Raw genomic sequence first — 72,089 nt, 5'->3', positions numbered from 1 at the left:
ATACTTAAAATTAACTATTACATTGAATTTTTTTTTGTCAATTTGTAGAATGATTCTCAGCTTTTTAGCATAAGTTGGTCTAGATTATGTCTATGCCTCCTGGAATGTGTATTGTGTTTTAAGATATTTTGTTTATAGTAGAAGTCATCAGTTCATTTGTGACCCTTCCTATAGTTCTTTGAAATTTAAATTGCTTCCTTCTGGATGCTTGAAAAAAATCCCTTTTATATGGGAGATAGATTTGGGATCTGACATTCTAGAACTTTTCCTTTTGAGATTCCTTTCAGAAAGTGATTAGTAGATTTTAAAAACAAATTTCTTAAAATATAGTGTCTGAAAGCTATTTCTTTTTTTGTTTATCTTTTTTTTTTTTTGTGGGGTGGTTGGAGTTGGGTGACATGCCTGGGGTCATACAGTGGGTGAGTGTCTTATGTTTGAGGGTGGATTTGAGTTCAGGTCCTCCTGAGTCCAGGGTGGATGCTTTGTCCACTGTGTCATCTAGCTGCTCCATGATGACATCTTTAGGGAAAAATTGAGGGGTTAGAGGACTGCACTGGGGGAGGGGAAGAGGGGAGTTAGAATGGGGTGAAATCCCACATGAAAGAGGAAAAGACATGCAGTGGGGGGAGAGATGGGGGAAAAGCAGGGCAGTCAATGAAGTTTATACTCATCAGAATTGGCTCAAAAACCTTAATCTCATCAGAGTTGGCTCAAGGAGGGATTAACATACACACCCAATTGGGTGGAGTAATCTATTTAAGATTGGATGTAAATGAGCCTTACACCCATCAGAATTGGCTCAAAGAACTTACTCTCATCAGAGTTGGCTCAAGGAGGGAAAAACATTCACACTCACTTGGGTCTGAGTAAAATATTTAATCCTGCAGGAAAATAGAAGGGGAAGGGGATAAAGAGAGAGTGGCAAAAGAAGGAAGGGCAGATTGGGGGAGGGGGCAGTCAGAAGCAAATCCTTTTTGAGGAGGGATATGGTGAAAGAAGATAGATAATAGAGTAAATATCATGGGGAAAGGAATAGGATGGGGGAAACAGTTCACAAGTAATTGTGAAAAAGAGAAAAGGGAAAAAAAACTGTACAAAAATATTTATAGAACCTCTTTTTGGTGGGTAAGAATTAGAAATCAAAGAAATGTCCATTAATTGGGGAATGAGTGAAGAAGCTGTGTTATATGATTGTAATGGAATATTATTTTGCTATTAGAAATGACAAGCAGGATGATTTCAGAAAAAATCTGGAAAGACTCATATGTATAGTGAAGTGAGTAGAACCAGGAGGACATTGTGCACAGTGACTGCACTATTGTTTTATGAGCAACTGTGTTTGACTTAACTACTCTCAGGAATACAATGATTCAAGACAATCCCAAAGGGCTAATGATGAAGCGTACTAGCCACCTCCAGAGAAAGAACTGATATTGAACACAGACTAAAAAATCAAAAGAGTACTTGTGGATTGTACATATATAGCCTATATCAGATTGGTTGCTGTCTTGTGGAGGGGAGAGGAAAGGGAGGGAGGGAGAAAAATTTGGAACCCTAAATCTTATAAAAATGTATGTTGAAAACTATTTTTATATGTACCTGGAAAATATTTTTAAAATATAGTGTCTGAGCTTCTTTTTTAAAAAATTCTCATTTTGTGAATTCCAAAGATTCTTATGTAGCAAGTATGCTCTGGCTCTCTCCCAGAGCCAGACAGGAAACATCTTCTTCTCAGGTTTCTAGGTATTCAGAGGGACTTTGGAGTGTTTTTTCTTGACTACCATCAACTCCAACCCCCACCAAATGTATTTCTTCCATTGTTACATGCCAATGACTAGCAAGTCAGCTCTATTTGACTTCTTAGTATCAAAAGGATCTTTGCTTTGAAGATATAGAAAAACAAAGCAATACCCTTCCCTACCCCCCACAACACCTTGGGGACATACTCTTCATTCAGTTCCTACATAACATTGGTCTTACCAAGATCACATCCAGATGTCTCCTGACTACTGGGATGAGTCCTAATCTCAGTTTTTGCTGGCCTAAGTTCAACAGGTCACACTGAAAGGGCACCTCTTGCTTCTTAAGGCATCAATTCTGGGCTGAACGAAAACCTGGCCTAGAATCTGAGTAGCAAAATTCTGTGATTAGCTTTCATGACATCCAAGTCAATACTCTTCACCTAAAAGAAAAAAGAAAAAAAAATGACAAAGAGGCTGAGGGCTATGGCCCTCTAGAAAGCCATGTGGTTTCCAAGGGAAAGAAGCCCCAAGACCTCTTCCCTGATAGCATTGTCTCTCAACATATAACTGTGACCAAAGGTGTCATTGAATGAGACAAAAGATCTGGTTGAAGCCTTTCTAAAGATTCCCACAAAATTCTACCTATGCAGAAAATAAAAAGGTTTTTTCTATTTTGTTATTAGACTGGAACCAATTATAGAACATTCACACACCCTCAAGTCTTTTCAAGAAGTTTCCATTCCCACATCATTATAACTGCCCCTGAAGCAGCCTTTTTAGGCTCTCCATGTGCATAGATGCCATCCCAGGCACTCTGCTTATGCCCATTATGCTTAGATTATCTTTCCTTGACCAATATTCCAGGTCATTTGGGGAGGAAGGTATTATGTACTTTACATATTTTCTTTATTTAATCATTTGATTTTGTTCTAATGTAATGTGTGTATGTATATGTGTGTTGCATGCATATATGTATGTGTGTCTTTATATATATATACACATGTCCTAATATATGTGTATATTGTAAAAAATAATTTTTTAATTAGCTAATCTAGTCTGAAAAATTATATACCAAGACTGGCCTTTGTGATGAAATAATGGGATTTAGCAGATACTCAAAGACCCACCTGGAGATTAATCTATACTGATTGAATCAAGTGAGAGTGATTGACTGCTGATTAAGCCTACTTCAAGTTAATTGGATTGTAATCACACCTGGCTATCCCTTAAGAAGGTATTGTTCTCAGAAACTAGACTGTGAACTCAACTCCAGAACACCTTCAAAGCCAATGGATTTGGATGACGCCAACCAATCATCTTGAAGCAGTGTGTAAGGACCGCCTCTGTTCCAGATCTATAAAAAGCTTCCACAAACAGCTCCTGATTAAATCAGGCTCGTGGAGGAGGACTTCAGGAAGAACCCAACCAGGATGGAACTCTAGGCTAGACTGGAGCTGAAGCTTCTGATTTAAGGTGACCACAATTTAGATTTTAAACATCACACCTTATATGAAAAATTATAAGTTTAGAAAAATTATAATTGGGCCATAAGTCCCATCTGGGTCTCCATTCAAATGTAAAAATAGTTTAAATGACTAGGGCTAATTTGGGGGGACTAATCTGACTGGAGGACTAACCTGTGGCTTCTTGACTCACTGGCTATCTGACTGCTATTAATTTAATATGGGCCATTTAAAAATTTCTCCACACTGCTCCCAAATTGATAAGCAAAAGATTAAGAAGCCTCTTCCATTTTAACAGCAGGGGGTTTATTTATGAGATACAATTTAAAATTAAGAATACAGGGAAATAAATGTACAACCTGACTGCATTCTCACATGTCTCTTTCCACCTGCTGCGCCTGGAACCTTTTTAGCCTCCTCTTGTGTACCAAAGGACTTTCTTCTAGCATTCCCCTCATTGAAAAGCCCACCTGCTCTGTATCAGCCTCTGTTCCTTCTTGCTCTTAGCTTTTTCTCCTTCCCCCCGCCTCCTTCTCTGTTCCCTTAATCTTTGCTTTCTCCAACCTGTAACCTGTGCTGACAGCTTCTGTGCTCTCCGCTCCCTCCTAGTCCTTTGGTGTCCCCCTTTCTGTCCGTCCCTCTCCAAACTCTTAACCTTCTGGCCTCTCCCTTTCTCCTAGGGTCTCTAGTCTCTGGAGTCCTCCTTAATCTTGTCAGCCCCACTTTGCTGTCTAACTCCTCTATATCTATATCTATATCTATATCTATATCTATATCTATATCTATATCTATATCTATATCTATATCTATATCTATATCTATATCTATATCTATATCTATATCTATATCTATATCTATATCTATATCTATATCTATATCTATATCTATATCTATATCTATATCTATATCTATCTTCCTTCTAACCACTCAAATCTCGGGGCTCTCTGCGCCCCCCCCCACACCAAGCTAATCTGCCAACTGCCCTAGGGCTGCAGCTGGGGGGGGTGCACTCAAGCATCCTGTGCATACCACACCCAGGGCTCCAGGGGCCCGTGTCCCCTGCTGTGCACCCAGGGACCTCTGCATGGGCTATGCCAGAGGCCGGCCTGGATGAGCCTGGGATCTCTTGGATAGATCCACTCAGGGCGGAGGGAGCTGGGGCTTTTTCCCCCAGCTGTCTGATCTGGTGTCTTGTACAGCCCATGGGGCTTTTTGGTTCAGCTGAAGCAGAGGGGGAGGGGCACCAGCCCCTCACACAGAAAAATCCTTGAGGGCCCAAGGCTTTCTAATCTCAGCCCAAAGGTAGGGTTCCCAAATCAAAATAAATTTCTACAGTATGTGTGTATATATATATATATATATATATATATATATATATATATATATATATATATATATATATATATACACATACTGTAGAAATATATATATATGTGTGTGTGTGTGTGTGTGTGTGTGTGTTTGTGTGTACACATATGTGTATATATAGATACATAGATATATCCAAATCTTTCTGACTTGCTTTCTTCTTCAAAAACACTTCCTCATTTTCTCATAATAAGGGTCCCAGAAAAATCAATGTTGAACATCCTTGGATGACCAGAAATAAGAGGAGAATTTCTATTAAAATACTTTCTGTCAATATCAAATGGTGTTTAACAGTCTGAAGACTGTGTGACAATAAATAGGCATACTAGACCAGGACTAAGGGAACATTGGTTCTATACCTGGTTCTTAATTGTTACCTATGTAAAATTGGGATAGTCACATAATTACTATAGCCATCAATTTCATCAACTGAAATCTTGGGATTGGACTTAATGACCTGTTTGACCTGTGTTGACTCTGACATTCTGTATTCTCAGGTCTTTCCTCTAGTTCTGACATTACATGTTCTAAAGCCCACTCTATATTCTTTGATGGCTCATGATTCTTCTGGGGTCTGGACCTCCTGTTTGTTACCATGGCATTTCCATGAATGCTTATAACAAAGATAAACTTGATATATTATTTACCCTCTAACTCCTACTCACACATGCTGAGTTTTCCAACTCAGTAATGAGCCAGGAACCCAGAATGTTGGAAAACTTGCAAATTTCCAGGCATGTTATATTTTCTAGAACATCACTAGAAAGGGCCAGGAACTGAAGTTGCCTAATGTTGCAGCCAATTAGTTAGCAGGACCAGCTGCTATGGTTAAACTATTAAAAACCCCAAAGTAAGCGAAACAGAACATATGGGATAGGTTTTATTTGCAAAACCCTGCTTTGAGGATAATATTGACATAATTTGACTATAGTATTTTTCCCCTTTGAACTAATTTGCATAACATTTCCTAGAAATAGACTCCATATGTGCCTAAGCTATTACGCTGAAAAGCAGTATGGTCCAGGTTGTTGACATATAGACAGTGATGGGAGAAGGTTGAGGTCTAGGACTTGGGACTGGAGATGCCTTTCCTTAGGGCATGAAGACCCCAGAGAGAAAATACATGAAGACAAATTTTCCTGTCAGCTTTGGGAATCAAAGGAAAAAAGGATATTCTGAAATAGTGTAGTGCAAAGAGACACACATGCACACACGTACACATGCAAACATACATACATACATACATATCTCAAAGAGGATATCAGTACCCAAACATCTGGAGTAAAAGAATTTTATAATGTATGTAATGTGCTTGGAAATCATAAAGCGATATTTGACTTATTATCATCATTATCATCTCATTCTTCTCATTTTATCTGATGGAATTAATACAGAAATGACCCTGGGATAAGTCTCTATCCTGCTATTATTCTTTTATATTTAGTATTCTGTGAATTATTAGACAGGTGGATAACATAACTGATTTTTATAATTGTATAAAAGAAATAAGATGAAAGTTCTTCTTTAGAATCATCGAGAATATATTGATATTGTTATTATTTTGTTCTCATTTTTAGAAGTTAAAATAGAAATTCCCCTGGAACAAGTCTCTGTCCTGCTATATTTTTTATCTTATTTTAAGTGGTACAGTAGATAGAGTGCTTGTAGTAGAAGAATCCTCAGACACTTACTAGTAGTGTGACCATGAACAAGTAATTTAATCTCTGCCTCAGTTTCTTCAATTATGAAAGGAGGACCATAACAGCATCCACCTCTCAGAGTTGTTTTGAAGATCAAATGAGATTATAATTCTTAAGCATTTAGCACAGTTCCTGGTACTTGGAAAGTGCTATATGTTGTTCATCATTCACTTTAGTCCTCTCTGACTCTCCATGACCCTATTTTTGGATTTTCTCAGCAAAGATACTGGGATGGTTTGCCATTTCTTTATCCAGATCATTTTACAAATAAGGAACTAGGTAAAGAAAGTTAAGTAACTTACCTAGGGTCACACAGATAGTAAGTGTCATGCCATATTTGAACTCATGAAGATGAGTCTTCCTGACTCCAAACCCAGTGATGTATCCACTGCACCACCTAGCAGCCCTTGCACTACATAATTGCTGCATTATTATATCATCATCATCACCACCACCACCACCACCATCACTATCACATAGTTGGATAAAGTATTTGCTTTTGGCACCTGAATAAAGGTTTTGTGATGAAAGCTCATCCTTTGTATGTTCACTGCAATTGTCCTTGGTATAACCTCAGTAATAATAGGATGATGGAGATTCTGCTCTCACATGTTCCTGATTTTCTCTGCTAGGTCTCATTTTTTTTCATTCTATGTAGTGAAAAATTATGAAAACCTAGAAAGGAAACATCTATTAAAAACGTGATTTTTATAGTGCATAGATCAGTCTTTTATCTTAGGGTCCACCTTAGTCTGTGGTGATGCTTTGATCTGATACAGTTTATTAATTGTCCTACAGAGGATAATTTAAGGTCTATATTTGTACTGTGAGAATTTGTTTTCTATTGGTCTACAAAAGAGAGTGAGCTTCAGATGTATTGTTCTAGGTATTAAAATTAATATAATAATAACTTTTGTTATATAATAGTTATATAGTAGTTATTGTTATTATTTGGAGGCAGGAAACAAGGATTTATTAAGTACCTACTATGTGTTGGACACTCTGCTATTATTATTATTATTATTATTAAAGAACTTAGGTCTTATGCTGGGTGCTATAGGGGATTATGATGATAATAGCTAGCATTTATATAGTTCTTACTCTGTGTCAGGAACAGTGCTAAGAATTTTACAACTATTATTCTATTTTATCCTTGCAACAATGTTAATAAATAAGTGATATTATTACCTTCATTTTACAGTTGAGGAAATTGAGGCAGACAAACTTACCAGAGGTCACACAGCTAGCAATTGTCTAAGGCCAGATTTGAATTAAAATCTTCCTGACTTTCGGCCTAGTATTCTATCCACCGCACCACATACCTGCCAAGACATGGTCTCTGATGTTATGGAATTTAAAATGGAGCTAGGAAGACAAGTCACATAGGGATAAAATTAGACTACCAGTAGATATAGAATGGAATAGTTCAAAAGACATGAAATTGACTTACAGAAAACTTGAGTGTATCAAAATAAATGAATTAAATCAATCCAGCTTGTGTTTTTGGAGTTCAAATGTAGCATAAGCTCAGAGATAATAAGTTATCAAAGAATTACTAGGATGATTGATGATTGGTATGGATTCTCCCTTACCAATCAAGAATTCTAACTAGAAAGTGAACTCTCATGGTATATTTCTAAGAATTTTCTAAAGAATTCTAAGCAGTTATATATAGCTGTAAATTCCACTGTGACTCAAGAATAGAGCATTTACACCAAGGAGAAGGAAAGCAAGTCAGATACATTTGTGTTATCAAATCATGACAAATCCCCAAGGTCTCCACCAAAAGCTAAAGAAATCACAATTAATATACATCCAAAAAATGATCAAATTATCAAAAGAGGAAGCCTTTTTAATCTGTAATGATATTAGAATATGCTGGTATATTCTAGTAAATAGGAACCTAAGCATTGAACTCTGTTTTTAACACTGAGTGGCTCAAATTAACTGACGAATTATTTCTGCTATGAAATTAAAGTTTTGAAATTAATAATTATTTTAATTAAAATATTTTTTCTTATTTAATAAGGTTGAGACTTAAAGATTCTGTTTGTTCAGATCAGAATCCCAGTTTTGATATTAGCTGATTCTGTGTCCTTGGCTGAAGCATTTTACTTCTCTGAGCTTTAAATTAGAATCATAATACCACAAATCTAGAGTTAAAGGGGTCCTTAGAAGATATCTGGCCCCACCTATCACCAAGAGGTTCTCAATGATTTGTCTAGTTTCATACTGGCAGTATGGAATTACTTCCTCCAATTTGAAATACATCCTTCTTTCCCCTGCAACCACAACATATTCTTTAGAATGAGGGGATTGAATTAAATGATCTATGTGGAGTTTTTATGTTCTTTTCTTTAAAATATTATCATTTATTTATTTTAAATATTTTTATTCTAAAATTGAGCTCCAAATTCTATACCTCATACCACTCCCCTATCCACTGAGGAGGCAAATAAAATGGCATCCATTACATATTTGAAATAATGCATAATATATTTATATGTAAGCTATATTGAAAAAGAAAAGAAAATGAGAAAATTATATTTCAGTTAGCACTCATAGTTCATCAGGTTTCTCTCTGTATGAATTATGAATACTTTGGAATATCCTTTGATCATTGTATTTTTCAGAGTACCCAAGTTTTTCACAGTTGATCATAACTACAATATCGATGTTACTGTGCACAATGATCTCCCAGTTCTCACTTCATTTTGCATCAGTTTATGTAGGTCTTGACATATCTTAAATTTTAATTTTTTTCTGAAACCATCCTCCTTGCCAATTCTTATTACACAATAGTGTTCCATTAGAATCATATTCAACACTTTGTTCAGCTATTCCTCAGTTAATGAGTTTTCTCTTGATTTTCAATTCTTTGTCACCACCAAAAGAGCTATCGCATGTGTTTATGTTGTGCAAAGTAGTTGACTCCTTTTTGTTTGATCTTTTTGGTTTATAGACCTAGTAGAGGTGTTTTGGGGTCAACATTTTTAATGACAGTTTTATTACACTTTGATCATAGTTCTACATTCTTCTCCAGAATGCTTGGACCAGTTCACAACTCTTTCATCAATTTATTAGCATAACTATTTTCCCTCATTCCCTCCAATATTTGTCATTTATGATAGGTGTGAGGTGGTACCTCAGAGTTATTTTAATTTGCATTCCTCAAATCAACAGTGATTTAGAGCATTTTTCCGTATGATTGTAGAGAGCTTTGATTTCTTCTTATGAAAACTACCTGTTCATATCCTTTGGCCATTTATTAATTGAGGAATGACTAATATTCTTATAAATTTGACTCTGTTCTCTATATTTTTGAGAAATGAGGCCTTTAATGGAAAGATTTGCCCTTAAGTTTTAAAAAAATATATTATTTCATTGTTTATGGTACCATTTAGAAAAATGCAGTTTCCCTGATTATCCCTTTTAATTAGTTTTAATTTTTTTTGTTTTGTCTGAGATTATGATATACATTCCTGACTTTTCTATTTCAGTTGAAGCAAAATAGATTCTGATCCAACCCTTTATTTTAACTCTGTGTGCCTTTCTGTTTCAAGTATGTCTCTTGTAAACAACATATTGTTGGATTTTGGTTTGTAATCCATTCTGCTATCAGCTTTTGATGGGTGAGTTCATCCCAATTATTGTTATGCTTATTAATGATATATTTCCTTCCCTCCTATTTTCTTCTGTCCCTTCTCAAAAGTCTGTTTTCTTTCTGACCACTAACTCCCTTAATATGCTTTCCCTATTATCATCCTCTTCCACATGTTTTTATGCCCTTCCCCTCATCTTTCTCTATTGGGTGAGATAGATTTCTATAACCAAATGATTATATCCACATACAAATATTCATATATATATACATATATATATACATATGTGTATGTATACACACATGTATTTGTGTATAAACATACACATACATTCTTCCCCCTTTGATCCAATTCCACTGAGAATGTGGGTTAAATCTTGCCCACCCCTCCATTTTCCCCTCTACTATATAATAATACTTATACATCTATTTTATGTGAGAAAATGTTCCCCCTTCTACCTTTCCTTTGCCCCTTCTCCCAGTACATACCTCCTTCTTACCCCTTCATTTTTGTTAGATCGTCCCAACATAATCAACTCACACTCTTGCCCTCTATGTAGAGTACTTCTAATTGTTCTGGTGATGATAAAGTTCTTGGGAGTTACAAGTATCATATACCTATATAGGAGTGTAAACAGTTTAACTTTATTGATTACTCTTTCAGGTTTACCTTTTTATGTTTTTGTTTTTGAGTCTTCTCCTTGAATGTCACATTTTCTATTAAGTTCTGGTCTTTTCATGAGGAATGCTTAAAAACCCTCTATTTCATTAAATATCCATTTTTTTCCCCTGAAGGATTATATTTAGTTTTTATGTGTAGGATATTCTAGCTCCTTTGTTTTCTGGAATATAATATTCCCACCCCTCTGCCCTTTTAATGTGAAAACTGAAAAATCTTGTATGATCCTGACTATGGCTCCATGATATTTTTTTTCTGGCTCCTTGACATGGAAGCTCTGGAATTTGGGTGTGATATTCCTGGGAATTTTCATTTCGGGATCTCTTTGAAGAGGTAATTGATAGATTCTTTCAATTTCTATTTTACTCTCTAGTTCTAAGATATCAAGGCAATTTTCCTTGATAATTTCTTGAAATATGATGTTGCTCATTTTTGATATAGCTTTCAATAATTCTTAAATTATCTCTTTTGTTTCATGAGGCAATTGGGGTTAAGTGACTTGCCTAAGGTCCCACAGCTAGTAAGTGTCAAGTGTCTGAGGCTGGATTTGAACTCGGGTCCCCCTGACTCCAGGGCCGGTGCTCTATCCACTGTGCCACCTAGTTGTCCTCAAATTCTCTCTTTTTAAACTATTTTCCAAGTCAGTTATTTTCCTGATGAGACATTTCACATTTTCTTCTATTATTTTTCATTTTTTTACTTTGTTTTATGGTTTCCTAATATGTGATGGTGTCATTAGCTTCCAATTCCCCAATTCTAATTTTTAAGGAATTATTTTCTTCAGTGAGCTTTTATATTTCTCTTCCCATTTGGCCTATTCTACTTTTTAAGGTGTTGTTTTCATCAGCATCATCTCTTTTTTTTTTAGCATCATATTTGGTGCCTCTTTTACCAAGCTGCTAATTGTTCAAATTTTTCTTGCATCATTCTCATTTCTTTCCCCAATTTTTCCACTACCGCTTTTTTTTTTCTTTAACTCTTCCAGTAATTGTTGTGAGGTTTGGGTATAATTCGCATTTTTCTTTTGAAGTATTGCCTTTAGTTGTTTTCACATCGTTGTCTTCTACTTAGTTCATGTCTTGGTCTTCCCTGCCACCATACTATTTTTAAAAATTTTTATTTAGAATTTTCCCCAAGTTACATGTAAGAAAATTTAAAAAAAATTCTTTTCACACTGTATTTTTAAAAAACTTTGTGTTCTAAATTTTCTTCCTCCCTCCCTCCTCAACCCTTCCTATAAAATCAAGCAATTCAATATGTCATACATGTGCAGTTATATAAAATATCTTCACATTAGTCAGATTGTGAAAGAAAATAGACAAAATAACTTTAGAAAGAGGAGCTAACAAATAAAATTATACTTTAATCTGTATTCAGATACAAAAATGCAAAAATGTTTTGCATTTTTGATACATCCTTCTGATATCATCCTGCTCATCATTTCTTTCACAGTTACTATTGTTAACTGTATTACCCTCCATCCTATTCCATCCCCTTGATATTTAGTCTATTTTCTATCTTCCTTTACCATATCCCTCCTTGGAATTGTTTTGCTTTTTAATTCCCCCTCCCCCAATCTGCCTTTTCTTCCTTTGATTCTACCCCCTTTTTCCCTTCCCCTCCCACTTTTCCTCAGGGCAAAATATATTATTAGACCCACTTGACTGTGTACGTTATTCCCTCTTTGAGCCAATTCTGATGAGAGTAAGGTTCACTCACTTTCCTGCTCCTTCCTCATCATCCCCTGCATTCCATAAGCCTTTTCTTGTTTCTTTTATGTAAGCTACTTTTCCCCAGTCCACCTCTCCCTTTCCCTTTCTTCCAGTGCATTCCTCTTACCCTTAATTTTATTTTAAAGAAATCATCATGGGTCATCTAGGTGATACAGTGGAAAAAGCACTAGCCCTGGACTCAGGAAGCACCAAGCCCAAATCTGGCCCCAGACATAAGACATCCCACCCTGCCCACCCCACAAAAACACAAGAATAAACAAAAATAAATGCTTTACAGATATCATCCCTTCATATTCAATTCACAGCTGTCTACGTATATTCCTAAGTATATTACTCTAAGTATATTCCTTTCAACTACCCTAGTACTGAGAAAGTTCTTATGAGTTAGAAGTATTATCTTCCCATGTAGGAATATAAATGATTTAACCTTTTAATATTCCTCATGATTTATTTTTCCTATTTACTTTTTTTATGCTACTCTAGAGTCTTGCATTTGAAATCAAATTTTTTATTCAGTTAAAGTATTTTCATCACAAATACCCGAAAGTCCTCTTTTTCATTGAAGTCTCAGTTTTTCCCCTGAAAGATTATAAGCAGTTTTGCTGGGTAGATGATTTTTGTCTGTAATCCCAGTTCCTTTGCCCCCTACAATATCATATTCCATGCCCTCTGGTCCTTTACTGTAGACACTGCTAGATTGTGTGTTATCCTTACTGTAGCTCCACAGAATTTGAATTTCTTTTTTTCTAGTTGCTTGCAATATTTTTTCCTTGACCTGGGATCTCTGGAATTTGGCTATAATATTCCTGGAAGTTTTCCTTTTGGGATCTCTTTTAGAAGGTGATTGGTGGATTTTTTCAATTTCTATTTTCCTTCTGCTTCTAGAATATCAGGGCAATTTTTTGTGACAGTTTCTTGGAAGATGATCTCTAAACTTTTATTTTGATCATGGTTTTCAAGTAGTCCGATGATTTTCAAATTATCTCTCCTGGATCTCTTTTCTAGGTCAGCTATTTTTTAAAGGAGATATTTCACATTGATCTCTTTTTTTAATTCATTTGGATTTGCTTTATTGTATCTTGGTTTCTCATAAAGTCACTAGCTTCCACTTGTTCGATTCTAATTCTTAGGCAATTATTTTCTTCAGAGAGCTTTTGCATTTCCTTTTTCATTTGGCTTTTCAAGCTGTTGACTTTTTTCTCATGACTCCCCTGCATCACTCTCATTTCTCTTTCTCTTCTTTTCTCCACCTAACTAAATCTTCCTTCTCTCTCTCCTACTTTCTCTTCAAAGTCCCTTTTGAGTGTTTCCATGGCCTGAGACCACCAATTGATATTTTTCTTGGAAATTCTGGATGTTGGAGCTTTGACATTGTTATTATCTTCTGAGGGAATATTCTGGTCTACCTTACCCCCAAAGAAGCTTCCTGTGGTCTGCTTTTTCTCTACCAACTCATTTCAAACCAGGAGCAGATGTCTTATTTATATATGATTCTCTCTCTCTGGTTGGAAGCTTGGTGTGCCTGTGCCCCTCCCTCATTGGGCCACAGCCACTCAAGTCAGTCCACTGTTTTAGAACATGGGTGCTGCACCCCAACTCCAACAAAGACTGCAGCCTCTTCACCCTAGCAAACTGTCGAAACCCCTCACCAGTCTGTGAGCTGAGCTTGAGAAGAAGTTATTGGTGCCAAAGGCTCCAAGGCCCTGGAGATGTGGTCTTTTCCAGGCTGGGTCCAGACCATGCTCTGAGCTCCTCTCTCAGACCAACAGCAGGTGATCCCAGTCACCCAATTAAGCCATCTTTGGCTGGAAAATAGTCTCACTCTGTTCTTTTGTGGGTTGGGCTGCTCTGAGAGTTGTCTTACGGCATTATTTTTGGAGTTTGTGGATGGGTTTGTTTGGAGCTCTTGTGAGTCACAGCATTTCCTGTGCCATCTTGCCCCACCCCCCCACCCCCGCAGTATGTTTTATATGGTCAAGTTGTTTTTTCATTTTCCTAGCTTATATTGACTTTGATCTTTATGTTAAAGTTGGGCTCTGCTCACTTGCATATTGGGAGGCACTATTCCAAGCTTTACAATTTTCTGTGCAGCTGTTTTCAGAGGCAATTTGTGCAGGGAGTTCTGCAATTTTTTGGTGCTTTGAAGGTGACATGATGCTGGGAGACATGTAGTTACTGTTCTCTTGGTCTGTGCTCTGGTCTTTACCAAGGAAGGGCCCCTGTTCCCCCGCAGTTGCAAGTACTGGTACTCTTCTATGCCTTGGCACTGTGACCAGAGACCCTTCTCCCTTATAACTAATGAGAAGTAATCCACACTACCCTGGAACCAAGAACAAGAACTTCATATGGGTAATCAATTTGCAAATCAGTTCCAGTGGCACCAAATGCCAGCAAAATATCCTCTTAAAATCTCTTTCTGACCAGTTGTTAACCCCCTTTACTACCTCTGGTTTGAGAGCTCCCAAAACTGCTACTGCTGCTACCCCTGCCACAACAGTAGCTTCTATAGCTTGCTTCTTTTGTTATTGCCTAGTAGGCTCTAAGCTGGTGCCCACCCTGGTGTGATAGATATCTCTTGCTAAACTTTTAAGCATTTTTAGGCTAAAATAAGATCTCACTCTGACTTTTTATTGACTCTTCCACTCCAAAATTTGATTCAAATAATTATTTTAAAGTATTTTGAGGGGAATGTTGGGAGAGTTCAGATAGCTTACTATGTATTCTAAGCCATCTTTACTGGGCATCTCAGCATTTCCCTATTCTAACATTTTATATTTTAGATCCTAATATTTCTTATTCTATGGCCCATTCCAAATATAATAGTATTTCACACACAGGAATCTATAACTACTTTATTCATAAATTCAATGCATATAATTTGGTAAAATATTTATTGCTATTCAGATATTATAGTACAGCAGTAGTAGCTGCAGCAGCAGTGGTAACAGAAAAAGAAGTAGTAGTAGTAGTAATAGTAGTAGTAATGGTGATGGTGGTACCAAAGAAATATAAAGGAAGAAGATATTATTGTGGGACAGAGAAGTTACAATGAAGGAGATATATTTTGATCTGAGCAGCATAAGAGAGCATTTGCAAGAAAAAATCAAGCTCAGATTCTGGAGATTTTCTTGACCTAATCATAGTTTTGCCTAAAAATTCCACCCCCATTCCCATGTTCCTCTGGGCCCTAGTCATGACTCTCCTGTTGCCCCTGACATTAAAATGGGTTCCATGTTCACTGTTACTCTTCCTTTTAGTCTCATCACTCAGAGGAAATGAAATTGACCCATAAAGGTAGCTTTGGAATCCATTTTTAAATGCTGCTTCTGATTCAGAAAACACACACACACACAGAGGCAGAATCCAAATGTGAGTAGAGAACATTTTGTTCTTTTACTTTGTAGGTCACCTTTTAAACAAGCCAAGGTTCATTTTGCTGGACTTCTGGCTCTGGGCAGTCAACATCAGTTAAGGACCATCACACATAAATGATCCAGTGAGGTGATGTCATTGCGGCTTTCTAAGAATGCTATTTATTTTTCTTCCCTCTACTACAGTGTCTATAATTTGAAGACCAATGTCTAAGGCATCTGGACAATTCTAAAATCAATCTACTTCCCAAAGTAAAGATGGATGCTATTCAGAGGAAGAGTCTGTCTCCAAAAGCAACAACAAAAATAATCATAATACTTAAAAGAAAAGTTTCTCAAAGCTTCCACATATGAAAATTGACTTGACCTATACAACCTTTTGAATAGGTATTATTATTCTCATTTTACATATGAAGTAACAGATCCACACAAGTTTAAACTGACTTTTCACTTTCATTAAAGCTTACCTATTCAATGAATAAATTTCCATACCTTTCAAGGCAGTGTACTATAACAGACTATTAAATTGAGAGTCAAAAGAATTAAAGTACCCCACAAACTTATTAGCTGGATTACTGTGGCCCAGTTACTTAACTTCTTTACCCTTTTAATAAGGTTTTGGGGTTTTTTTTGTTTGTTTGTGTGTTTTGTTTTTTTTTTTAGTGAGGCAATTGGGGTTAAGTGACTTGCCCAGGGTCACAAAGCTAGTAAGTGTTAAGTGTCTGAGGCCGGATTTGAACTCAGGTACTCCTGACACCAGGGCCAGTGCTCTATCCACTGCACCACCTAGCCACCCCTCTTTTAATAATGGTTAATGATTAGGGTCATTAATATGAACATTTATTAGTGTAATAAAAATTTAGAATTTATACATCACTTTTAGATTTTCAAAATACATTTTTTTTTCCATAACAATTTTGGGAGTTTCCTGGAAACACTATAGGATTTTTGAGATATATAAGACTGATATAAGACATGGAACCAGATAGCTTTTTTCAAGTTCTTACATCTATTTTTTATAGTTATTTTTTTCTTCTTCACACTTTCTGTCAGGGTGTTATCTGTCACTTCTCATTACTGTTAATGTGCCTGCCTCCAGAATATTGTCTGCTTCTTACCAAGGTGCCATTTCTAGTCTTCTGTTGTTTTGGCACCTAGATAGTTCAAACTGTTAGTATGATGAATACATCATTTCAGAGGGATGACATTAGATCTCCAGGAAATACACACCATGAGCTGTAGGGCATAGATTTCTAAACTGATTCCTCACATATCCTGTAAGAGCTCTTTTTTAGAATAAACTTCACATGTGAAGAATCAAGACCAACAATAACAATAATTTGATTTAGCATCTATTGAATATGTAGGGAGACACAGCCTGGGGATACAATGTGCAATGGAGCCCTGTCATCTCCCATGGACTGAAAGAGAGCAAATCCACATAACTATAAATTCAGACCTAAAAATATCCAGAACCAGAAAATTATCACAGACCAACTTTTTGTTTATAACCATGCAGACATAATATTGACCCACAAAATGTAAGAGTAACATTTTGTTAGTAGTACCACTATATGATATTTAAAAATTTTGAGGGAAACACAGCTATAATTGATACGTTAGATAATGAGCATATCACTCATTCAAGAGAGTTCACATATTCACAGTTCCAACACTAGATTGAGCTATGTCCCTTCTAGAAATTTTCTTGATTGTTTAAGAGATATTTTTGTTTACTTGTATTTTCAGCTACACTTTTAATTATTTGCAGTGTCATAACTTTTTGTAGCTGGGTTTCTAGAGATTGCTGGAATAAAAGCAAGTACTACACAAAAATCAATGTGGCATGGGAAATTAAGGTGGCAATGTGTAATTTGATTCCAAGGTTTGAGAGGTTGTTCAGTGACCAACAGGTGCTCCTATCCCTATTGTAATCATTTAAGAATGAAATTAAATATTAATTTCTTTCCATTTTAATGCATTTTAAATAGCTATTTGTTAGGACATAAAGACTTATTAAGTTGTTTGGCTCTAACTGCTTAATGCACGAAACTGTTAGGTATTTCTTTGGGTCCTAGGGATGCAATGAAAATATTACTGAGACACTAATCAAGAACATTTGGAAACCTCTAAGATAATATAATACCATATAGTGATAATCTCTAAATGTATGGAAAAAAATTTGAAATGCAGAGACCTAGAAGAACACATGAAAAATCCTGTAGGACTAGAATGAAGTATATATTATTCTAATCGTCCCATCTGCTACTCAACTTACATTAAGGATACTTTCAATGAGCCAACAGAAAAGGGCCTAATTAACATGTTTATCAAACTACAAAAGACAGTCATTTTATCTCCCTATATAACAATCTTCAGGACATTACATATTAAAGAATAACTTTAAAGGAGCAACTTGTACCAGGACTGTTTCTGGTTGAACTTCATTGAACTACTTGAGAATGATAATCAAAACCAAAACTTCCTCGAAGTCCAACTTAACTTCCATGCTGAGATAGGGGTGAGCATTAGCAAATTAGGGGAATGCCAGCATACAACTAGTATTTCACATGCATTGGAACTATGAAGTCCTCGTAGGAAGTTTTAGCAAACTGAGTTTTGTTGATATTACTGAATGGATTGGCATGCTTTGTGTGATGCAATTGCTTCCAAAAGGCAAAGTAATAGTAGTGGTGGCATAGGATTACAGAAGTTATACACTGAATAGTCTTGACGATTGGCTTGACAAGTGGCATAGCAAAACAAATGGGTCTCAGGTTTGGGTAGTACGAGAAGGAAAGATGGAATCGAATAGATCAGAAGTAACAAAACGTCACCTCCTGAAAATGCTTTGGTGTAAATGGCACTTACCACTAAAATGGGGAAACCATGAGCCTGTAGAAGATTGAAGACATGAATGCTTTCATTTTATTTTATTTCTTTACTCTCTTTTAACAAAATTAGAAACAGATCTTACCAGGTATAGACAATTACTATTACTTTGCCTTTTGGAAGCAATTGTCAGTCTGACAGTAAATTGTCATGTATCAATTACTTTTTGTCTTCCATGCACAGATTTTCATGATACAAAGAAAGGCAAAAACATGGTCCCTACCTTCAAGGAATTCATATTCTCATGAGAGAAACAGCACAGAAATAATTATTTATATATAAGATAAATGTTATGTAAAACATACATCTCAGAAGGAAGAAACTAATGGGGAAAAAGGAAGGATAGGGAAAGGCCACCTGAGGAAGGTGGGGTTGGAGCTGAATCTTGATGGAAGATAGGAAGAGGTGAGGAGTTCCAAGTATAGTGGTCAGTTAGTGATAAAGCAGTCAGTTATTAGCATGTCATGTATTGGGACCAGGAAGTAGTAGACCAGTGTAGTTGGATACCATAACGCATAGTATGGAGTCAACTATAAGACTGAAAAGGTAAGAAGGGATTAGTATATGGATTAGGAAGGGATTATTAAATGTCTACCAGAGCATTTTATATTTGATTCTGGGGGTAATAGGGAGTCATTAAAGGCATTAGTCAAAAGAACAAAAGCAAAAGCCAAAGAGACTCTTAAAGAAGGCTGGGGTGGGGGGGTGGGGGAAGGAGAAAATGCAGGTGTTATAGAGTGGAAAAAATGCCAAAGTAACAGCCTGGAAAAAAGAAAATAAAGATATCAGAATGGATTAGAAAGTAGAGTACAACACTATTTATAAAAACACACTTGAAACAGTTAAAATAAGGGGCTGGAATAAAATCTAGTATGCTTTAGCTCACAGAGAAGGCAGGAGCAACATTCTTGATCTCAAACAAAGTAACAGCAAAAGTAAATCAAATCAAAAGATATAAACAGGAAAAGTACATTTTGCTGAATAGAATCATGGACAGTGAATTAATATCAATACTAATTATATATGTACCAAATGATATGACATCTCCATTCTTAAAGGATAATTTAAATTGCTTATGAAGAAAAATATTGAGTAAAACCATAATAGTGAGGGATATCAATATAGTCCTTTCAGAGAGAAAAGAAATAAATTAAAAGAAATGTAGGCACTTGTGTAGATGACTATATAAAGAGGTTTAGCTGAGGAGGAGAACTATAGAAAAGTTGCTAAAGAATATGGTAGGATAAGGTGAGTGTTTTCTAAAGTGGTAGAGAAATCAGTATATTTGCTTGTAATAGGCAAGAAACCTGTAGGAAGGCAGAGATTAAAGATTAGAGAATGAGAATAATAGAGGACAATCTGCTGGAGAAGATGGGAAAAATTATAATTAAATGTGTATGTAGGGGCAGCTAGGTGGCGCAGTGGATAGAGCACCGGCCCTGGAGTCAGTAGTACCTGGGTTCAAATCCCGCCTCAGACACTTAATACTTACTAGCTGTGTGACCCTGGGCAAGTCGCTTAACCCCAATTGCCTCACTAAAAAAAAAAAAAAGTGTATGTAGAGGAGTTTGCCTTGGCAAGAAGAAATGATTCCTCTTTGGGTGAGGAGTGAAAGAGGAGATAATGAATGAGAAAATACATCTGAGTGATGTGTGATGAGTAGAGAATACAGCTCTTATTGAGTACCCTCACTTTTTTTGATTAATTATGAAGTGTTGTTCTCAGCTTAGATTACAGGGGTAGAGAAAGGGGAGGTATATAGGCTTAAATTCATAATCATTCCTCTTGAATTGAACTACAATATGTATGGCTTCTAAATTAAAGAGGAAGCCATAACAAAACTTTTTTTTTAAATCAATGATGCACCTGTATAAAATCAAGTTTTATATCTCTACCAAAAATCACATCAAATAACTCCTTTATCTCATGAAATATTTCTCTGGTTATATAGTATTAAAAGTCATAGTTATATAAAAATCAATATGACATTTTTTAGCATACACTAAGGAAAAAAGACTGATACTTTCATCATGAATCAGAGTTTAAGTTGAACCAGTGGACAGAAGCAATACTTATACATACTTTGGTCTCTCCTAGCTAGTACACAACAAATATAAAAGAAAGCTGTTGCTAAATATGTTAAGAGACTGACTAGTGTCTTAAAATCAAAGCTCAGTGAAAGGAAGATATAAATAAATTAACAGTCACAAAATACTAGCCTTAATATGAACTCTTAAAACTTTAAAATGAACTACAGCAGATTTAGAATATATCCTAAGAAAAACCCTTACAATATTGATGAAACTCAGGAACCTGAATCACTCTAAGGTAATTATCGAAAGATAAACATTTCCTCTCCAAAGAGGAGATGATAATTGATAAACACTCTCAGAACAACATATGATAAACAGATTTAAATCTCACAGAAATACTTTCATAGCAAGCATATATTACTCCATTGAGCAATAGGAAAGGCTGATGACAGATGCATACCATTGGATTTGCTCAGCATAACGAAAACATTTTGCTTCCAGAAAGAACTTATGAAATGCCTTAGATCTGAGGAAATCAAAAAGTTCTCCCTGGATGACAGCTATAAGAACTCAGTCAATGTTATGTTGAGAACAAAAGCACAGAACAAATTACTGAGTCAAGTTCAGCCTTAAGATCAATCTAATTTATTCAAGAAAATGGTGAAAATGGTGCAACATCACTGCAGGCTGAAAATGTTTAGCATCTATGAAACAACTTGTAAGACATGATCTGGTGACTGGAATTAAACATTGATATATTTTTATGAAATGATGGATAACATCCCTATAACTAGAAATTTAGACCCCAAAATACCCTTGAAATTCCATATGTACTCAAATTGGAACATGAATCAAAAATAAAATTGTAGTCCATAAGAATATAAAATTGATCCAGAAAGCCTAAGAATAATATTTTAAATGTGTTATCAAACTGCTCAGAATATTAAAGTTGCATGTAATAAAAAGTTTCAAAATATAGGAATGACATAAATAAAATAATGTATGAATTTTTTTAAAAAAAGATTAAATAAAAATTTATTGAGAATTGTATAAGGAATATTTCATTCATGTTGTCCTATGTGTGACCAGAGTTACAGCAAAGATGATTTCAATTCATCTACAGGGCATGAACTTATAGACTGATACTCTAATTCAATTACCAAATGCAGTAATTTTATTCAACTAGGCAACAGTTGACAGAACATTGAATATATAAAAATAGTGGTAAGCTATTCACTTTTCTCAGCTTGATTTCTATCAAATTTCATTGAACAAGATAAGAAGAATGAAGACATCAACATCCTTGTCAAATTTGAATAAAGAAATTCATTCATAAATTCATCTTATCCTCATAATAATGAAACATTGTTATCCCCATTAAATGTATAAAAAGAAATAGGCAAAGAGATGTAAAGTGACCCATAGTAATAAGTTGCAGATCTATAAAGTTATATTATTGTAAGAGATTTTTAACATTTAGACTTTTAGAACATAGAATGTTGATATGGAAGAGACTTCAAAACATCCTGTTAAACAGAAAAGTCACTTAGAGACCATCTCATTTACATGCTTTCATTTTACAGATATGAAACTGAGGCTTAAAGGGGCAAAGTGATTGCCTCAAAGTCATATAAGAAGTTAGTGACAGAGGTGAAATTAGAATACAGGTGTTCCAATTCCTAGCTAAATAAATGCTAACTAAACACTCCACCACATTGCCATTGATACATTTTGCACCTCTTCTCTCCATAAAAGTCAGACTCATTTTTTGATTCTTTGATAAAACCATAAACATGTTTTTATTTCTCCCTCATTACAACTGAATATGCAACGTGCTTTCCTGCTGGTGTCTGTCTGCTTTTTATTTTACATCTTTAACACACACAAATATTCATAGAGGAAGAATGAGTAACATTATAGAGACAGCAAGATTTTCCTCGGTTTGATCATCTCTTCCAATCATTTCTCATTTTATAAATGGATACTGAGACTCCAAGAGGGGGTACAACATGCCTCAAATCCAATCAAGATCTATGACCAGAACCAAGGCCCCTTGATTTCCAGTCCAGTCTTCTTTCTATTGAAGTACCTTGTCTAAGAACCATATTTCAAGCCATAATTAGGTAGACACAATGGGGTGAATTCTCAGCATGTTCAAAGGGAAAATTAGATATCTACTCTACCCATTAGTGCTAATAGGAGTTGGAAAACTAATGTTCTACTCATGTGGGGATAACATTTACTCTAGAATATATAGTGGAGCTGTGACTTCATTAAAACAAAAACACTACTGCCACTGAAAAACCCTCAAAGCAGAGGTCATCAGGATTAACAAACCAAGGCCCTGGTCCCTAGGCAGACATTGTCTTATAAAGGCCTCATTTAGGAAACATTGATGGATTGATCCCTGTTTGTTTTATTTCTCATTTTTTTTGCTTTTGACATTCTTGATGACTATTGTTATGTAATTCAGGGCAGAAGAATGTAGGAGGAGGGATGTTATAATAGTCACTCAGAATATGCCTGATACAGCCACTAAAAACTGGGACACAGCCCTGTATTCAGGAGAAAGGAGATTGCCATTGATGAGGGTTGGGGGGAGCAGGCAGTAAGGTGTTGCTGTTTGTACTTATGAGTAGAAATTCACAACAATGTAGATAACTGTGTCTTTCCTCTTTTATACAGTAGGACAAGTTTTGCTTCTATCTTGACTAGAAATAGAAGCAAGAACTAACCCTTTACATTTGTACACCACTTGGAATCACAGAAACAAAGGACCTTAGAACGTAAAAGGCTAGAGCAGCAATGGACTCATAAATAGAGAGTGTGAGAACTGGAACTTTTAAATATGGAAGGTCAGAGCTATGAAGGGACTTTGAAACCACCCAATCCATCCTTTTCATTTGACTTTTCAGATGGGTCTCATGTGAGTAGTGTGCGATCAATACAATATCTTACTGAAGGTAGATGTTGAAGAAAAAGGAATGTAGATGTTATTATCTCTATTTTATTATTATCCTGCCATAGGGAAACTGAGACTGAGAGGGAATGAAGGAAACTTAGAGGTCATCTAAACCAAACCTCTTATTTTATGAACAAGAAACTGGGACTCAGAACCAAGATTCCAATCCAAATCCTGTGATTCTTGATACAATGTCTTTTCTATTACAACTCTCTCCCAGATCTGAAAGTCAATAGAAGACTAAATCACAACATTTCCAATCCCAGAGTAATAGGAGCAGTGGTTTTAGCTCTCTGTCCATGGTCTCAACCTTCAATGGAGTTTCCTGTGCTCCAGTAAATTAGTCCATTGTCTGATGGGCTGTTTTCTGTGGTTCTATTAACTCTAGCAGGTAGAACAGCTTTAACCTTGATCTAACAGGAGTTAATTGATATAGGAGGACTCTCACCTGTGATTCCAAGAAGCTGTGGTATGTAAAGAAACCACAGCCCACTAAAACCATACTGACAGATAGGTTAAACCAGGTGAGTGTAACCAAGAGGCTTCAAATATATCAGTGAGTTAGGGGAACATATATTTCAAACACGGAATGTGTATATGAGAACAATTTGTTTCAAAGGCCATAAAGGTGTCTGAAGCATGTCCTATGGAGCATCTGTGGTCAGACATTAAAAATGCCAGGGTCAGACTTCTGGTGGTGTAGGAAAGACATTAAAAGCACAGAGCTCCTGACACAATTACTTTCAAAACAGCCATAAAACAACCCCTAGAGGAGCAAAATCCACAAAAATATGGGCTGAGATTATTTTCCAGCCAAAAACAGCTTAAGGGGAACATGCTGGGCTGTAAGAAGAGTCCAACCCCACAATTGCACAGGAGACTAAACTCCTGTGATTCAGTAGACACTTGTCTCCACCTCTACCTTATGCTATTTTGTGACTTTCGTGCAAATCATTATCCCCATTCTGAGCTTCAGTTTCTTCTTTTTTATAATTAAGGGATTGGGGGCACTTAGGTGGCACAGTGGACAAAGCACTGGCCCTGGATTCAGGAGGACTTGAGTTCAAATCCAGCATCAGACACTTGATAATTGCTAGCTGAGTGACCCTGGGCAAGTCACTTAACCCTCATTGTTCCACAAAAAAATAAAAAAATTAAAAAATAGAATTAAGGATTGAATTAGGTCATCCCTATGGTATCTTTTTGAGCTAATAGTCTATGTTCTAAGGTCCCTTCCAATTCTAACATTCTAGATTGTAACATCTCTTCCTCCTTTATATACCAGGATTCTTGTGTGTAAATTAATGAACCTCTTCTATATACCTATCATTATACTAGTTGAAGTTGCTGGTGGAGGGTTGATGAGGAACATAAAAGCAGACAGAAACACTCTCAGGTTCCTTAAGTTGCATACATTCTAGTACTAAGAATTTGAGACATTCCTTTAGTCTCTTCTTTCCTTCCTTAACACAGCTCATTGTTCTTCAGCCTCTAATTTAGTATATTTTTTAGCTTATAATCAGAATTTTAAGGCATCCGAATCTGGGATACACTTGATTTGAATCAACCATGGCATGGCCAAGCCATCCACTAAGTGTGAAGTGTCAAAAAAAAAAATAACCAAGTTCAGGCACACAGGCATTTTAGTGCATTAAACCTCAAATCAGCTGTGTTTCCAGCAGAAAATGTATACCAGAAGACCTGGGTTAGAATTTGTGCTCTAATACTTTTTCTCTGTGACTGTGAACAAGTCACTTCATGTTAGTTTTCCTTTGGGCCTCTGTTTTCCTCTCTATGAAATGAAATATTTTTAAACTGGAGGACTTCTAAGGCTCATCCAGCTATAACATGCTATGGCTCTTTGATGTGTGGTCAACCTAGAACCCTGACTTGTCCCCACCTTAGATTATAGATGGAGATGTTTGGTATGGGCTCCCACAGCTTTGTTTCAGCACTGCCATCCTTTACAGCTATTTATTGTTCTTTCAATTGTAATGTTAGCACTGGGGGATTGGGGTGGAGGAGAAATACAGTGTTTCAGCATTCTTAAGGATTATTTGTATTGTTTGGTGGATTGTCAAGGATTGTGCTTGTTTTTCTATGGCTAAAGACTGTGCCAGGATAGCACACAGCTCTCACACTTAGCCCTCGGCCACATTGGTTTTTTTTGTTTGTTTTTTTTGTTTTTTTTTTTTTTTGGTGAGGCAATTGGGGTTAAGTGACTTGCCCAGGGTCACACACCTAGTATGTGTCAAGTGTCTGAGGCTAAATTTGAACTCAGGTCCTCCTGAATCCAGGGCCAGTGCTCTATCCACTGCACCACCTAGCTGCCCTGGTCATGTTGTTAATATGGAAAACAACAGGAGTAGATAAACCATGTTGAGAGAGTTGTGATACGGAACTGGCAATCCAGTTGGACTCCCAAACATAACCCAAATCCCTATCTGGCACTACTGATACTTCTCAGAGCTCTGGTGGTATCATTGGATTAAGAAATGGAAGGAACCTCAGAGCACAATTAATATAATTCATTCATTTTACAAAGGAGAAAACTGATGTCCAGAGGTGCAAATTGACACAGCATCATGGTTTGGGGTTGTGAGAGCCTTAAGAAGTCATATCATTCATTCTTCATTTTAGAACAGAGAAAAATGGGGCCTAGAATGGGCCCTGACCTCTAAATGAGACCTTTTCCAGGGCATGCAGTCAATAAGAGCCAGAGCCAGAGCCAGGACCCCTTTCCAATGCTCCAGCTTTTCTATTTTTCTACAAACTTTTCTGAACAGCACTTTTAGTCTGCTCTTCCATAAGATCCTGCATGTTAGTCATCTATTTTGCTGCCTGTTTCTTCCTGTAAAACCACGGGTTCTTGCTGTACTTTTTAGTAATTTTAGTATATCTTTACAAACAATCTGGGTATTAGTTTTATGACCTGAATTATGATTTTCCATAGAAAATTCATTCTGTTCCTACTACAATGATATTTTTTGCACATTTAAATTGTGTTTTATATACAATGGCTCTAACACATCCCTATGTCAGGAGAGAAACTTGTGTTTCGGTGAAGTTACATAGCTAGTCTTGGGACCATAGATTTAGAATGTAGAAGGGACTTTAGAGGCTGAATCTAACTCACTCATTTTGCAGATGAGGAAACTGAGTCTAAGGAGGGGTTAAATGACTTATCCAGAGTCACACAACTAAGTATTTGAAGCAAGAATTTTCAACTTAGAGCTTCCTAAATCTTAAAACCAGCATTCTTCCCACTGAACCACTTAGTTTTTAGGCATATAGTATCTGAACAAGTCAGTCAACAAGTATTTATCTTTTTCTTTTTCTTTTCTTTTTTTTTTTTTTTTTGGTGAGGCAATTGGGGTTAAATGATTTGTTCAGGGTCACACAGCTACACAGCTAGGAAGTGTTAAATGTCTGAGGCTGAATTTGAACTCAGGTCCTCCTGAATCTAAGGCCGGTGCCCTATCCACTGCGCCACCTAGCTGCACCCAACAAGTTTTTATTAAACACATACTGTGTCAGGAACTATGTAAGCACCGGGAATAAAAGAAGGTGGGAAAAGTTCCTCGCTTCAAGGAACTCACACGTTAATGAGAAACAAAATGTAAACAACTATGTACACATAAGATCTGTGTAGAATAAATTGCAGATATTCAAAGAGAGAAGGCACCTATTAAGAACCAGAACTAAAGAACTCAATGAGGCAGTTGGTGAGTTAATGAAATTTTATTAAAGTCTTCCTATGTGCCAGGCAGCGTGTTAAGTGCTAGGGATACAAAAAGGGTAAAAGAGAGTCTCTCCCCTTCAAGGAGTTCTCAATCTAGTGTGGGAGACAACAACGAAACAGATGTGTACAAACAACTATATAGAGAATAAATAGGAAAAAATAACAAAGATAAGGCACTAGAATTAAGAGGAGTTGAGGAAGGTATTCTCTACAGGATGAGATTTTAGTTGGGGCTTAAAGGAAGGCAGTGAAGTTAGTAGGTGAAGATAGGGAGGGAGAACGTTCCAAAAATGGGAGCCAACAAGAGAAAATGCCTGGAGTTGAGACATGGAGTGTTTTATTTGTGGAACAACAAGGAGGTCATGGCAGAGAGTAAGGTGTAATAAGATAAGAACTGTAGAAGAGGTTAGGTTATGAAGGGCTTTTAATGCTAAAGAAAGCATTTTTTATTTCTTCCTGGAGACAGTAAGGAACCACTGGACTTTGTTTGTTGAGTAGGAAGGTGGCGTGGTAGAACCTACACTTTAGGAAAATAACTTTGGGGGGCAGCTAGGTGGCAGAGTGAATAAAGCACTGGCCCTGGATTCAGGAGCACCTGAGTTCAAATCCAGCCTCAGACACTTGACACTAGCTGTGTGACCCTGGGCAAGTCACTTAACCCCCATTGCCCTGAAAACAAAACAAAACAGAACAACAACAACAACAAAATATCAATCAAACAAACAAAAAGAAAAAAAGAAATAACTTTGTCATCTGAATGGAAGACAGATTAGAGAAGAGAAAGACTTGAGGGAGGCAGACCCAAAAGCAGGATAGTGCAATAGACTAGGCATGTGATAATGAAAGCCCAAATCAGGGAGGTGACAGTGTTAAGAAGAGAAGGATGAAAATTTGAAGATTTTGCAAAGGTGAAATCAACCAACCTTGGCAACAAATTGCATATGGGAGGAGTGAGATAATGAGGAATCAGTATGAAACCTGGGTTGTGAGCCTGAGGAAATGAGAGGATGTAATAGGGGAGGGGAGGTAGGAAGGTTTGGGTGAAACTAATGAGTTTGATTTTGGACATATAGACTTTAATATGTTTACTACATATCCAGTTCTGTTTGAATTACAGTTGGAGATGTGAGATTGAGGGTGAGTAGAGAGGTTAGGACAGGATAGGTCAATTTGAGAATTGTTAGCACAGAGTGGAAATTAAATTCATGGAGCTGATGAGATCAACAAGTGAAATAGTCTAGAGGGAGAATAGAAGAAAATCCGGGATAGAATCTTGTGGGACATGGCAGTAGAGACTATTGTATAGGTGAATATCCCAGAGAGGAAAGCAAGAAGGATCAGTTAAATAAATTAGGAGGAGAAGAAGGAAAAAGAGGTATTCCAAAAACCTAGAGAGAATGATCAATGATGGCAAAGGCTTAAGAGAGGTTGAGGAAAGTGAGGGTTGAGAATAGGTCTTTGAATCTGGTAATTAAAAATCATTGGTAGCTTTTGGTTAGACATTTTGTTGGAATGATGAGGCTGGATGCCAGAATGTAAGAAGTTTAGAAGACAGTGAAAGGAAATAAAGTGGAGGCTCCTATTGTAAACCATTTCTTCAAGAAATTTAGTCACAAAGGGCATAAGATAGATAGATAGATAGATAGATAGATAGATAGATAGATAGATAGATAGATAGATAGATAGATGATAGATAGATACACACATACATGTATACATGCATAATATTATATACCATGATATATAATATTATGTATATATATATTATAGCTAGTAAGGATGGAAGATTCATGTAAGGGTTTTTTTGTGTTTTGGGGGGGGAAGGATGGAGGAGGTAAGGGTGTGTTTATAGGTTTAAGGAAGGAACTGGTAGATAAGGAAAGATCAGTAAATGGTAGCATGGGAATACAGAGGGGTAATCTGTTGGCCAAGATGGGAATGGAATGAGATCATTTGGGCAGGAAGAGGAATTAACCTGGGTAAGAAGTAAAATTACTGTATCATGTGAGATAGTAGTGAAGGAGAAAACAATGGCATAAGACATTTGAATGATGTGAGATGAGGAAGAAGGAAGAAGAAGGAACTCATAGTATTATAGAAAGAACTTTGACTTATAATCAGAAGACAAGGTCTGGTACTTGTTACCTGTATTAATTTGGGTAAGTCATTTCACTTCTGTCAACCTCATGAATAAAACTAAGTATTTCGACTATTATAAATAAATGAATTAAAAACAAAGGACATATGAAGAAAGATGTTATCTGCATTCAGAGAAAGAACTGGTAAACAGAGGTTATTTATAGAATGAATTCACACATATATACACCTATTTGTGTCTAATTGTAGCCATCTCTAGGGTGGGTAGGGAAAAAGGAAAATAGAAGAAATTTACACAAAGAGTTGATTATATATTTAAAGGGAGTAACATGATATACATAATATATTGTAGTTTCATGTGCAATCAACTTTTTATTAGACTGTTATGGAAATGCTTGGTTTATTCCATAAATTAAAATTTTTAAATGAAATACATTTTAAGAAAAGATCCCTAATATCCTTCCAGTTCCAAATTCAATTACTGTAAGCCCAGGGATTTTTCATTGGCATTTGCGGAGTGCTTAAAACTTTTCAAGATACACATATTTAGACCTTCACATTCCTCTGAATATAATTTGAGTAGATCTTTTCCTTTCTTTGAACTCATTAGAGGCCAAATTATCACACCAAGCATAGCCACTTTAAAGGCAAAGTTATCCTTTCTGTTCATGCTAGTGCCTTCCCTCTGACAATTATATCTCATTCATCCCAAATATAGCTTTTTATATATTGTTTGCATCTTGTCTCCCCCATTAGCCTATGAACTTCTTATGATCTACTCTTGGGTAATATTTGCTAATATTTCCATGTGTGCACATATACACATACTTATAGAACATATGTAGGTATATGTGGGTGATAATTGCAAGGGGAGGATAAAAAGGAAGACTGAGAGAAAGAGAAAGGAAGGAAGGAAGAAAGAACTAGAAAAAACAAAGAAAGAAGAAAGAAAGAAAAAACAGAGAGAAGAGAGAGAGAGAGGAGAGAGAGAGATGAGAGAGAGAGAGAGAGAGAGAGAACCATAGTTAGACCTGCCATTGAAGGCTACCCATGAGCTAAGTCCTGACAGACTCTAAGAGGAAAAGGCGAAGAGGGAGTACCTTTCAAGCATAGGCAATAAATCATACAGAACAGAGGCACATAGGAGAGGGATGGAATGCCCAGTTCAGGGAAGAGCAAGTAGACCAGTGAATTTAGCTTTCAATATATGGTTTGGGGTATATTTTCTAATTGTTTGCCATGTAGAGGACATACATTCCCCTCCTCCTTCCTCAAATGAATGAATTTTATCAGATGACCTATGAAGTTGTATTTTTCCCCTGTTTTTGAAGTTCTAATCCTCTATGTTTCTGTAACATTGTATCTAGTTCAGTTTGCCCTTCTGCCCCTAATGTGCTGAGTGCCTTTGAACAAATCACTTGACCCCTCTGCTCCTGCTCCCTCAAGAGACACAATCATGAACTCTGCTAGAATTCTGTCATTTCTTCTTCCTCCCTTTCTGTCTTCAGAAGACCTACTGCAAACAAAGCGTTCAGGAAGAGAAACCCAACATGGCTAATTCACATGTGTCTGTGACCAATTTTATTTCCTTGATGGTGTCTCCTGAAATTGCCCATGAGCCCTTGTTCCAAATTAACTGAAAGACAATTCCAGTCAGGAGGAGTACCCTATGGAAAAATCCTGACACTGTATGTTCTCTTAATTTTTGGAACACTGTAAATATTTGAGTCAGGAGATCTTAATCCATAAACACAGCTGGACTTAAAAAATACACTGCTGGGGAGTTATTATAATTAAACAATTGGGTAACAAAACAAATCAATGTTAATCACTTAGTTTTCTAAAGACAATGGGCCTGGCCTTCTCATAAAACTGCCATGATGAGCCTCAGATTGCAGCCACAAATAAACTTACAAATGGGAAGATAACTATTCTCAGCTTTTTAAGAACATCAGAAAAGGAAAAGGAGGAAACAAGAACGTTTGGGGGAAAAGACAACATCTCACTCCTACAATGGGAAGTTTGAAGGGCAAGGGCAATTCATGATAAACATTTAATTGTAGGACTTACCTCTCAGTTCTCTATCAACTTCTGCAATCAGCTCATCAATATTTGGTCTCAAGAAGCTTATATTCTATGGGGAAAAGAATACGTGCATACAGATGCAGACAGAATGAATGGAAGACATCCTTAGAATAAGGGTTCTAAAGTTTTTTTTTATATCATGGACTCCTCTGGCAGTAACCTTCTCAGAATAATGTCTTTGAGTGCATAAAATAAAATACAATTACCAAAGGAAACCACTTTTATTTAAATGGTTGTCAAAAAAATTAAAGGGATCTTAGAGAAGTAGGTACCAAGGAAATGACTATAATTAGAGTCCTAAGGGAGCCAATGAAAAGGGTAACCACCACCCTTTCATCCCTTCATCCTAGCCCTGTCTCCTCCCTCCCAGAGAGCCATTTCATGAGCTGCTTACAAGTCCCTCAAGACACCACGGGCATCAAACTCTGACAAATTATTACAGCTAGAGCAGAGTGAAAACAGGTCTCATTCTGCAAAAACCAAACTCAAATCTTCAGCAGCTAAGGGAACTAACTCAGAGTCCTTAGATTACAATTCTCCCATTTTCCATATGGAGAAACTGAGGTTTAGAAAAGTAAAGTGGGGCACCTAGGTGGCACAGTGGATAAAAGCACCGGCCCTGGATTCAAGAGGACTTGAGTTCAAATCCTACCTCAGACACTTGATACTTAACTAGCTGTGTGACCCTGGGCAAGTCACTTAACCACAATTGCCTCACCCAAACCCCCCCCCCAAAAAAAAGAAAAGTAAAGTCAATTCAACTATTCTGGAGAGTAATTTGGAACTATACCCAAAGGGTTATCAAACTGTTCGTACTCTTTGATCAAGATATCCAAAAAAAGGGAAAACCTATTTGCACAAAATATTTATAGCAGGTCTTTTTCTAAGGCTGCCTTCCATTCGTCCTCCAGTGTCCCTCGACCGTCCATCTCTCTTGTTTCATGACCAGTCCACTTCAATTCTAATCAAACAAGCATTTTCCAAGAGACTATTATGTTCCAGACACAAAGCTAAGTAAATACTGGGGATATGAAAAAAGTCAAAAACAGCCCCTAGCCCCAAAGAGTGGTACTCTAATAGAGGATACATGTAAATAACCAGAGGCCTTAGGTCCTACAATTGTAATCAATCAATTCACTGCCAATTATGTACTGAGTAGCTACTATGTACAAAGCTCTGTGTTGAATGTTCTGAAAGACACGGAGAAGCCCTTAAGGAAAGAAAGTCTAGTTGGGGAGACTAGATATATATGATAAATGATTGAAGTCCAGAGATTATGGTATGGATCCAACTACTGAAGGATTTCTATAAATCAGCAGTGGTGGTTTTTCATAGGAGGCTTATAGAGAGAGTGCAGGACTTGACGTCTTGGAAGTCGATTCACATCTCACTTTTGACCCTTACTAGATTTGTGACCTTAGGCAGGTCACTTACCCTCTATACTATTGGTCAATTCCTTGAGACTTAAGTACTGAAACAAATGGGTTCTGATTTATGTATATGGAGGGAAATTCCTACCTTGGCGATTCCTATTCTTTGTATATTTGTGTATCATTGTTGTTGTTATTCAGTATTCCTCTTGGCATTAAGTAACTACCAATTTATGTGATTCAAGGAGTAACAGGTATATCCATAACCTAAAAAAATTAGCAAATAACTTATGAACTTAACATTTTACCATAGAAGTTATTCTTTGGATTGTGAATAGAGCCATCAAGGGGTTATAGAAAGAATGCTGGACCTGCAATCAGAGGACCTGAATGTGAGCCTCAACTTTTCGACTTAATCACTTTGATATCCTTCAGAAAGTCCCTTCTATAGGGACTTCTGTAGGTCTCAGTTTCCTCATTTGTAAATGAGGAGATTGGATGAGAGAATTATGAAGTCCTTCCCTACAATAAATCAATGATCCATTTCCCCTATATGTCCAATGGAAATGCTTCTATGAGGGTAAAAATTATTATACAAGACTTCAGCCAGCATTTGGGAGGCTCCAAATTAAAGTGTGAGAGAAAATAGGTATTATGCTGCATACTAAACTGAAGATCTACAGAGCCTTTTGCCGACCTGTATACCTGTGAAACCCAGACAGTCTACTATCTCCATGCCAGTATATTGAATCGTTTCCATTTGAAATGTCTTAGGAAGATCTGAAGATTACCTGGCAAAAAAGGGTATCAAACACTGAGGTCTTTTCTTGAGTTAAATTGTCAAGCATTTAAACAAGGGTTAACTGTGAAGAGCGGGGAAAAGAAAGAAAATGTGCTATAGTGGAAAGAACAATAATAATAACTCTATCACTTACCAGTTTGGTAACCTCATGTAAGTCAATAATGACTCTGATTCTCTAGTTTTCCTTAACTGTAAAATGTAGGAAATAATTGCCATTCTGCATACTTCAAAGGTTGTTGTGAAGGTTAATTAAAATAATGCAAATTGACAGTTCAGAACTGCAGATCACAATTTCTTCATGCTTTCTCGTCATGTGCAATGCCTTTCATTGTCTCTCTGTCCTTCTTACACAGAGATCTATTTAATGCCTTTGCTGGCTTAACCTCTGGTCCTTTCTTATAATATTATGGATACCAGTTAAATTCTCCAGTGTCCCTCTACCATCCATCTCTGTTATTTCATAACCAGTCCAATTAAAATAAAATAATTAGAATAATTAAATATTTAAAACAAGAAGGTTAATATGATATTATAAACTGCTACATAAATGGAAGATATTGTTATTATTTAAAATAGTATTATGGGAAGTATTTTTGAAATTGTTGTGTGTGTGCGTGTGTGTGTGCGTGCATGCGTGTGTGTGTGTGTGTGTGTGTGTGTGTGTGTGTGTGTGTGTGTGACTGAGAGAGAGGCACATAGAGACAGAGACCGGGACAGAAAAAGAGGGAAACAGAGAGGAGAAATAAGAGAGAGACAGAGACACAGAGACACAGAGAGAAACAGAGACAAAAGACAGAGAGAGAATCTGTCCCCCAAAGGTTCTAGAATTCTACTGGGACTTGGGTAGTAGTGGTGGGGACTATAAACAGATAAATATGAGGGGCAAAGGGAAGATGTCCTGGTGAAATTTGGGTAGGGGAAGCATTTACAAATAGGATGGTCATACTAGATTTCATGGAGGAGATCTCTCTCTCTCTCTCTCTCTCTCTCTCTCTCTCTATCTATCTATCTATTTATCTATATTTGAGCTGCATTTGGAAGAAGATGAGGATTTTGAAGAAGAATACTTCCAGCATGAAGATCAGATATGCAAGTTCCTAAATTCAAGAATCAATGTGTGGAATTCAGAGAACAGTTAGTAGTTCAATTAGACTGGGATGAAAAATACTCATAGTGGAAGAAATGAAAGATTGTAAAGAGTTAGGGTGGAGTCAGACTGTGGAGGAATTTAAATTAGTCAGACTGAGGAATTTGGATTTTTATCCCAGGAGTTAATAGGGGGCTACTGAAATCTTTTAAGCAGGTAAGTGATATGATGAAATCTGTGCCTTGGGAAGGTTTTGTTGGTAGCTTTATGAATGGTGAAGAGAGTAGATAAAACTCATCATCTGTGTCATTCAGGTAATCCTCCATGGAAGTTATACTCGATCTGGAAGATGTCAGCCCTTTAGCCACAAAAATAATAATTATTATAAGCTTTTTTTTTAGTACTAAACAATATAAGCACATTTGAGTCATTTTTTTATAATGCTTGGAGAGTGTCAAGATTAGCTATAGTATCTCCATTTCTGTTCCATTCGATAATTCCTGCTCCAACTAGAATAATGTTGGGTGTTGAACTCTAAATAGCTTGTTGCAAAAGAGTGACTTGTAAAGGGGAGTGCTGTGTTTGAGCATTCACACGAGTAGGCCTGAGTCATGAAGGAGTACAAAGTGTCAGTCTGGAAAGGAAGGAAGGGGACTAGGATGTGAAGGGTTTTAAAATCCTCCAAGGACCAAGACAGGAGATTCATGTGGTCCTGGCTAATGTTACATCATCATATTCAAAGTAGGAAGGGAACAAGTTTTCATTAAATGCTTACTATGTGCCAGGCACTGTGTTTAGCACTGGACATACAAATAAATACAAATAAAAAGAAAGATGGTCCTTGCTCTCAGTATGCTTACATTCAAATGACAGAAGTTTAGATGGGGATGGAGGATGAAGGTTATTTAGTGGGGAGGCATCATGAAAGCCAAAGAAAGCCAGGCACATGGCCAGCAGGAGAGCAAAGGCTAGCCAGCATCAGTGCTTCCACAGACACATCAATTCCTCCAGAGGAAGTCATCAATGAGAAAAGCAGGCAGGAATAACAGAATGATATTTTATGCTCATTGGACTTCCCAAGTTGTATGCTGTCCCAGGGCAGGGAGGCCCCAGGTACTGAGAGAAGTTCTGGGATGAGCCAGCAGTAGAAGGGGCATGTTTTTTTAAGTCCAGAGGAAATCAGGAAAAACACTAGGAGAACTAGCATCATGTTTAAATTCAGTAGCCTCAGCCAATATTTTGCCTCTTTTTCTTTGCAGCCTTAACTTCCCCTTTTCCCATGATGCTAAAAGCTATATTCATCAAAACCTAGAGTAAAGAATCCCTCTCTATGTGAGCCATCAAGCATTATGGCATGGAATTGTTGTTCACTCATATCCAGTTGTATCAAACTCTTCATGACCCCCATTTGGGGTGTTCTTGGCAAAGATACTGGAGTGCATTGTTATTATTTCCTTCTTCAGCTCATTTACAGATGAGGAAACTGAGGCAAATAGGGTTAGGTTGACTTGCCCAGGATCAAAGCTAGTAAGTATCTGAGGCAAGATTTTAATTTAAAAATGAGTCTCCTGATTCTAGACCTAGTGCTCTATCCACTGTGCCACCCAGCTGCTCAAGGCATGGTAAAGTAGAAAATAGACTTGATTTGAAATCAGTAGACTTGGGTTCTGTGAGACTATTACTCTCCAGGGCCCCCCTGCCGAGAAAGCATCCAACAATGGCAACCCGGAAGTTGCCTCACAATTCATGGACCCACCTTTAAGTCATATCAATCAGTGACTTGAATGTGTAATGATTGGAATGATGCCACCTGCTGGAGAGCTACTGTAGGAAAGCTCTGCCATGAGGAGAAGGTGTCTGAGGGCAAGCCATGTGGTCAGTTCCTTGGCATCAGGAAGTGACATTTGCTTGTGGGTACTGTCTATCAAAGCTAAACAGCCAATCAACTTGAGGGAGCCTCCCATTTCTGGGAGGAGGACATGAATTAAGAAGTGGACGCTGGTGGAGGGTTCTTGCTCTTTTTTGTTCCTGACCTCACCATGGTGGGTCGATGATGGAGCCTCTTAGAAATAAGTAGATTTTTGCCTTTCTCTCTTACCCTAATGCTCTTTAATAAATACTAAAACACTTAAAATACTCTTGCTAAAGCTTATAATTTATTGGCGACCACGCATTAGATATTTTAGACAGACTAGCTAGAAATTTAGCCCTTTAAAAATGCTACCAGCCAATTAGTTTGGAGATGTGTGTGGGGACCACCCCTCTTCTGGTCCACAGGGAGCTTCTGGTCAAACTGAGTCAGGCTTTTTCTCTTTGGAAGAGTGATCTGGTAGGTGAAGGCAGCTTTTTTTTTTTTCCTCTCCTTCAAAGCATAGATCTGAGTTGTTTATCCATTCTTTTTTTTTTTCTTTTTTGGGCAGGGCAATGAGGGTTATGTGACTTGCCCAGGGTCACACAGCTAGTAAGTGTCAAGTGTCTGAGGCTGGATTTAAACTCATGTCCTCCTGAATCCAAGGCCAGTGCTTTATCCAGTGCGTCACCTAGCTGCCCCAGGTTTTTCCATTCTTTCAGAGACATGTGCTCTCTCTTTACTAACTTTTAATATACTTTAATAAATGCTTAATGCCTAAATTGTTGCTGAAGCTTCGAATTATAAGTAAATCCTAGCTAGTTTTCCCCCACACTTGGGGGTCAGGTAAGGTGATTTAGTTTTACTCTCCATAGTTTAAATCTTGGTAGTGCTGTTTATTACGTGAATAATCCTGGGAAAATCCACTTTAGCCTGCCTAGGTTTCAGTATCTTTATATATTAATGAAGGGTTTGGCCTAGATGATGGGCACCTTCCAGTTCTAAATCTGATAACCTAGTGGGGTTAAGACTTCCAAACCAAAAGCCTCCATGGACACAAGATGATTCATTGCTTTTCTGTGGAGAAGTTATAATTTGCCTGTATGTCCTTGTCAACCTTCTTCTCATGCTGTGGGCCAGATGGCTGTCCTTTGTCCCCTGTTCAGAGGTCAAAAATTCAAGTTGTCAGGGCCCCAGACCTGCTGACTCTCCAGCTACCATGACTTTTCATGATGATACAACTTAAACAATAGGGACGGGATGGCTGAGATGCTACCATCAAGTACAGGGTCACAACTATCGTGGACCTCATAATAGAATCCTCACTGTTTCAACTTTTGGTATATTCTGTACTTGAGGTTTCAATCATCTTGATACCACAGGGGAGGCATGAGCCTCCCCTCAGAAACACACAAAACCAGGGTGCACAAACATGGATACAGAAATCCAGCTAGATAACCAGGCTCCCCAAAACCTGCACTACTTCATCACAGTAAGGTTTCCTTGGGTTTTTCTTGCTTTATTTTCTTTCAATACAACAAGTTTTGCAAAATAGTCTAAGTGCCAATTGTTAGGTTATCAGCCCAGAGACTGATGCTTTTCCCATTTTATATACATACATACTAATATACATGTATATATCCATACACACATATGTATGTGTATACATATAAACACACATATATACACATACACACACGTGCTACCTAAAGGAAGTATTAGAGTGAGAAACAAGCTGATGATCTTAGTTGGGCTTTTGACAACAATTGTTGCCTTCCTGCTCTTATAACTCAGCTGCCCTGCCAACCACATTGTCATAAAGCAAGGAGTCCAGTTTCCCCAGATGAAAAAGAATGGCATTAGTTTGAGTCTGTCTGAAGCAGTAATAGATCATATCTACTTCTAATGAGACCAAATCAATAGAACATTCTGCTTCTCTGCCTTGGATATACAGCAGCAATAGCAAGGACAAAGAGATCAGCTTGTAGGAGTCAAATAAAATGTTCTGTTCTAGAAGCTGAATGCTTTATGAGAGAGTGAGAGAGACAGAGACAGAAAGATACAAAGAGAGACAGAGAGAAAGAGAGAAAGGAAAGAAGGAAGGAAGGGAGAGAGAGAGAAAGAAAAAACACATAGTGCCTTGCACATAGCAAAGACATAATAACTATGTTGATGGATTGATTGATTGATTAATAGGCAAGGAGTCAGTTACTAAAGAAGGAGTAAATGAGTAATGTGGTCCAGGTTGGAAAAAAAGAATCAATTATCCAGGTGATTATCAAAGGCAAGGTGATGAAGTAAGTTACTGTGGCTTCACAGAACTTGAGAGAAGTGTGTAGGAAATCAGCAAACACAACTGATACCTTGTAAGTGCAAATAACTCTGGGCCTACATTTGGTTGTGGTCAGAAAGAAGCCAAAAGGCTGCTTCTGGATAAGAGAGTTACCCAAAGCAAAACAAAACCAGTGGTCTTACTTCATGCTACTAAAGGTCAGGAAATATGCCTTCTATTTCTCTTCCATCCCTTCTTAATTGTTAGTAAGTTATCCCCACCCATCACCCCCAGTCATACTTGTTAGAAACTTCTTGACATTCTAAAGGTCTTATGTAACAAACAATGACAGTGATGGCATCCCAAGATCAATTTTTCTCCTCCCCACTATAGATAATGAGTTGAGCATTCCCTGAAGGGGTTTCAGGATGGATTATGCCCATTATAAACAGAAATCATTATATTTTGATGTCAAAAAGAATTGGCTCATTGAAATGGTAAAGAAACAGGACCATCCATGTCACAGACTTGTTGAGGTCATAAAGCACAAGGAGAACGAGTACTGTTGGACTCCATTAATCTCCAAGATGGATTTCTGGAACTCAATTCCAGCCCCCACCTGACTCCCCTCGGGCACTGCATGTGTGTTTCAATTTGGGGGCAGTCATGGGTTTTACTCCTACAGAACTGCCTCTGTCTCACTGTCAAGGAAATCATATACAAACTGAAAATCATTTCATTCCTCAAATATGTAATTAATCCATCTCATTCAGACACAAATATTTCGCCATGAATGTGATAAGGAAATCTCCTAGAGTCAATTCCTGCCATGTGGAATAGCCTCCCTGTATCTCTTGGCTTTTGTTGATTCTCCATCTTTGCACCATCTCATCTAAAAACATATCTTTTCTCCTAGTCACTGACTCTGAATTCCTCCATCTCCAAGGCTGGGCATAAGGCTCGTTAATTCTACATCTCATATCTGTTTACATTCTGTACAGCTTTAGAAGTGAGTTAGAAGTGAGATTTTCACTAAATGCACTATTACTCACTCACTGCACTGGCTGAGTTGAATGCAATTGACTGATAAGAAAGACAATTTCATTTAGCAGCAAATTAGGCTTGGGTTAAGTAATGGGGTCTTGGAGATGAAAATGGTATCAGTCTTTGTCAAGACATTCTCTGCACTTCTCTGTTGTGGAGGAATTGGAGGAAGATAATCAGGTTCATAAACCCAGTTTATGATGGATTGTTGGAAATGGCAGTGATCAGGAGACTGGTCTCTAAGTAGAGTTATGCCATTAATTAACAGTGTAGTAGTCTTGAGCAATTATGGCACTTCACAAAAGTCATCACCTGGAAAATCAGGACAATACCACATTACTTTCTATAGGCATGGGGCAGAATATTTGATGGAAATACATTTCAACTCTATGACTTAACCTCCAGACTCCAGGCTGGAAGATAATGGATGATAAAATGTAAAATCACTTTATACTCTTCCTAATCTTGATCCTATAGTGAACCAGTCCAGCATTACATTGCCCTCTTTTGTTGAATCCATTGACTCATTATTTTATCACCACTCATCCCTCAAAACCCAACCCTGAATTTCTCCCCACCATCTCCCTTACACTACTACTCACAGAAGGAACTATTCTGACCAACCAACTGTAATGACTAGGTCCATTACAAAATTGTGTTTTCCAATTTCTATCAAGCCTTCATGACATCAAGGCACTGATGCATTTTACCCCTCCCTACCTGATTCTCTATCACTTTTTTTCCATTCAACTCTTCCAAATCTTCTCTCCTTAAGCCTCCTATTCTACTCCTCCAACTCTCTCTGCAGAGGAGTGCTCAATGTAAGATCTCAACAGGGGACTGTTTGAGAAAACGGAGTTCTCTCTTCTTCCTCTCTTTATATTTCAAAATCATTTGATATCATCATCCCATTTGTTCCTTCTTCAACTTAATATCTATTGAATATGGCCACTCTTTTCATCAGACAAGTATCTCCACTTCTATTGTTGATCCCACCCACTTCTATATTCTCCAGCACATTGTCACCCATAGTTATCACCCTCTATTTTTTATTCTCCCCCTGTCTCCTAGATCTTTTCCTCATACCCTATGCCCAGGTCTAGCCCATCCTCTGAATTCTTCAACTAGCCATACCATCCTCTTAAACTATTATTATATCTCTTTCTACCCTTTCACACCTAAGTACCTGAAAAAATCTTTCTATAATCATTGCTTCCTCCTGCTTTTCTGTCATATATGTATCACTTCCTCATAGTTTATCTTCTGGTCTTTCAGTTTACAGAAATTGTTCCTCATCAAAATCACCAATTTCCTCTTTATCAAATCCAGTATCCCTTTTCCCCAATCCTCAACCTTCTTTACTTTTCTGTAGCATCTTACATTTTGCCCATCTACTCTTCCCTGAATATTTTCTCCAATATGATATTTTATGGCATTATTCTTTTCTTGATTCTCCCTTATCTGTCTAACTTCATATTTCAGTCACCATAGGAAGATAATTATATGAAAAACAATGCAAAAGAAGGTGGCCTAGGACATACAAGATCTAAAGTTATATTGTAAAATGGCAATAATCAAAACTATTTGGCACTGGCTAAGATAGAATGGTAGATCAGTGGAATTGATTAGGTACATCACGATAATTTAGTAAATGACTATAGTAATCCTACTGTTTGATAACCCTAAGACTATAATTTCTGAGATAAAAAATTCATTGTTTGACAAAACTGCCAGGAAAATGGAAAGTAGTATGGCAAAAACTAGGTATAGACCAACATCTCACACTGTATAACAAAATGTCAAAATGGGTACATTATTTAGAAATAAGGGGTAATACCATAGGCAATTAGGAGAGGAAAGATGTTTTCTTCTCAGATCTATGGAGAGGGGAAGAAGTTATGACCAAACAAGAGATAGAAAACATAATGAAATGCAAAATGAATACTTTTAATTATATTAAATTAAATTTTTTGTACAAACAAAACCAATTAAATAAAGAAGAGAAGGAAAACAGAAAACTGAGAAACAATTTTATAGCCAGTGTTTCTGATAAAGTCCTCATTTTTAAATATATGTAGACCTGAATCAAATTGATAAGAATACAATACATTCCCCAATGGAGAAATAGTCAAAGAATACGAATAGGCATTTTTCAGATGAAGAAATTAAAACAATCTATAGTCAGATAAAAATGTTCTCAATTGCTACTGATAAGAAAAATACAAATTAAAACTACTCTGAACTTCCACCTTGCCTGTCAGATTGACTAATATGACAAAAAAGGAAAATGATAATTGTTGAAGAAGATGTGGGGAAATTGGAATACTAATGCATTGTTGGTAGAGTTATGAACTGATTCAACTACTCTGGAGAACAATTTGGAACTATGCCCAAAGGGCTATAAGCCTGTGCATAACTTTTTTTGTGGGGCAATGAGGGTTAAGTAACTTGCCCAGGGTCACACAGCTAGTAAGTGTCAAGTGTCTGAGGTTGGATTTAAACTCAGGTCCTCTTGACTCCAGGGCCAGTACTTTATCCACTGTGCCACCTAGCTGCCCCCCTTGTGCATAACTTTTGACCCAGAAATACCAATAGTAGTACTATATCCTAAAGATATCATATAAAAGGGAAAATGAATAGTAGCTCTTTTTTGTGGAAGCAAAGAATTGGAAATTGAAGGGATGCCCATCAATTATGGAATGGCCTGAACAAGTTGTGGCATATGAATGTAATGGAATGGTATTGTGTTTTAAGAAATAATGATCTCAACATCATGTGTTGATCAATTGTGATAGACTTGATTCTTCTCAGCAATACAATGGTCCAAGATAGTTCCAAAGGACTCATGATGGAAAATGCTCTCCAAATGCAAAAAAAAAAAAAAAAGAACTCTGGAATCTAGTTGCAGATTGAACCATACTATTTCTATTGTTTTTGGTGTTGTTTTTCTTTTTTGAGGTTTTTCCAGCATGACTAATGCAGAAATATGTTTAATGTGATTGTACATACATAACCTATTTCAGATTGTTTGCTGTCTTTTGAAGGGGGCAGTAGGGGAGGGACCTAGAAAAATTTGAAACTAGAAATCTTATAAAACAAATGTTGAAAACTATCTCTACATGTAACTGGAAAATAATAAAATACTTTCATTAAAAAGAAAAGAAATAATGTGCAGTCAGATTTCAGAAAAACCTGGAAAGTCTTACATGAACTGATACTAAGTGAAGGAAACAGAACCAGGGCTACATTACAAAGAGTAATAGCATCATTGTATGATGATCAACTTAACTCTTCTCACCAACACTATTCAAAGGACTCATGATGGAAATGCTATCCACATAGAAAGAACTTATCCACATAGAAAGAAAGTCTTAGTGGAAGACTGAGGCATAGTATTTTTGCTTTAAAAAAATTGCTTTCTTGAGGGTTTTCTTTTTGGTTCTGATTTTTCTTTTATAACATGACTAATATGGAAATATCTTTAATATAATTGTACTGCATAACATTTCAGATTGCTTACTGTCTAGGGAAGGGGGAGGGAAGGGAACAGGGAGAAAAAATTTAGAACTCAAAATCTTACAAAAATGAACATTGAATAGTATCTTTATATGTATTTGGGGGAAAACACTATTAAATGAAAATTAAAGAAAGATATTTATCCATCTCCTGTTTCTGACTACATATCCCCCAAGGCTTTGTGTTATTCCTTTTCACTTCCTTTTCTACATTCTTTCTTGGTGAATTCATAAGCTTCCATAGGTTCAAGCAACAAGAGTATGGAGATTACACCCAAGTTAATATACCCATCTTTAGTTTCTCTCCTTAGCACTAGGACTATATCACCATTTGCCTTTTTGTCATTTTGAAACTCAACATATCCTGAAAAGAACCAAATATCTTTTTTCCCCATGTAGAAACCTACAACTCCTCCAAATTTCCTCATTTCTGGTTATGATATCACCATCTTTCCAATCACTCAGGTCTATGATAAAAATCATAATTGACTCATTTTTTTTGCCAAATATTACCAAATTTATCTTACATTCATTAGCTTGTCTCTTCTTAAATGACCACTATTCTAATTAAGGTGTTCATTCCCTAGAAACATTTCTAGTAGTCTCCTAATTACTCTCCTTGTCTCAAGTCTCTCCTCCTCCAAATTATTTTCTACATAACAGCCAAAGTGATAACACTAAATCATAGGTTTGACCATGTAATTCCCTTGATTGATAGCACAAAGAATCAGGAGCTTGGAAAAGGAAGCACAAAGATTGACTGAAGAAAACAATTCCTTAAAAAATTCATTTGGCCAAATGGAAAAAAGGGGGCATAATCTCATTGAAGAAAACAATGCCTTAAAAACTAAACTTGGACAGTTGAAAGATAAGGAATCCATGAAACACCAGGAATCAGTCAAGCAGAATCAAAAGAATGAAAAAATAGAAGAAAATGTGAAATACCTCATTGGAAAGACAACTGATCTGGAAAACAGATGCAGGAGAGACAATTTGAGAATCATTGAACTACCTGAAAGTCATAATCAAGAAAAAAGTCTAGACACCATATTCCAGGAAATTATCAAGGAGAACTGCCCTGATATTATAGAATCACAGGATAAAATCATCATTGACAGAATCCACCAATCACTTCCTGAAAGAGACCCCTAAAGGAAAACTCCAAGGAATACTGTAGCCAAATTCCAGAATTATTAGGTGAAGGAGAAAATACCCCAAGCAGCCAGAAAGAAGCAATTTAAATATCATGGAGCCACAATCAGGATTGCTCAGGACCTGTCAGCTTCAACATTAAAGGATCACAAGGCTTGGACTATGATATTCCAAAAGACAAAGGAGCTTGTATTGCAGCCAAGGATCTATCACCCAGCAAAACTAATCATTCTCTTTCAGGGGAAAAGATGGACATTCAATGACATTGGGGACTTTCAAGGTTTCCTGATGAAAAGACCAGAACTGAATAGAAAATTTGATCTTAACATACAAGATTGAAGAGAAGTTTAAAAAGGTAAACAGAGGGGGGGGAAGTTAATTAATAAGGTTAAACTGTTTAGATTCCTACGTGGGAAAATAATACTTATAACTCTTGAGAACCATATTATATATATATATATATATATATATATATATATATTATATATATATATATATATATATATATATATATATATATATATGTGTGTGTGTGTGTGTGTGTGTGTGTGTGTGTGTGTGTGTATGTGTATATATATATAGGCAGACAGAAGGATTATACATAGAGGGTATAAATATAAATTGTCTTTGATGTGACGATACAAAGAAAATTAAGGAGTTAAAAGTAGTTTATGGGGAAAAGAGGAAATGGGAGGTGGAATGGGGTGAATTACATCATATGGAGAGGTGCAAAAAACCTATTCCAATAGAGAGAAAAAAGGGAGGGGTGAACATTGTTTCAACATTTCTCTCACTATATTTCATTCAAAGAGGTAATAACATATATGTTTATTTGGATAAAAAAATCTTAGCATATTCTTTAGGGAAGTAAAAGGGAAAGGGGAAAAGGGGAGGGACTGATAGAAGGGAGGGCAGAAGCAGGATAGAAAAGGGTAAAGAAAAGAGGGGGCTGATAAAAGGGAGGGCACATTGGGGAGGCAGGGGTAAGAAGCAAAAGGTTGGTGAGGAGGAATAAGGTGTAAGAAGGGGGAAAAGTACAAAGGGGGTAAATATAATGGAGGGAAATAGACAGCTAGTATTAATAACTGTGAATGTGAATGGGATGAACTCTTCATAAAGTAGAGCTGAATAGCAGAGTGGATTAAAAACCAGAATCCTACAATATGCTGTTTACAAGAAACACATCTGAAGCAGAGAGATACACACAGAGTAAAGGTAAAAGGCTGTAGCAGAATATATTATGCTTCAGCTTGTGTAATTTAAAATTCTAAGTGTGGGTTCTAATTTGTCCCTCCAGTTTGGGGAGGAAACTGACTAAAATCTCTGATAAAGAGGTTTAGGTCTTTTAAGGGTTTATTGAAAGATAGTAAAAGAAAGAGAAAGATTGAGAACAAATTTCTTATAGCTTGGAAATCCTCACCTTCCTAAACTTCCCACTTCTGAAGCCCTCTGACATGAATCAGATGTCTCATACCAAAAGAGGAAGAGTCCTCTCACCAGTGTCCGCTTCCTCCTTCATGTTCCCCTCCCAGAAATAGGAGGTTCTTCAAGCTGATTGACTAGCATCATTCAAATTCATTGGTTCACTGGACCTGAAGGTGGTCTCAATGTAAAGTTCAAAGTTTTTAGCTTCTGAGAACAATACCTTCTTAAGTACCCTCTTAAGTACCAGCCAGATGTGCTTACAATTTAGTTAACTGGAAGTAAGCCAGTCAGCAGTCAGTCGCTCTGACCCAATTCAATCAGTTTTGATCAATCTCCAGGTGAGCCCCCTGAGTATCTGCTAAATCTCCTCTTCTACCACATTCTATTATCTTGACATAAGCTTAAGTCAATTTAATATTGTACTAGAAATGTTAGCTTTTGCAATAAGAGGAGAAAAGGAATTAAAGGAATTAGAATAGGCAAGGAGGAAATAAAACTCTCATTCTTTGCAGATGATATGATGGTATATTTAGAGAATCCTAGAGAATCAACTAAAAAATTACTTGAAATAAATAACAACTTTAGCAAAGTAGCAAGATATAAGATAAATCCACATAAATCATCAGCATTTCTATACATGACCAACAAAGTCCAGCAGCAAGAGATAGAAAGAGAAATTCCATTTAAAGTGATGGTTGACAATATAAAATATTTGGCAGTCTACTTGCCAAGACTAATCCAGGAATCCTATGAACACAATTACAAAACACTTTTCACACAAATCAAATCAGATCTAAATAATTGGAAAAAATATCAATTTCTCATGGATAGGCTGAGCTAATATAATAAAAATGACAACCATAACTCTACCTAAGTTAATTTACTTATTCAGTACCATACCAATCAGACTACCTCAAAATTATTTTTTAGAGCTAGAATAAATAATAACAAAATTCATCTGAAAATTTACCCAAATGGTATAAAAGAGACCAGAATTAGTGACTTAGCCAGTAAGGGAGCCACTCCAGAGACCCACCCAGCAAAGCTAATAAGTATCGCCACTGGAATTTACAGGAATATATGGGAAACATGCTAAGATGGGGACAAGGAGGTTGAGTCAAAATGGTGGTGGATTTGAAAAGGTGTCCAGGTGGGGGTGGCAGCAAAAATCTTTCCTTTTGTTGTGAAGTGGGAAGAGAGGGAGAGACAGGTTTCCCACTTGGGGGTGCTAACTGTGAAGACCGATCTGAGTGGTAAAGGGGGGCTGGCCCCCAGGCAGAGGGCTCATAGTAAGGCATCACACCATTCTCCAAGGCATCTCAAGCAATCCCAAGACTGGTGGCATTAGCCCCACAGGTGTCTTTGAACCACTTCCAGAAGAGGTCTTTTTTCAGCACGAAGAACTGGCCCAGAAATACATAGGCCTTGTTGAAGCTCTTGTCCTAGAGTTTCTTGCCCAGCACTTCTCTGATGCCTGCCAGACTGCCCACAGATTTCTCCCCCATGGGCTCAGCCACAAAGTTGTGGCACTTCCGCGAGGTCATCATGTCTCCCATAATGGTCATACTCCCCGCCAACCGGCTTCTCCCTCTACTACCTCAATCCTGCATGGGTATGCCAGCTTCCGCTTCCTCCAGAATCTTTCTTACCTAAACTTTTCTCTGTAGGACAAATAACTGCATTATTTATTTAGTTATAAAAACAAAATTTGAATTCCAAGGGTGTCAACATTTTGTTCATTTCTTTTTCACCATATTAACAACTCACTGCTTAAGGTTAGAGGTCAGGTCCAAGTGCACCTGCCAGACTTCAACCACCAAGCCTTTTTATCCATGGGGATTCTCCATGATTTAGTGATGCCACCTAACTTCTATGACAAGAGTCATTCCCTACTCTAGTACATTCTTCACATACTCTCAGAGTGGTTTTCATAATACCAGCTCAGAACATATTGATCTGCTCAAAAAAAAAAAATCAGTGATTGTCTGTTATCTATATGATTAAATACAAAAAGCTATTGTCTTGCTATGAAGGCTCCCATGGGTCTTGCTCCAACATACCTTTCCAGGCTTATTTTATACCAATATCCTTCATGCACTCTATATGCCAGTCAAACAATCTTTTTTTTTTTTTTTTTTGGTGAGGTAATTAAGGTTGTGACTTGCCCAGGGTCACACAACTAGCAAGTGTCAAGTGTCTGAGGCCAGATTTGAACTCATTTACTCCTGACTCCAGGGCTGGTGCTCTATCTAATGCAAGACCTAGCTGCCACCCAGCCAAACAATCTTACTACCTTTCCCATCTCTGTATTTGTGCAGCCCTTTTCCAAGAACCTAGAATACACTCACTATTTTTTGTGTATGATTCCAAATGGTATTCAACATTGCTTATACTCATCCATAGGTATATCAACATCACATAAATATGTCTATTTTTTCCATAGCCCTTCAACTTTTGTCACTTTTCTTGTCATATTTACCAAATTGATCGCTGTGAGGCAGAATCTCAGAAGTGTTTTTAATTTATATTTTTCTAACTATTAGTGATTTGAGTATTTATTTCCCCTACATGTAAAAGAATTGTTATAGAAGCTGTTTTTATAAAGGCAAAAATGAAACCAAACGGATACCAATCAACTGAGGAATAACTGAATAAATTATGTCATATGAATTGATGGAATAGCATCATGCTATTAGAAATGAGGAAGATACAAATGAGTGAGTGTTAAGAGTAGGAAAAGACAGCATAGAAATATAGAAAATATCTTCATTCAGTTGTATCTGACTTTCTTTGACCCATTTTGGTGTTTTCTTGGCAAAGTACTGGGGTGGTTTACCATTTTCTTCTCCCGCCTCATTTTACAGATGAGAAAACTGAGGCAAAAAGGTTAAGTGACTTCCCCAGAGTCCCAGAGCTAGTAAGTGTCTGAGGCTGGATTTGAACTTGATGAAAATGAGTATTTCTGTTTCTAAGCCCAATGCTCTATCCACTAGGTCATTTAGCTGCCCCAAAAAGAAAGTGGAGAAAAATAGAAAAGTAAGAACTAAAGGAACTAACATTCCAATGGGAAAGACAATACACACTCAAGGTTTCTGGTCATGTTAGATGGAAAGAGCTCATGGTCCTTAAGGTGGAGTGGCAAAGTATATAGCTAATGCCTTTTCTTTAATTCATTTCCACCTATATGATTTTATCAGTTTTGATGTTCATTTGAGAGTATCAAAGACTTTGGTGACAAGATCAGTAATTGTGACTATAGTACCTGCAGGAGCAGTTGCCAGGCTATATCTCCACAAAGGTTCCTTCCCAGAGTGATGACTGAAACTGGACTGGAACACAGGCATTCTCTTGTGTTCAGGTCCTGCTATCTCCTTCAGGGTCTATGGGGAGATGTTGAACAAAGTCATTGCTTGACATGAACTGGCACATTCGTCTCCTGACTCTCACTAGAGAGCCTTGCTCCTTTAGTTGGGCTGGTTTGTCTGCTCTGGTGAGTGTTAGTATGTTGTTTTGCATTTCGTAAGGATGTCTGGCCCCTTTTCCATAGGAGCTGCTTCCCCAGATAATGTCTGTGAGGGACCTAGAAACCGAACCTATGGTGTAGGGATTGGAGTGAGGGTATTGGGTGTGTGCTTATCTTCCTGTTGGTGACAACTGGTGAGCAGTTGTTGCTGGTAGTAGAGAGGTAAACCCTTTTTCTACAATAATTTTTACTGTCAGTGATGACTATAGGTCCTAGAATTGGTGTTTGGGGACAGGGTAAATTGTTATTCCCAGGTCCTTACATCTCAGGTCTGATTTTGAAGAAGCATTGAACAGACCTATCAAACAGCCATCGAGCCAATGTCATAAGATCAAAGAGTCTGTTATGGGGAAGTTTGGTGTTAGAAGACTGGAAAGCTATCTGGCATTAAGAATCCTTGCTGACATCCATTGCATCTCATATAGCCCTTCTAATGGCTAAATGAATGAGTCGGCAGAGCCAAGATGGTGGAGGAAGACAGTGAAATCTGAACTCATGACATGATCTCTCAAAAAACCTCCAATAGCACCATAGGAAAATGCCTGGAACAGCAAAACTCACAGAAGAATGTGCTGAAATCATCTTCTAACCAAGAATGGTTTGGAAGGTCAGAAGAAGGGAACTGCTGTGCTGATACAGGAGTCAAGTCCAACCCCATAGTCACCCTGACACGATCCACTACCAGGAAGGCCTCACCAGAGAAGGAGGACCCCCTAGAGGCTCTGAATCAGCTGAAGCACAGGTCATCTGGAACTAAACTCACAGTCTGATGAGAGGGCTGAGCCTCTGGGCAGGGGCTCAGGGGTCTCTGCTGGTGCGAGCCAGAATTTGGGTTTTTCACCCTGCTGGGAACCAGGAGGCGGACTTGAGTAGTGGTAGCCCAGGTGGGAGAGGGACACAGGTCCTCGGAGCTAACAACCACAACACACAATCTGGTTGATTAGCAAGTTGGTCTGGGTCATCTACAGACCAGGGAACAGGCCAGGCCAGTGAAGAACCTGATCCTCCTTAAATTATACCACCTGGGACTTCTTACGCTTGGGATAATGCAGCCTGGAAACAGTGTCCCACTTTAAGGAGCTAAAAGTCAAGTAAAAAAAGGCAAGATGACCAGACAGGAAAGGTGAGGACCATAGAAAGTTTCTTCAGTAACAAAGAAGACCGAGGGGCACCCTCAAAGGAAGATGTCAACATCAGGGCCCCTATATCTAAAGCTTCCAAGAAAATATGAATTGGTCTCAGGCCATAGAGGTGCTCAAAAAGGACTTTGAAGATAAAGTTTAGAGAGGTAGAGGAAAAATGGAAAGAGAAATGAGGGGATGCAGGAAAGACATGAGAAAAAAGTCAACAGCTTGAAAGTCAAATTGGCCAAATGGAATAGGAGGTACAAAAGCTCTTCGATGAAAATAATTGCCTAAGAATGAGGATTGAACAAATGGAAGCCAATGACTTTATGAGAAACCAAGACACAATAAAGCAAATGCAAATGAATAAAAAAATAGAGGGAAATGTGAAATATCTTCTGGGAAAAACTGCTGACCTGGAAAATAGGTCCAGGAAAGATAATTTGAAAATTATTGGTCGACCTGAAAACCATGATCAAGGAAAGAGCTTTCATCTTCCAAGATATTCTCAGGGAAATTGCCCTGAAATTCTAGAAGAAGCTAAAATAGAATTGAAAGAATCCACCAATCACCTCCAGAAAGACATCCCAAAAGGAAAACTCCTAGGAATATTATAGCAAATTCCAGAGCTCTCAGGTCAAGGAGAAAATATTGCAAGCTGCCAAAAAGAAAGAATTCAAGTACTGTGGAGCCCCAGTCATGGATAGGCAACAAGATCTAGTACCTTCTACATTAAAGGACCAGAGGGCATGGAATATGATAATCCAGAGGCAAAGGAAATGGGGTTACAACCAAGAATCACCTATCCAGCAAAACTCAGCACAATCTTTTTCAGCGGAAAAAATGGGACTTTAATGAAAAAGAAGACTTTCAGATATTTGTGATGAAAAGACCTCAACTGAATTGGCAAAATTTGACTTTCAAATACGAGACTCTAGAGAACCATAAAAAATTGAGCTGGGGGACATACCTGGGGTCGTACGATGGCAACTGTCTTGTGTCTGAGGCTGGGTTTTGGCTGGGATCCCCTGGGTCCAGAGGTGACGCTTTGTCCACCTAGCTAGGTGATGACTCTTTAGGGTTAATTGAGGGGTGAAGGAAGCACTGAAGGTGGGAGAAGGGCAGAGGTGAAATCCTACATGAAGAAACAAGAAAGTAAACAGGAGTAATCTATTTAATCGGGGCAGTAAATGAGCCTAACACTCATCAGAATTGGTTCAAAGACCTCAATCTCATTAGAATTGGCTCAAGAGGGAATAATGTACATGCTCAATTGGGTAGAGTTATCTCTCTAACCCTGCAGGAAAATAGGAGGGGAAGGGGATAAAGAGAGATGGGCAAAAGGAAGGGACAGACAGAAGCAAATGCCTTTTGAAGAGTGATAGGATGAAATAAGGATAATAGAATAAATATCATGGGGAAGGGAATAGGATGGAACAGAAACAGTTAACAATAATAATCATGAAGAAGAGAAAAGGGTGAAAATTGTACAAAAATATTTATAGCAACTCTTGGTGGAGGCTAAGAATTGAGAATCAAGGAACTGTCAATCAATTGAGGAATGATGGAAAAAGCTGTGCTATATGATTGTAGTGGAATGGTCTTGTGCTGCAGTAAATGACAAACAGGATGATCCCCAAAAAACCTGGAAAGACTGCATATTGACAGCAGTATTGTTCAATGAGCATTTGTGAATGACTTAACTACTCTCAGCAATGCAATGATCCAAGACAATCCCAAGGAAACTAATGAGGAAGCTTACTATGCACCCCTATAGAAAGAACTGATAAAAAGAACACTTGTGGATTGTACATATATAAACCTGGTTGCGATTTTGTGGAGGGGAAAGAAAGGGAGGGAGGGAGGGAGAAAAAGTTTGTACTCTAAATCTTATGAAAATGAAATGTTGAAACTATGTTTAAATGTAACTGTAAACAATAAAAGTTTGTTGTAAATCAAAAAGAAAGGGGCAGCTAGGTGGTGCAGTGGATAAGCATCAGCTCGGAATTCAGAGTACCTGAGTCAAATCCGGCCTCAGGACACTTGAACTTACTAGCTGTGTGGCCCTGGGCAAGTCACTTAACCCTCATTGCCCAGAAAGAAAAAAAAAAAAGAAAATCAAAAGAAAAAAAGAAGCATGGAAAGACCTGTATCAAATTGTATCAGAGGGAAGTGAACAGAACAGACAATTTATACTATAAACTCCAATATTATATAAATGAACAATTTTAAAACTTTAAAATGTATGAATGAAATTAGCATAAACAAGAGAAAAATATATTGTATAATAACAAACCTTGTTAAGATAACATTCTTTTGAGAAACTATGATTCAATGAAATGACCAACATGATTCTAAAAGCGCCAAGAATAAAACTATACTATCCACCTCTTGACAGAGTTGATGGATGTTATTAGGTGAACACTTTTTTTTTAATTATAGTTCCATGAAGAAATTTGTTTTGCCACAGCACTATGTATACTTTTTCACAAAGAATCCCCCCTCACCCCTGCAATGGAGGGGTGAAGTGGGAGGACGAGATCATAAATTCCTATTAATTAAAAAATTTTAAAATCGAGAATTTGCGTTAGGCCTACAGATGTAGACTGTTGCCTGCACTTTCAGATGAAGTCACAGTATTGTTAGTTTTGATGAATTGCTTTTGCTATGATTATAATAGTGTGCTCATATGGCAGGGATAATGTAAAATAAAGCATCGTCAAGACAAAAATAAAAGAAAAAAATAGAATGGATTCCCTCATCTTACCACATGTTGAAAGTTATCCTTTCTCTAAGTCACAGCAAGGAGATCATTCATGCTTGATCTGTCCAGTAAATATAAGTTCAGTGAGGACAACTTATTCTTGTTATATTTGTATTCTCAATGCCACTGAAAATAGTAGCATAATTAATAAGTCATAAATGTTTGTTATTTTGAATGGAACAGCCATGGTTTTAGACTTCATCATTCAATTGAAACTGCTCTCACCAAAATTAGCAGTCATTTATCTCTCAACTGGAAAATCTTAAATACCTTTTCTCAGTCTCTGACTTTCCAGACTTCTCAGCAGCATTTAATATTTTGTTGACTACCTTCTTCTCCTGGGTACTTTTTCTTCTCTGGTTTTTGAAGACGTTGCACTCTCATGCCTTTCATTCCACATGTCTGGTTCTCAGTGCCATTGCTGGATCTTCATCCTGGTACACCCCACTAACTGTGGGTGTCCTCAAGGCTCTGTCTCAGGACTCCTCTTTCAGTTGTGGCTCATAAAATCAAGGACTTCAATTGTCATTATTATGCAGATGACTCACAAAGGCATATATCTGGCCCTACACTATCCTTTGAGAGTCTGGAAAGATGTTCAACCTTTTTGGCTATCTTGAACCAGATGACCTGTCGGTATCTCAAAGTAATAGATTCAAAATGCAATAATTTTCTTTCCTCTTCTGAATTTTCCTATTACTATCAAGGGGGCAGCTAGGTGGCACAGTGGATAGAGCACTGGCCCTGAACTTGGGAGAACCTGAGTTCAAATCTCAGCTCAGAAACTTATCGTTTTTGTGACTGGGCAAATCACTTAACCCCAATTGCCTTAAAATATCCAGGTTAATCTCCTATCATCCTGATCTATGTCTTGTAACTAGACCCAGATGGCTCTGGAGGAACCTTCCTTTAAAAATCCAATTCATTGTAAGTCATGGCATTACTTCAATGTCATGGTCCTTTTTCAAGAATGAAGGACAAAAAAAATTTTAAAAATTAAATAAAGAATGAAGGACAAATAACAGTAATAACTATGAATGGCAATACCATCTTCCCAGGTTTGTAGCCTCATTATATTTTTCATATCACTTTTTTTTCATATGCAATCCCATATATGTAATCCAAGAAAAAATGAGTAATTTCTACACCCACAGCATCTCTCCTATATATCCCCTCTTTCCATTCATACACCTACCACCTTAGCTCAGGCCTTCCATCATTTCTTTCCTAGACTACAATAGCTTGCTTTTTTTGTGGGCACAGAGGGTTAAATGACTTGCTCAGGGTCACACAGCTAGTAAGTGTCAAGTGCCTGAGGCCGGATTTGAACTCAGGTCCTCCTGAATCCAGTGCTGGCACCCTATATACTGTACCACCTAGCTGCCCCTACAATAGCCTCTTCTCTTCTTTTTTTTTTTTTGGGTTTTTTGTGGGGTTTTCTGGTACGGCAATGTGGTTAACTGACTTGCCCAGGGTCACACAGCTAGTAAGTGTCAAGTGTCTGAGGCTGGATTTGAACTCAGGTTCTCCTGAATTCAAGGCCAGTGCTTTATTCCACTGAGCCACCTAGACTGCCCTACAATAGCCTTCTAATGGTCTCCCTGCCTTAAGTCTTTCTCCACTCCACTACATTTTCCATTCAGCTGCAAAGTGATTTTTTTAAAGTGCAGGTTTGACTATGTCACCTCTGACTCAATAACCTCCAGTGGCTCTTTAATACCTTCAAGCTCAATATAAAATCACTTCTTTGGGATTTGAGGCTCTTCACAACCTGACCCCTTCTTACCTTTCCAGTCTTTTTATGCTTTGTTCCTCTGCATGCCCTTTGCAATCCAATTGAATGGATTTACCTGCTATTCCTCCACATAAATACACACAACTACCATTTCTCTGCATGTGGTCATTCCCTATACCTCAAACACTCTTCCTATCTCTATACCTTAGTTTCTTTGGCTCTCTTCAAGATTCGATTCAAACTGACCTATAGAGGAATCTTTCCCCAGTCCTTCCAGCTACCAGGGCCTTCTCTACTGAAACTGCCTTCCATCTACTACATATGTAGTACATCTCTAGTTATTTACCTGTTGTCTCTCCCATTAGAATGTAAGCTGATTAGACACAGGGAATTAATTTTCCATTTCTTTGTTTCCTAAGTGTGAGGAACACAGTAAGTGCTTAACAAATGCTGATAACTAAATTGAATTGATAATGGAGATTATTTCCCTTTTCAAATCTCTCTGTTGGGACCAAGGTGGACACATGAAAAGAGTAACTGGCTTTGGAGGTAGAGGACTTAGATACAAATCCCAGTTCTGATGCTTTTCACCTGTGTGACCTTGGTCAAATCACTTAACTTGGACCTAAGGGCTTGGTTTCCTCATGTATAATAGAGGTACTGAATCCTATGACCTCTACGGTGTCTTTCCACTTTGATTTATGATCTTATGTTGATCCATTTCTTTTTTTTTTTACTTCTACATCAATTCTTCCTTTATCCATGCTATTTTTTTTTAACATATAAGGTATTTTTTTTTTCGTTACATGTAAAGATAGTTCTCAACTTTTGTTTATACAAGCTTTACAATTTCAGATTTTTCTCCCTCCCTCTCCCCTAGACAGCAGGTTAATCTGATATAGGTTATATCTATATATACATATACATATATATATCTATACACACACATATATATCCATAATAACATTAATCCTATTCTGCATAATCCTGTTATAAGAGAAAAAATCAGGGCAGTAATGCAAAACCTCCAAATAGGAAAAAAAAAAAACAAACAACAGCACCCAAAACAAAGAAATAGTATGGTTCAATCAGCGTCTATACTCCACAGTTCTTTTTTTTTTTTTCCCTTGGATTTGGAGATCCTCTTCTATTATGAGTTCCCTGGAACTCTTCTGTACCATTGCACTGGTGAGAAGACTATAGTCCATCACAATAGGTCAACACTCAATGTGATGATACTGTGTACAATGTTCTTCTGGTTCTGCCTCATCTCACTTCATCTGTTGATCATTTCTAATACACTTATGGTCTAAAATGGAACTCTGGTCCTTGTGTATGTGTTTAGGCACTCTCCTAAACTATGAAAGACTTGGAAAGAGGAAATATGTCTGGTTTTTCATAAATTTCCAGCAAATCACTCAATGTATCTCAAATGTGATGAATCTTGAGGGTAAGGGGCTGTCTTTTGCCTTTTGGGGGCATCTCTAGTGCTTACATAGTACCTGGCATATAGTTGGGCATTTAACAAATGTTTATTAATTTTTGATGCTTGTTGTGCTGAATTGAATTCATGGGGATTGTACATTCTGTACGGCACATCTCAATTCATCTCTTTAATCTCTAATTTGAATAATGGTGATAGATGATTTCTTGAGTAAATGCATAACACTGGTGGGTTCCTAGGATTTGGATCTGAAACAAAGCCTTATATATCTTTTATTATGATCCCATCCCCTTACAAATGAGAACATTAAGGACCAGAGGGAAAAAGGGAATCACTTGCTCAAGTTGAAGGGAACTTGCCCTCCTCTATAAGCAATCCCCAAGTAAATTAAGCTGAGAAAATACTGACCCTAAACTGGAAACCTAGAAACAGCTCAGACACTATGGAATATCTATCATTTCCAATTCTCTCTAAATTGGTGACTACTTCACATTACAGCCTGAGCTTCCCTCTGCAAGTTATGCTAAGGAAGACAAAGTGTATAAACTTATCAGAAGCAGTGTTTATTCTGAGAGGTGCTTGCTGCAAGACATGCCACTCTTCATTTAGAGAGTAATGAGGTGAAGGGACAATTAACAGCAAGACTTTTAGTTCCTTTTCTGTAATATGGAGGTAGGCAGGGTTGAATGAGATGGTCCTTGGGGTCCCTTTGAGTCTGATGCCATAAGGAGGAGCCAAGGTTTACTTTGAGGTAGAACTCTCAAGAGCTCATTTTGACTTTAAGGAAAAATTGTCAAAAGCTCATTGTTTCCAGGCCAGGGGCAGATGATTATTAGAGTCAGAAGAGAACTTAGAGTTCATTGACCTAGAGGTTTATGGGGACAAAGAGGTAGAGTTAAATGGGAAATCAGAAGTCTACTGGTCCATTTTATAGATGAGAAACCAAGGCCTAGGTCATTTCTGTTATTCCTTTTTGCTCTGGGACAGTCAGCTCCATCTGCAGCCTCCTTTTGTGGAGTTTGATCTACCTGCCTGCTACATTCTCTCCTTCTTCCCTTCTTATAAAAAGACATGACCTTACATACACAATTTTTTGTGTTACAATCATTGATGGACTCTACTTTTTAAAGTGACTTACCCAAGTTCCCACATTTGGTAAGGCTTAGAGTTGGGATTTGAACTCTAGAGCCACTGTTCTTTTCCATTTGTATTCATGTACACTGTTCCATCATTGGGTTTAAAAACAGAAAGTACATTAGAGAGCATGTAGCCCAACATACTCATTTTCCAGAAGAGAAAACAGACCCAGAGCAAAAGCCTGATAGTTACTTAGTAAGAGAGTTAGAATTTAAACTGAGGTCCTTCAATGTCAGATGCACTGTTCCCTCTACTCTACTGTACTATCCTCTCCTTGTCCAGTCTGCTGTCCCAGTCAGCTTTATTTTTTTAATTAATAAAGTATTTTTTGTTTTCCATTACATGTAAAGATAGTCTCAACCTTTGTTTATACAAGCTTTACAATTTCAGATTTTCTCCCTCCCTCCCCTCCCTCCCCGCCCTCCCCTAGACAGCACACAATCTGATATAGGTTATATATATATACACACATAATAGCATAATCCTATTTCTGCATTAGTCATGTTATAAGAGAAAAAAATCAGAGCAATGATGGAAAACCTCAAAACAGAAAAAAAAAAACAACAGCATCAAAAACAAAAGAAATAGTATGGTTCATTTAGCATCTATACTCCGCAGTCCTTTTTTTTTCCCCCCCCTGGATTTGGAGATCCTCTTCCATCACGAGTTCCTGGAACTCTCTGTGCCATTGCATTGGTGAGAAGAATATAGTCCATCACAGTAGATCAACACTCAATGTTGATCTACTGTGTACAATGTTCTTCTAGTTCTGCTCATCTCACTCATCATCAGCCCACGCAAGACCCTCCAGGTTTCTCTGAACTCCTCCTGCTCATCATTCTTATAGAACAATAGTATTCCATTGTATTCATATACACAAACTTGTCCAGCCATTCCCCAATTGATGGGCATCCCCTCAACTTCCAATTCTTTGCCACCACGTAAAGAGCAGCTATAAATATTTTTGTACATGTGGGTCCCTTTCCCCCTTCCATGACCTCTTTGGGAAAAGACCCAAAAGTGGTATTGCTGGGTCAAAGGGATGCACAGCTTTATCGCCTTTGGGCATAATTCCAAATGGCTCTCCAGAATGGTTGGATCAGTTCACAGCTCCACCAAAATGCATTAGTGTTCCAATTTTCCCACAGCTTCTCCAACATTTATTATTTTCCTTTTTTGTCATTTTAGCCAATATGATAGGTGTCAGGTGGTACCTCAGAGTTGTTTTAATTTGCATCTCTCTAATCATTAGAGATTTAGAGCATTTTTTCACATGGGAATAGATAGCTTTGGTTTCTTCATCAGAAAACTGCCCTGTACATATCCTTTGACCATTCTCAATTGAGGAATGATTTGGATCTTATAAATTTGACTTAGTTCCCTATATATTTTAGAGATGAGGGCCTATATCAGAAGTACTGGCCTCAAAAATTGTTCACAGCTTTTCTGCCTCCCGTCTAATTTTGGATGCATTGCTTCTGTTTGCACAAAAATTTTTTAATTTAATGTAATCAAAATCATCCACTTTGCATTTCATAATATACTCTATCTCTTGTTTGGTCAAAAACTGTTTTCCTTTCCAAAGATCTGATAGGTAGACTAATTCCTTTCTCTCCTAATTTACCTATGGTATCACCTCTTATGTCTAAATCATGTATCCATTTTGACCTTATTTTAGTATAAGGTGTAAGATGTTGGTCTATGCCTAATTTCTGCCATACTATCTTCCAGTTTTCCCAGCAGTTTTTGTCAATACTGAGTTCCTATCCCAGAAGCTGGAGTCTTTGGGTTATCAAATACTACATTACTAGTGTCATTTACTACTGCATTTCCTGAGCCTAGCCTATTCCATTGATCTACCACTCTATTTTTAGCCAGTACCAGATGGTTTTGATGAATGCTGCTTTATAGTAGAGCTCCAGGTTTGGTACCGCTAACCCCCTTCCTGTGAATTTTTTTTCATTATTTCCCTGGATATTCTTGATTTTTTGTTTTTCCAGATTAATTTTGTTATTATTTTTTCTAGCTCTATAAAATAATTTTAGGTAGTCTGATTGGTTTGGCACTGAATAAGTAAATTACTTTAGGCAGTATCGTCATTTTTACTATATTAGCTCTGCCTATCCACGAGTAATTGATATCTTTCCAATTATTTAGATCTGATTTGATTTGTGTGAAGATTGTTTGGTAGTTGTGTTCATAGAGTTCCTGGTTTGTCTTGGCAAGTAGACTCCCAAGTATTTTATATTATCTACTGTTACTTCAAATGGGAATTTCTCTTTCTATCTCTTGCTGCTGGACTTTGTGGTCATGTATAGAAATGCTGATGATTTATGTGGATTTATTTTATATCCTGCTACTTTGCTAAAGTGGTTAATTGTTTCAAGTAATTTTTGAGTTGATTCTCAAGGATTCCTTAAGTATACCATCATATCATCTGCAAAGAGTGATAATTTTGTTTCCTCCTTGCCTATTCTAATTCCTTTAATTCCTTTCTCTTCTCTGATTGCTAAAGCTAACATTTCTAAGACAATATTAAAAATAGGGGTGATAATGGACATCCCTGTTTCACCCCTGATCTTATTGGGAAGGCCTCTAATTTATCTCCATTGCATATAATACTTACTGATGGCTTTAGGTAGATACTGTTTATTATTTTAAGGAAAGCTCCCCCTATTCCTAAACTCTCCAGTGTTTTTATTAGGAATGGGTGTTGTATTTTGTCAAAAGCTTTCTCTGCATCTATTGAGATAATCACATGATTTAGGTTGGTTTTCTTATTGATGTGGTTGATTATGTTAATAGTTTTCCTAAGTTGAACCAGCCCTGCATTCCTGGTATAAACACCACCTGGTCATAGTGTATTTCCTGGTGATCACTTGCTGTAATCTCCTTGCTATATCTTATTTAAGATTTTAGCATCAATATTCATTAGGGAAATTGTCTATAATTTTCTTTCTCTGTTTTTGCTTTGCCTGGTTTTGGTATCACCACCATATTTGTGTCATAAAATGAATTTGGTAGAATTCCTTCTTCACCTATTTTTCCAAATAATTTGTACAATATTGGAATTAATTGTTCTTTAAATGTTTGGTAAAATTCACCCGTAAACCCCATCTGGCCCTGGGGGATGTTTTCTTAGGGGAGTTCATTAATGGCTAGTTCAATTTCTTTTCTATATGGGTTTATTTAAGGATTTTATTTCTTCTTCAGTTAACTGGGCAGTTTGTATTTTTTGTAAATATTCATCCATTTCATTTAGATTGTCAAATTTATTGGCATACAGTTGGGCAAAATAATTCCTAATTATGATTTAATTTCCACTTCATTGGTGGTAACATCCCCTTTTTCATTTTTGATACTGGTAATGTGGTTTTCTTCTTTCTTTTTTTTAATCAAATTAACCAATATTTTATCTATTTTATTGTTTTTTTTCATAAAACCAGCTCTTAGTTTTATTGATTATTCTATAGTTTTTTTGCTTTCAATCTTATAAATTTTCTCCTTTGATTTTCAGGATCTCTAGTTTAGTATCTAATTGGGATTTCTAATTTGTTCTTTTTCTGGCTTTTTAAGTTGCATGCCCAATTCATTGATCTCCTCTTTTCTCTTTTTTTTCATGTAAGCAGTTAGAGGTATAAATTTTCCCCTAAGCACTGCTTTGGCTGCATCCCATAGATTTTGGTATGTTGTCTCATTATTGTACATTTTCTTGGATATAGTTATTGATTGTTTCTATGATTTCTTGTTTGGCCCATTCATTCTTTAGAATGAAATTATTTAGTTTCCAATTGATTTTCATTCTACTTTTTCCTGGCTCTTTCTTACATGTAATTTTTATTGCATCATGATCTGAAAGGATGCATTTTACTATTTCTGCCTTTCTACATTAACTATGATGTTTTTGTGCCCTAATACATGGTCAATTTTTGAAAATGTGCCATGTACTGCTGAGAAAAAGGTATATTCCTTTATATCCCCATTCAATTTTCCTCCAGACATCTATCATGTCTAACTTTTCTAGTAATCTATTTCACCTCTTTCACTTCTTTCTTTATTTTTGGCTATATTTATCTAATTCTGAGAGGGGGAGATTCAGATCCCCCACTAGTATAGCATACTGTCTATTTCCTCTTGTAACTCATTAACTTCTCCTTTAAGAACTTGATGCTATACCACTTGGGTGCATACATATTCAATATTGATATTACTTCATTATCTATAGTACCTTTAAGCAAGATGTAATTCCTTCCTTATCTCCTTTTAATGAGATCTATTTTTGCCTGCACTTTGTCTGAGATAAATATTGCTACCCGTGCTTTTTTTTACTTTAGCTGAGAGTATAATATATTCTACTCCAGCCTTTTACCTTTACTCTGTGTGTATCTCTCTGCTTCAAATGTGTTTCTTATAAACAGCATATAGTAGGATTCTGGTTTTTAATCCACTCTGCAATTCGCTTCTGTTTTATAGCAGAGTTCTTCCCATTCACATTCACAGTTATTATTACTGACTGTCTATTCCCCTCCATTCTATTTAGCCCCTTTCCCCCCCTTCTTTCACCCTATTCCTCCTCACCGACGTTTTATTTCTACCCCTGCCTCCCCCCCAATCTACCCTCCCTTTTTATTACCCCCCCTCTCTTTTCTTTACCCTTTCTATCCTGCTTCTGCCCTCCCTTCTATCAGTCCCCCCCTTTCCCTTCCCCTTTTGCTTCCCTAAAGAATGAGTTGTTTCTTTATCCCAATGAACGTATATATTATTCCCTCTTTGAATCAAATATAATGAGAATAGGGTTGAAGCAATGTTCACCCCCTCCTTTCTTTCCCTCTATTATAATAAGGGTTTTTTTTTCACCTCTTCATATGATATAATTCATCCCTTCCACCTCCCCTTTCCTCTCCTCCCCAGAAACTCCCTTTTTAACCCCTTAAAATTTTTTTTATATCATCACATCAAAGACAATTTATATTTATACCCTCTGTGTAAAGTCCTTCTCTCTGCCCAAATGCATTTACAATTCTTAAAGTTATGAGTATTATCTTTCCCATGTAGGGATATAAACAGTTTAACCTAATAGGGTAACCTTTTTTTTTTCTCCCCCTCTGTTTACCTTTTTAAACTTCTCTTGAGTCTTGTATGTTGAGATCAAATTTTCTATTCAGTTCTGGTCTTTTCACCAGGAAAGATTGAAAGTCCCCAATGTCATTAAATGTCCATCTTTTCCCCTGAAAGAAAATGCACATTTTTGCTGGGTAATAGATTCTTGGCTGCAATCCAAGCTCCTTTGCCTTCTGGAATATCATATTCCAAGCCTTGCGATCCTTTAATGTTGAAGCTGCCAGGTCCTGAGCAATCCTGAGTGTGGCTCCATGATATTTAAATTGCTTCTTTCTGGCTGCTTGGAGTATTTTCTCCTTCACCTGATAATTCTGGAATTTGGCTACAATATTCCTTGGGGTTTTCCTTTTGGGGTCTCTTTCAGGAGGTGATCGGTGAATTCTTTCAATGATGATTTTATCCTCTGATTCTATGATATCAGGGCAGTTCTCCTTAATAATTTCCTGGAATATGGTGTCTAGACTCTTTTTCTGATCATGGCTTTCAGGCAGTCCAATGATTCTCAAATTGTCTCTCCTGGACCTGTTTTCCAGATCAGTTGTCTTTCCAATGAGGTATTTCACATTTTCTTCTATTTTTTCATTCTTTTGATTCTGCTTGATTGAGTCCTGGTGTCTCATGGATTCCTTATCTTCCAACTGTCCCATTTTAATTTTTAAAGCATTGTTTTCTTCAGTGAGATTATGCACCTTTTTTTCCATTTGGCCAGATGAATTTTTTAAGGCATTGTTTTCTTCAATGAGATTATCCACCTTTTTTTCCATTTGGCCAACTGAATTTTTTAAGGCATCGTTTTCTTCAGTGAAATTATGCACTTTTTTTTCCATTTGGCCAGTCAGTCTTTGTGCTTCCTTTTCCAAGCTGCTGATTCTTTTTTCATAGTTTTCTTGTTTTGCTTTCATTTCTCTCCCCATTTTTTCTTCTACCTCTCTCAGTTGATTTTTAAAATCCTTTTTGAGCTCTTCCAGGAAGGCTTTTTGTTCCTGAGACCAATTCACCTTTCCTCATGAGGCTTCACATGTAGGCAATTTGAGGGTATTGTCCTCATCTGAGTTTGCGTTGGCTTCTTCCCTATTGATACAGAAGCTCTCAATGGAGAGGGCTCTTTTTTGCTTCTTACTCATTATTGCAGCTTATTTATTTATTTTTTAAGTTGAGGTCTGCTCTCAGGGCACCAGGGTCCCTGTTTTGGGCTTCTTGTGCAGGGGTATAGGTGCTGTGTGACTGGCTTTTTACTCTGAGGCCTTTATGGTGTGTGGAGATCCCCCACCCTGTACTTCCTGTCTGGGTGCGCTCAGCCAGCCAGGCGCCGTTCCCGCCTGACCCGTTCGTCGCCCTCCAGGCCGGTGCAGGTAGGTTTTTCCATTGTCCTTCTTGGCCACCAGATTTTTGAACCAGGTTCCAGGGGCCTCAGTTGTTTGGCTGTGGCCCACAGCTCCTGCTGACTTGCCCTGAGCCCCTCGGCGCTGGGTTGCTGCCCTGCCCTGGGTCTCCCTTTTGTCTGAGTCAGACCGACCTTTTCCTGAAGTCTTCTAAATTATCTCTGGTTGGAGGACTGTGTCTCTCTGTCACTTTGCAGGTTCTGTAGTTTCAGAATCCGTCCAGAGGCTTGATTTAATGTTCTTTTTGAGGGAACAGAAGGAGAGCTCAGGCAGCTTGCTGCTTCTTCTCCACCATCTTGGCTCCGCCCCCCCAGTCAGCTTTATGCCAAAAGAAACTGAAGTCCAGAGAGGAGAAGGGATAGCTCACACACTGCATTAATGGTATAAAACTACAACCAGAACCCAAGTCTCTAGCCTCCCGGTTCAGTGTTCTTTGAATTACATACTAAATTGCCTCCACCATACTTATTAAGATGAGCATCCTTGACAAAGAACCCCAGGATTCCAATGGCTGCATTCTCAAAATCAGAATGTAAAACTTAAAAGTTTTAAGGAGAAAAAGGGGAAAGAGATAGATAACCAGAGCAGCGGGGAGCTGACGTGGATATATCCCATCTGTGTAAAATCTGCATTTATTCATAGTAAAAGCTGGAAATAGAATCCTTTGTCACATAACCAACTCAGCCCGCTCAAATACTCCTATTGTTAATTCAGTAAGTTCTTACAAATGCTTTGTCTTGTTAGTTTCACAGGCCAATGAAGAGCACATTCGCATAAGATTTTGTGTGTCCTTTGAATGTATTTTTCACAAAATGATGCAGGGGCAGGACTCTATTGTTATGTGTGTGTATTTTCCCTCAAAGGGGATGAAAGTTTATTTCTCTCATTCTCCTTTTGGTGCATTTCCTTAATAGACAGGGAAAAGCCCAGCCAATGCCAGACAGTTTGTAAACCCAACTGGAATCAAAGTGTTTCCTCCTAAAGAGCCCAACTGTGCCAGTGTTTTGTATCTAGGGCCACATGGGCATGCTCAAATGGGTTGGGGGTGGTGAGGGAAGGAATAAGCCATGTGTAGTTCCATGAAAATGCCATTCTCCATTTTGTCTCCTAATATAGATATTCTTTTCCCCAAATCTATTTCTAGAGGGCTGGAATGGAAGTCAAGAGATCTGGGTTTGCATCTTAAATGAATATATGACTTGATCAAAGACATGTTGTATTTTATTTCTCTGAATATCAGTTTTCTTACCTGTAAAGTAGCAATAGTAACACTTGCATTGCCTAGCTCACAGCATTGTTCCAAGGATAGCACTTTGCCAACTATAAAGTGATAAACAAATGAGAGCTACTAATAATAGAATGCTAAAGCTATAGTTAACCTAGGAGGCAAGGGAAAGAGCACTGGCTCAGTATTAACAGGCCTGGATTCTCATTTCACCTCTATTCCTTGTTCTTGGTGTACTGGTCAAGTCACTTAATCTTTTGGCTGTTTCCTCATCTGTGTAATGGGCATCATGATTAATTTCTTTCAAACTCCTTATTGTAAGAGCCAAAATGAGACCCAAAAAGCAAACATCCTTGGAATTTTATTCAATGTACAAATGATTTAGTACTTTCATGGATCTACTATCTTGGTGTGGTGAAGAGAATATTAGATTTGGGGGCAGAAAAATGTGGGTTTGAATCCCAGGTGTCCTACTGTATGATCTTGGACTAGTCACTTAACCTTATCGGATCTTGGTTTTCTCATTTGTAAAATGAGGTGGTTGGACTAGCAGTCCTCTAAGGTCTCTTCCAGATATAAATCAATGAATGATCCTATTATCCTTTGCCCATGTAAGTTATGACCCATCCATCCATCCATCCATCCATCCTTACATACACCCATCCATCCATCCATCCATTCATCCATCCATCTATTCCTGTCCAGTTTGCTTTTCTCTCATTGAGAAATCCATAAATCTTCCTTAGTTGGTCCACCTAATGCTCTGGTGGGCTCCCTCTAAATCAAGGGTTCTCAACCTTCGTTTTTTCTCTTGTGCCTTCCATTGGCAACGTGGTCAGTCTAATGAAGCCAGGGACACCCTTCTCAGAATAATGTATTAAAAATACACAATACATATATATATATATACATATATATATATATACATACATACATACATATATATGAAGGAAATACTACATTTCAGCTAGATATTAATGAAAATAGAGATTTTACTTTTCCCCATTCAAGTTTATGAACCCCCAGAAATCTTTGTATGGATTCCTTTGGCACATCTATGGACCCCAAGTTAAGAAGCCCTGCTGAAATCCTCTTAATATTTCATGTAATAGAAATGCAATACTCATGCCAGTCATCCTGTATTTCTCATTCTTATTATATGCCCAGTCCACTCCTTTTTATCAGTTATATCCTCAATTTTTAATAACATTTTCCTGTCAAAAGTTATTGGTTTAATGCCACAGCCTATGTCTTACCTTGTGTCTTTGCATGGCCCTTTGGTTCACCTGAAATTTTTATTCTGCAACATTGCATAGCGGATAAGCCACTTCATTTGGAGACAAGAAGATCTAAGTTCAAATTCTACCTTAGATACTTGTCTGAGTCTGAGCAAGTTATTTAACTTCTCTGTGCCTCAATTTTCTCACCTGTAATATGAGGTAGTTGGACTCAATGATCTGCAAGGTCCTATATAGCTCCAAATCTATGATTCTATGTTCTTACAATTTTATAGCATTCCACAATTCTCAGTCATATCCCTAGAAGACTATTGGTGTTAGATACATAAGCAAAGGATTGAATAACCATTAATAATAATAATGCTTGATTAATATGTGTAGGAAAGGTACAGAAGGTTTTGTGTGCTGTGGTCATTAATGCCATAGGAAAGAATGCCTAAATGTTCTCCTGTTGAACTACAGATATAGGAAAGTTTGCTAGTGACTTATTCCTTTAACTATTTAACTTCTCTTGCTAACACAAAGTTACCACTCAAGGAAGTACTTAAAATGACAACTTGTTAAGAGGGATATGGAAGTCCAGCCACTGAATAGCATAAGGAACCACCAGGGAGACTTATAATAAGTCCTTAATTCATGATAAATGCCAGCCATGAAAATCAGGACTTGATTTTGCTGTACTGGAGTCAATCAATAACAACTTTTCATAAAAAATGGGTTGATTTCAGGTAATTTAAGTGTTTGAACTTTACCTCCCTGGAAGATGAGACAATGCTTGAGCCACACAGCAAATGCCCTAGCTTAGAAACCACCTAGAATAGAGAGAAGAGTGAATTATGTTTAGAATAGGGAACATCCAGATTGTGTGCTCCAGGTTTTCTATTCTTACATCACCTGTAGTCTTGTATGACATGGTAGGTATGTAGGACTCAAGAAAGAATCTGGTGAGCACTATGGGTATCTTGAATTACTGTAAAATAAACTAAATAAAAGCAATTTATGAAAATATGGGCACTATATTTTCTTTGAAACCCATAACCACATTTTGGACACAACAGGCTTGATTCAAATAAATTCAGATCAACAAATATATATGAAATGCTTACAATGTGCATAGCATGAGGGCCAGAATGGCTTAGTGAATAAAGAATTAGGGCCAGGAAGACCTGGGTTGAAGTCTCACTTCTTGTCTGTATGACAATGCACAAGCCACATCTCAACTTTCTAGGCATATTTCTAACATTATAAGAGAAAGTCCCAACCTGCATCATTAGGAGTTTTTCTAATCTGGGAGCTCCCAACACCATCAAAATCACAGGACCAATCTCTATTTCTCTGTTAAGGGTAAAATGTTTGTTGATTGATTAATCATAGAAGAGGAAGAGACCTTAAAGATACTTTGATTTAATACTTCATTTGACAGGAGACAGAGATCCATAGAATAGCATGTAATTAGTGAATGACAAAGGCAGGATTATAACTCAGGTTTCCTGATGGTTAGGATTGCACTGTTCCCATGATAGACTACAATCATTTTTGTCTTCTCTAAACTGTTTTTTTCAACTTGGATATTTATAGAACACTTAGCACAGTGCCTGGAACATAGGAGGCATTTGATGCTTATTTCCTTCCCTCTCCCCATTTCACCCACTGCCAGAAATAATAGTGAACCATATGAACGGGGAGTTGACTCAGTGGGTTATTTCTTCTGTTTTAATTATTTTAATTTCTTTTTCAACTTGTTTAATTAAAAAAACATATTAGAAATAAATTAGACTTGCTCTGTTTGGCCCCATATGACAGAACCAGTAGCATTGGATAGGAGTCGAAAAAAGTCAAAGTTAGATGTGAATTCAGAAAAAAAATACCAACACAACTTCTGAGCAATTAGAGTTACCCCAAAATGAAATGGGCTACCTTTTAGGTAGTGGGTGCCGCCTCATTAAAAAGAGCAAAGTTTAGGCTTGAAGATCATGATCTGACAATGATAAATGAGAGTTCCTTTTCAATATGGATTGGATAAAAAGGAAATGACTCTAATTTCTGAAAGCTCTGATTATATGATTCAGTTATTCTCTATAGATTACTTTGGATTATTTTTAATCTCCATGTTGCCAATAATCTTAGTCATTTAACTTTTGTACAAAAGTAGAATAAATGCCATTGAAAATTCTGCTCTGTTACCCAACCCTGTTCTTTTCTGGTGCTTGTGGTCTTCATCCTTTCCAGCTTAAGTGAAGTTGAATTGTATTTCACAAGGTTTACAGAATTTCCAAGTTGGATGGGACCCCAGAAGTCATCTAGTCCATTATGTACCTGACTAAGAACACCTGCTCCAATACTGCTGAAGAGTGGTCTAGCTTCTGCTCAGACACCCAGCAAGATGGAACCACCTATATCTGGGGATAGCCTACTTTCAAGTGTAATCATAAAGAAATCACACAGTGAACAATTACACAGTGTATCTTCTGGTATCAAAGTCTCTAATCAAAGCATCTACTTGCTGGTGGAATATCCCTAGGCCAGACATCTACAGGTGGGAACACAGCCAAACACACCCAACTTCCTGGTAACTTTCCTAGCTGCCCTTAAAGAGTTAACTTATCCTCTTTTTAATGGGGCAATCAGGGGACTTGTTTGATTCCCATGCTAATAATTTCCTAATTCTCTGACCAGCTACATAGACACAGCTGAATGTGCTGATGCTTGAAATTTGCCTTGGAAGACAACTCAGCCATTCACAAATTTAATCTATGAAAGGCTCATTGCGAGAGCCAATTAGTAAGAGAGGAGGTGCTGTTCTGCATGCACTAATTATGAGTGGAAGCAAGAGGTCAAATCAGAAGCCTGACCCCTTAGAGTAAGCACACAAAAATGCATCAATAGGGTTTTCTAGGCGGGAAAACTTAAAAGCCTGCTATTGGCACTGCTGCCCTTTCTCAAGATTTTCCCCCAAAGTGGGTGCCTCAGACAATGGCCTGTATCTGCCCAGGACCACATCAGGGACAAAAGAGGAAATGCATTTCCAAAGAGCTGAGTGACAAAGATTCCCGCCTCTGCTGAGGCACCAGTGGAGAAAGTGTTGCTATTTATAAAACCTGATTTCTATTTGGGGCTGAAATTTGGCAAATAGAGTCCCCCCAAAAGAAGCTATCAATCCAAAGAAAGGAAAACAACTAAAAAAGGCAAAACTTGCGGTTGTCCAAATGGATTATGACTTAGAAGGCAGACCAAAAAAATGTGAGGCTGTTCCTCATGTTTTTCCAGACACCCAAGGCACAGATACTGGGAGAGAGCTGTGTTGAGTTTGCAACTTGAAAGATGAATTACTGCAATCATGAAAAATTTCCAGTAGTTCACAAGCTGACCTCTGACATGGGTACATACTCCAGCTGGCCATGAAGAGAGTGAAGTATATGTCACTCAGGGCAGAATTCCCATTGCTGAAAAAAGTAAGTTCAGGAAAACAACAAAGGATAACACTATCCCATGAGAAATCATAGATTCTGTCAACCGGAAGTAACTACCTTCTTGATCTGCTAGGCCGAATTCCTCATGTTAGAGATAAAGCAGAGTATCACAATATCTAAACAACCTATAGTTGAAAAAGATTTCAGGGACGATCTTTCTAATCCAATTTATACCTAAATAGGAAACTTGTCTACTCTTTCTCTGATGAACAGGCATCAAATTTCTATAGGCATCAAGTGACTGGGGTACCCAATACCGTGAAATTTATTTCCTTATAATGAATTGAAATATGTTTCTTTGTAACTTCTACCCCTTAGTCCTTACTGTATAAATACAATATCATTGTAACAGATCCATTGCTTGAAGTCCTTAAGAAATAGATTTTTATGAATATATGTTATATTTATGAATATATTATATAACATATATTCTTGCTATTATTCACGTCCTGTCTCATTCTTTGTGACCCTATTTGGGGTTTTCCTGACAAAAATACTTGAGTGGTTTGCCATTTCCTTCTCCAGTTCATTTTACAGATGAGGAACAAGTAAACAGGGTTATATGTCTTACCTAGTCACACACCTAATAAGTGTCTGAGGCCAGATTTAAATTCAGGAAGATGAGTTTTCCTGACTCCAGACCCAGCACACTATCTACTGTAAACCTAGCTGCCCATATACATATGTACTTATGGATAAATATATGAATATATTTTCTTTTTTTTAACGTGACTATACTTTCACAAAAGTCATAGAATGTTGTATTTTAAAAGGACATTAAAGATAAAATAGATGAAGTTTCTTATTCTACAGTAGAGGAACCTGGTGCACAAAGTGGCATCACACATTTAGAACTAGATGGGACCTCTAAGGTCAACCCTTTAACTTTAAAGATGAGGACATTCAGGACCAGATTGGCTAAGTGATTTACCCAAAGTTTTATAGGACTAATATTTATCAGTAGATCTTCAGATTTCTAATCCCAACACTCTTTGTAATATACCATCCAGCTCCAGTAAGTGACTTTCCCAAGGTCACACAATTGGCTAGTAACAAAGCCAAAATTTTAAGTCCCATGATTTTGATTTTATTTTGTGTCCTTTCCACTGACTTCTCTAAGAACTTGATGACTGGAGTCAGAAGACTTGGATCCAAAGCCCATTGCTGAGGATTATTCCCTGGGACTGTGAGGAAGCCACTTTATCACTCTTGGTCTCTATTCCCTCATATGGAAAATGAAGAGGTTAGACTACATGGTTTCCAAAGCTCTAAATCTATTATCCTATGAGCCTCATGATCACAGACATTTCAAGACTGATGGTTAATCAATAACAAGACAAGCAGAAAGATTAACTGTGCTCTTTCTGCCCCCCTTTTTCTATAGGTGTGTCTGTCTTGAATGCAACAGATTTATTTACTCCTCTTGACATTACAACAGATGAATGAGGTCTGGATTCAGAGTCAGGGCCCTGAGTTCAAAACCAAACACACAACAGTTTATTCCCATTTTCTCCACTTACACATGATGTCGGCAGCGCCCTCATCAATTCATACCTGTACTATTACAATAGTCTTCTGGTCAGTCCTTCCTCCTCCCCAAGCCTCTCCTCACCAGTCTATCCTCCCTTCAGCTGCTAAAGTGATTTTTCCTAAAGTAAAAGTCTGACCGAGTCAAGTCATCTCACCTTCCAAATCAACATGATCTGGTGGTTCTCTGTTAGACAACAGTGTGTCAACAAGCATTTCTTAGGTGTTTATTATGTGCAAGACAACTAGCACTCATTAAGTTTTTACTTATGTGGTAAGCACTGTACTAAGTTCTTGGAATACAAATAGGAAGACAACCCTCAAGATGCTCACATTCTAGCCAGGGAAGACAATCCATAAAAGGAAACTGAAATAAAAGGTTGGGAACATAGGGATATGGTTGGGGAAGTCCTGA

The 72,089-nt window shown here is 37.4% G+C and overlaps 1 pseudogene; it reads right to left on the bottom strand.

The window, feature by feature from the left end:
• Positions 1-47,268: 47,268 nt before the first annotated feature.
• LOC122744589 lies at positions 47,269-47,531 on the bottom strand (annotated as a pseudogene).
• Positions 47,532-72,089: the final 24,558 nt, after the last annotated feature.

This window comes from Dromiciops gliroides, chromosome 2 (genome assembly GCF_019393635.1).
Source record: "Dromiciops gliroides isolate mDroGli1 chromosome 2, mDroGli1.pri, whole genome shotgun sequence".
NCBI classification, from domain to species: domain Eukaryota; kingdom Metazoa; phylum Chordata; class Mammalia; order Microbiotheria; family Microbiotheriidae; genus Dromiciops; species Dromiciops gliroides.
Note: the sequence above shows the minus strand (reverse complement) of the source record. Positions and strands in the feature narration are given on the sequence as shown.